General features: G+C 36.1%; 4 protein-coding genes across 5 annotated transcripts in view; 1 reads left to right on the forward strand and 3 right to left on the reverse strand.

Moving 5' to 3' along the window:
* Positions 1–756: 756 nt before the first annotated feature.
* On the reverse strand, positions 757–19799 carry zdhhc7 (zinc finger DHHC-type palmitoyltransferase 7). Of its 2 annotated transcripts, XM_051724012.1 has the most exons (8): positions 19646–19799; positions 17627–17703; positions 13756–14049; positions 12710–12834; positions 10484–10580; positions 10060–10141; positions 7089–7219; positions 757–1631 (listed from the first exon to the last, which is right to left on the reverse strand). In XM_051724012.1, the coding sequence occupies exons 3-8, from the start codon at positions 14041–14043 to the stop codon at positions 1452–1454; spliced, it is 903 nt and encodes a 300-aa protein (XP_051579972.1). In that variant the 5' UTR covers positions 14044–14049; positions 17627–17703; positions 19646–19799; the 3' UTR covers positions 757–1451. The 2 variants fall into 2 exon arrangements, with proteins under 2 accessions (XP_051579972.1, XP_051579970.1); XM_051724010.1 differs by lacking the exons at positions 17627–17703; positions 19646–19799 and having other exon boundaries at positions 13756–15505.
* Positions 19800–36331: 16532 nt separating this feature from the next.
* On the forward strand, positions 36332–39043 carry LOC127455873 (regulator of G-protein signaling 9-binding protein-like). The gene has a single exon (XM_051724013.1). It carries the CDS (start codon positions 36895–36897, stop codon positions 37621–37623), a length of 729 nt encoding a protein of 242 aa, XP_051579973.1. The 5' UTR covers positions 36332–36894; the 3' UTR covers positions 37624–39043.
* An 11180-nt stretch (positions 39044–50223) lies between these two features.
* LOC127455828 (CUB and zona pellucida-like domain-containing protein 1) lies at positions 50224–59740 on the reverse strand. Its single transcript, XM_051723980.1, has 10 exons — positions 59618–59740; positions 52960–53476; positions 52727–52868; positions 52495–52638; positions 52348–52406; positions 52064–52239; positions 50933–51333; positions 50762–50858; positions 50482–50671; positions 50224–50366 (listed from the first exon to the last, which is right to left on the reverse strand). Exons 1-10 carry the CDS (start codon positions 59738–59740, stop codon positions 50224–50226), a joined length of 1992 nt encoding a protein of 663 aa, XP_051579940.1.
* A 3087-nt stretch (positions 59741–62827) lies between these two features.
* The window catches only part of LOC127455863 (uncharacterized), a 9504-nt gene continuing 242 nt past the window's right edge, over positions 62828–72089 (reverse strand). Inside the window, exons 2-13 of the mRNA XM_051724001.1 lie at positions 70153–70364; positions 69742–69879; positions 69375–69513; positions 68844–69255; positions 67855–67996; positions 66317–66460; positions 66158–66216; positions 64609–64784; positions 64048–64448; positions 63720–63816; positions 63447–63636; positions 62828–63308 (exon numbers count right to left, since the gene is read on the reverse strand). Of these exons, the coding sequence (XP_051579961.1) occupies positions 63166–63308; positions 63447–63636; positions 63720–63816; positions 64048–64448; positions 64609–64784; positions 66158–66216; positions 66317–66460; positions 67855–67996; positions 68844–69255; positions 69375–69513; positions 69742–69879; positions 70153–70364 (2253 nt within the window). The 3' untranslated portion in view covers positions 62828–63165. The remainder of the gene's footprint in view (positions 63309–63446; positions 63637–63719; positions 63817–64047; positions 64449–64608; positions 64785–66157; positions 66217–66316; positions 66461–67854; positions 67997–68843; positions 69256–69374; positions 69514–69741; positions 69880–70152; positions 70365–72089) is intronic.

The raw sequence follows: 72089 nt of genomic DNA on the forward strand, positions 1-72089 counted from the left end.
TCACTCTTATTAAAGGGATAGTTCACCCAAAAATGAAAATTCTCTCATCATTTATTCACTCTCACGCCATCCCATATGTGACTTACTTTCTTCTGCTGAACACAAATGATTTTTAGAAGAATATTTCTGCTCTGTAATTCCAAACAACGCAAGTGAATGGTGGCCAAAATTTTGATGCTCCAAAAAGCACATGAAGGCAGCATAAAAGTAATCCATAAGACTCCAATGGTTGAATCTATGTCTTCAGAAGTGTTATGATAGGTGTGGGTGAGAAACAGATCAATATTTAAGTCCATTTTTGCAAGAAATTCTTCTCCCTGCCCAGTAGGGGGCGTACGCATGAAGAATGCGAATCACCAAAAACACAAGAAGAAGAATGTGAAAGTTAAAGTGAAGGTTGACCTAGCAGGGAGAATTTATAGTAAAAATGTACTTAAATATTGATCTGTTTCTCACCCACACCAATCAAATCACTTCTGGAGACATCGATTTAACCACTGGAGTCTTATGGACTTTTCTTCATTTCTTCATTTGTGTTCTGCTGAAGAAAGCTTAAGATTATATATATATATATATATATATATATATATATATATATATATATATATATATATATATATATTCTTTATTTCAATATATATATGATAAAATGTCTATAATAAATATATATATATAATATATATATAAAATTGATATATCAATTATATAACTAAAATAATATATATATATATATATTTATTTATTTATTTTTTTAAATTTCATAACAGCAATGAGAATTGTGGGAGGGAAATGTGCTTAATTGTCACGAAAATCATGTCACAATGAAAATAATCCTAAGCGTCCTAAAAATATATTTGTTAATGTAATGTTTTATTTTTTTCTTTAGATTCTGGGCTGAAATATGAGCCGGACGTTTTCATGGGATTCACCCAAGAACTGCTTTTGGCAACACACATTCCTCTACAAATTTCAGTTTAGTTAAAGATCTAATTTTGTTTATATAATCATTGCTTGTTAACCGAATTAAATGTGATATTTGTCACAAAGGAGCTCTATTTAAATAGCAAGATGCAACATCTTTAGGCTAAATAATGGATATAGACCCCCTTCAAATATTTCAAAGTTTACATTTCCATAAAGTTCATTATGCTAAAAAAAAAAAAAAAAGATTGTCCACTTAAAAATAAATCAAACGCATGAGTAAAACTCATTCATAAAGACAAAATGAGCATAACAATTGTGATCTGCTTTACGAGGTAATAATGTGGACACAGACGGGCTGTATCGAGTCGTAGCCTCTTTGTTCCAGGGGCGACATCAGTTATTATACAGGTTTTCATTGCAGTACCTCCAAACCTGCACCAGTATAAAGGCAGAAGTCTCATGTCTTGTGTGAGAAGGGTTATAGGCATGAAAGCAGACGGTCATGCCAGTATAGACAGCATTCTTCTTCAAACAGAGAACTCGGCCCCGCCCTTCCAAGCACGGACCATCAGCAGGCGCCGAAGGCGGAGTCCAGCAAAAGGGTTGAACCACAGCAGAGAGGGTGGGCTGCCGAAAACAGCCTTCATCCCCTCCCATCGCACCCGCCGCTCCCATGTGGGCTTTTCATTCTTTAATCGCTCGATTTCCTGTGCAGCTCAAACAGGAAATGCAAAGTTATGGTTAATATGGTCTGCATGTTCATAGAAACCAAGTACAGTTCATTCAAATTCAAATTCAGAGGAATAATGTCTCATTGTATGTAAATATGCACATCTCTTTTCTGTCACTGGTTATACAAAGACCCACACCTAATCTGCACACTTGGTCTTTTTCATGTTTTCTGCACTTACTCTCTGGAAAAATCTGTTTATTTGACCTTTAAATTGATACATATTTAATTTTTTTAAAAAAATGAAAGGGTTATGGGGTGTAAAGTATTGTTGAATAACATGCATTTAAATTCTTCTGTAATCTGCAAACTTTTCGTTTGAGTTTGGTGGCGATTCTCTGTGGGACTTTACAGTATTTATATGGGTGTTTCTTAAACTTTTGTGTCCCAGGTGTTGATTTTTATGAAAGTCTCATTAAAACTGAATTGGAGGGGGCCTGGGTAGCTCAGCGAGCATTAATGCTGACTACCACCCCTTGGAGTTGCGAGTTCGAATCCAGGGTGTGCTGAGTGACTCCAGACAGGTCTCCTAAGCAACCAAATTGGCCCGGTTGCTAGGGAGGGTAGAGTCACGTGGGGTAACCTCCTCGTGGTCACGATTAGGGGTTCTCGCTCTAAGTGGGGCGCGTGGTGAGTTGTGAGAGTAGCATGAGCCTCCACATGCTGTGAGTCTCCGCGGTGTCATGCACAACGAGCCATGTGACAAGATGCGCGGATTGACTGTCTCAGAAGCGGAGGCAACTGGGACTTGTCCTCCGCCACCCGGATTGAGGTAACCGTGCCACCAAGTGGATTTACTAAGTAGTGGGAATTAGGGATTCACCAATCCGATACTGCAGCTTTTAAACAGATCGGGTATCGGTCCGACGAGCCCGATACTGTGTGTTAGTCATGTTCGTTACTGTCAAAAAATGACATAAAAGAACCATAAAAACGCAATTAAAGTAGTTCATATGACTTGTGCATTTTATTCAAAGCCACCTGAAGATGTGCGATAGCTCTGTGAATCACAAAAGGCTGTGTTTAATAAGTAAATATATAAAATGCACGCGTAGCACCAGCGGCTATTTTTAGCCTTCAAGCAGTGCGCAATATTTGAGCGCTACTCACGAACAACATCTCAGATGTAGATGCTCAATAGTTCGGTTCACTTATAATATGCATTTAGAATGGCACTGGAGGTGCTTTTTTACCAGAATTTGAATAAGAAGCGAATTAAACTTGCCTACAAACAGACACATATACCGGACTTCCTGGAGAGTTCAGAATGTCATAATAAAAGCGTGAGGGTTTAAAAGTTAAAGGTGCACGATTGAGATATATTAGTATATATTACTTTTATAATATATTATTATTATCATTTGTTTACAAATTATAATACTATTTAAGTTGAATGGGTTCCAAAAAATAAAAGTGTGAATGAAAAGTGAGCTGATATCTTACAACTAAAATGAACAAAAAAGAGATCTGAATCCTTTAAAGTCCAGATACAAGCTGAAAAAAAAAAAAAAAAAAAGGCTTCTTTTCTACTGATGACATACTGGAATTACTGTTAATTGTGCTGCTACATTATTCAGTATACTAGTTAACAATAAAGTTTCTTAATATGCTATACATTTATATTGAAATAATGTGTAGTTAGAGGTTTGTGTTTCTTTACATATTAAAGAGTACACCCAATTAGTTCCACACAATAATGTAAACATATTCTAAACTGATTATGCAAAAAAAACAACACTGGTTTCGGATCGGGATCGGTATCGGCCGATACTGAGATTTCCGATATCGGAATCGGAAGAGAAAAAGTGGTATCGGTGCATCCCTAGTGGGAATTGGGCATTCCAAATTGGGAGAAAAGAGAATAAAAAAAACTGAATTGGAATTTTTTTAACAGGCCCTCATCATTTATATGTTGTTCTTTTCAAATACTTTTTATGTACCGATTTGACTGTTTTAGCCTTGTCACAGGCCCAGACATTCAATATTAAACTATGAAAATCCATTATATCAATAACAACGATTACATGTTTAAAACTATGATCATCTAAACAAAGAGTAAAATAAACAAACCATTTATATATTTATTTGGTGAATATTATTTCTATCAATTTTTCAAAAATTACGACATATGTCATTTCCATCACACCAAATTTCAGCCAAATAATTTTCTGCAAAAGTTAGTGTAAGTGGACAAAAGTGTCAGTGAAGAGTATGCTTGAGATTAAATGAGACAAGTGATGTTTGAAGAAAACAAATAAAAATCAAGGTAAATAAACTTAGATATAAGATTATTTTTATTGGGTGTCATTTCCATTTAAGCTGTAATTTTACCAAATTATACAAAAACAATGAAAACATTATTTAACTGTGTGTACTTAGTATACATAAAATGTTAGCTCTGAAATTAGCCTCAGCAAGACAAAAAAGTCAATGTCATTTCCCTCAGCGTCATTCCCACCACAGAATTCTATTAAACACAATAAAGAATTTGAGATGTGCTGGAAATGACACTGTGGTGGGAATTTTCACGACTTTCAGAAAATAACAAAAATGACATAAATCTCCTGTTAGGGCTGGGCGATTAATCAGATTTTATTTTCAATTACGATTTTGGCTTCCAATGATTATGAAAACAAGATAATCGAGATAAAATGATTATTATGCCTCATTTCATTTCGCGAAGCGGGTTATGAAAATAATCTCAGAAATCAGCATTTCTCTGTGCGGTCAGCGCCGCATCTATGAGTTGCGTGAAGTGACTGGGGAAGAGACTGAATCTTCTCCCGGCTGATGCACACTCTGGTACGGGGACGCTCATCACTCGCACGCGTTTGCTGCAGCTAGATTATAACGTGATGGCTCGCGATGTAGTGAATCATAATATTTGCGTCACGTTCACTGTGTGTATCTTATCATGAAGAAAATAGGTGATACACAGCTCTATTAAGAAGAGAAAGTTTGTTTTTTTGTAAGTTAAAGATGGATCAAAGTGAACAAAGGTGAGAGAGTGCAGACTTAGCCCATTATACACAGGAACAAAATACGTTTTTGATTAGTCTTTTTTTGGCTTGTTTTCCAAAATAATATCTAAAACTCCTTTAAAACAACGTACATTTACTTTAGGAGCTATACTGCAGATTGTTATCGGAGAATGTTGAATACAATATTTAATCAGGGCTCGACATTAACGCTTGTCCGGACAAGTGTATTTTTGAACAGGCAAGTGAAAGAGAATTTTACTTACCCGACCGGACAAGCAGACTGATAAAAACAACCCAGTCTCATGAAAATTCGTCCATATTTTACGAGTTGGCTATTTCGTATGATTTCGTACAAGTTCGTTCGTATGAATTTGTACGATTTCATCATGTGCAAATGCCCGGATGTCTAATGCGGAAGCGCGAGTTTCGCGCACGAGGCGTTAAGGACATGCTTATTAATATTATGCCCTTACCCAAACCCCTTATCTAAACTTAACCAATCAGTAGAGTGTGTAAACATGATAGGAAGCTGTTGTGTGTGACAGAAGCAAGTTCTTGTTGTGTATTAGATGGAAATGATATCCAGCGACGTCACTGACTGTAGTGCAAGTCGTACAAATTCATACGAGTGCAGTTGTATGATACCATACGAATTAGCCAAATTTAGAAAAGTCATATGAATCCTTATGATTTCGCCATGAGAGTGTGTAGGACTAAAACGTCAATAACAAAAAAATAACCAGCTATATTTGTGATATCCTAGGCCTGTGTCACTTATTAGAAAGTTCATATTCTTATTCTGCTGTTGAAAGTAATTTTATAATTCGCTAGCGATCTAGTAACAGCTGCACACTGTTTGATTGACAGGCGGCGTATGTGTGTGTGCTGAACATGCTAATGTGCCCCTGAATGGTCAAATACATTTCAAAATTCCGCCAAAATGCTTGGTGAGGTATTCATGTAAACACAGAGAGTGATGTCTAAAGTGAACGTAAACAGTGGAGAAAAAAAAAACAGATTTGTATTCAAATGTCAGATTTAGAAGTATAAATGTAAGCTAATAGACCTCTAGTGTGTCATTATAATAATCAAACAACCATAACAAGAAAACGAGAAAACACCCACTGCTCTTGACTGGGTAACTTTAGTAGCTTTAAAAAGTATTAATGTATTATAATCATACAGTGAAGATCAGTAGTAGTTTTATGTTGCATTTCATTCTGAATGTTTACTTGAATACTTGATAGCCTACTGCTGTTAAAAACTTTTAAAGCTGTTAATTTGTATTTTTTGTTATATTATTTTTAATCTATTTCTATTCATTGCTGTTTTTTATTACTGACTGTTTACTAGTCTTAAATAATTACTTAAGAACTTGAAACCATTCTTCCATAATTAACATATTAGTTAGTTTTATTATTTGAAGCTGGTATCAAATCATAACATTTCACTAAAGACTGCTGAAATTTTGGTATTGTGATAATGTATAGCCTTTATTGTACAAGGTATATCTTGCTGCAATAACAAGATGAAAAAGTAGATCTCATTCCACAGAACTATGAGCACCCCTGCTGTAAATGATGGTGATGGAGGCTTTCTTTTATTTGACTACCATACGTTACATAAAATAATGATCATATGACAAAAGTCTCCTCCCCTACCCAGTGCGGTTTACATTTCAAGTTCAAGGAAATCCACTGTTAAAAAGAATAAAAGTTCAATAAATGCTTCCAAATGTTTCCAAAGTCAATGAGTAATTGTGTTAAATAATCATGATCTCAATATTGACCAAAATAATTATGATTATGATTTTTGCAATAATCGAGCAGCCCTATCTCCGGTGATGCATGTACACACACTGTTGGTAGACAAATTAAGCAATCTAGTGAGAGTGTGAAAATGATTTTAAGCGAGACTGTATTTTATAGAAGTCCACAATGCTAAAAGTGCCAGAAGCTGAAGAAACACACATATATTTATAATATGGCTCTCTGGAATACTTGATTCTAATTGGTCAATCGCAGCTTTCAGCACTCAAATATTTCTCTATAATGACCACTAAACTGTATAATTGACCACTGTCCCAAGCAACCATTTTTCTACATACTGTAGCTCTGGTGGTATGTCATTTCACGGCCTCTTTCTTGTTACATAAAAAAATGTATTCAAATCAATACCATGTCCATTTATTTGGCAAGTATTCTTGTATTAAGTGGGATGATGTCCAATCAGCAGGTCATTGTTACAAAATAAACACTTTCAGGGTGGAACAAGACCCCTCTGTTTCATGTCGGGGTCCTGATCACCTTGTTTGGGGTTTATTTTGCAACTATGACCAGCTGACTGTATATCATCCCTCATTTAGACCAAATACAACTCTAAAAGTCCAGAACCAAAGGTAGCCATTGTAAAGGGGTCAGATGATTTCTGGAGGTTTGTTTATGTGAACTCACCGTCTCATCGTTACAGATGGAGTGAATCTGAGTGCCGAACATGACAGCGGTGAAGGTGAGAAACAGCAGTGCTTCAAGACAGAGGAATATCAGCAGCATCACTGCCACAGGTGGAGAGAAATCACTGCACTCTAAAAAAGAGAGAAAGAACACAGAATACAATCTCATTGCACTCTGAAAACCAAGAGCTTTGCAAGAGGAATTTAATTATAAATTCAAGCATTAAAAAGCATGATATACAGTAGATTCTTAGTGAAGTTTTGACAAAAGTCTTCAGTTTTCATCTATGATACAATTCTAAAAGTAATTCTCGTAAACTGAATATAGTAAGCAATGAGTGTGTTTGCATGCACAATAATGCGCTGATAACATCGCTATTGAGTCCCCTACCTCACCCTCTTCAGGACATGAGGAATTAGTTTATTTAGCTGTGTTTGCTCTGAGATTCTCACATCGCAGCTTTTTAAAGAGGTTGTGGACACTCTATTTGTCCTAGTATTTAATCTGTTATAAATAGCAGTCTATATGGCATTGTTCCAGTAGATTTTAAACATGCAGTTGTTGAGCCTGATTTAAAAAAAAAAAAAACCTAGTTTGGATCCACAGGATTTAAAGAATTTCAGGCCCATTTCAAAATGACCTTTTATAAATAAAATCTTAGAGAAGGTAGTTTACATTCAGCTAGTTTCTTTTTTGACAGAAAATAAAATTTTTGATTCATTTCAGTCTGGTTTCAGGGATATACACTGTACAGAGATGGCTCTTTTAGGAGTTACGAATGATATCTTGATAAGTACTGATTCAGGAAAATATGTGGCACTAATGTTATTGGATTTGAGTACAGTCTTTGAGACTATAGACCATACTATTTTGATAAAATGTCTTAGGGATTATGTAGGTATTAAGGGCTTGGCCCTTAAGTGGTTTTCTTCATACTTGCAGGATAGAACTTGTTCGGTCAGGATTGGGAACTGTTCTTCATCATCTGTTACTATTTCTTGTGGGGTTCCACAAGATTCAATCCTAGGTCCGGTTTTATTTTCATTATATATGTTGCCTCTGGGGTTAATAAAAAAATAAATAAATGGAATCTGTCATCATTTTTATGCTGATGACCTACAACTACCCTTAAAGCATGATGATTATTCTTCTATTACACTTTTTTATAATTGTTTGTTTGAAGTCAAAGGTTGGTTGGCAAATAACTTTCTCCAATTAAATGAGGATAAGACAGTGATAAGGATATGACAGACAGTTTTGGTTTACTGTCTGGTAACATGCACTCCCATTTGAAGAATCTAGGAGTTATTTTTGACTCCGAGCTTAGATTTGATCATCAGATAAATGCTGCCGTGAAAACCAGTTTTTTGGAAAAAGTTATGCATGCTTTTATTTCTACCCGTTTGGACTAATGTATTGCCTTATATTTAGGCATTAGTCAATCCTCGGTTTCTCGCCTCCAGCTTGTGCAGAATGCCGCAGCGAGGCTTTTAACTAATACCAGGAAGAGGGACCATATAACATCTGTTTTGGCAGCTCTTCACTGGCTTCCGTTGAAGTTTAGAATCCAATATAAGGTGATAATGTTTGTTTTTAAAGCCCTACATGGATTAGTGCCACTGTATATCAGAGACTTGATCATCCCTCATCAATCCCGAAGATTCTTGCACTCTACTGACCAGTTGTGTCTTACAGTTCCGCGGTCCCGCTTGAAGTGCAAAGGCGACCTGGCTTTTTCAGTGGCAGCCCCTAGACTATGGAATGATTTGCCCGTCTATAAAATCAGCATCGTGTATTGATGCTTTCAAAACTGGCCTTAACTGGCCTTTTAAATTTGGCCTTTGAATAAGTTTGAACTTTGTGATTGGTATTTATAATGGCATATGAGGCAAATTTGTATCTTTGCACTTGCCAAGTTTTATTTCCCAAGTTTTTATTTGTATGTCTTTGTATAAGTATTTTAGCTGTTATGGTATGTATTATGTTTGATGTTGAAATGGGAATCTCTGTACAGCACTTTGGTCCATTCTTGTGTTTTTGAAAGTGCTCTATAAATAAAAGGTGAGTTGAGTTGATCAAATCTGCTCATTCTAAAAAGCGGACAATACATTTACATGACATTTAAAATTAGCAGGTTTTTCTCAAGTTGACATCAAAATAGGGCTGGGCGATATGACGATATATTTTGCGGTAATGATATAAAGTGTCAAACGCTAGAGTTTTTGCTATATTTTGTAATCGTGATATGTAAATAACCATGTGCACATTGTGGGCTTGTCTATCAGTGGGCAGGGCTTCATGTGAGACTAAGAGAATTTAAGAAACATGGACTGGGTTTTTATGGCATCGTGATACAAGATTTTGGTCATATCGCCCACCCCTAAGTCAAAACATTTAAAAGACATGCGAACATTGAATAAGCCACCAGAATGCCGGTAAAGGTGTTAACATGCAACGCAAAAGGGGTAATGGGCAAAAGGTGCGCCAGTGGGGCTTTGCTTTAAATGTTTATGACCTTTCCTCTACAAAAGAACCCGTTTTAGGGGGCTAACCCATTTTTGTTCTAAAATAGCTGGACGCAGCATATCTGAAGATGCATTTTTAAAGGTTAAAGTTCTTTTTAACTTGCCACACCATCTAAAAATGTGAAGAAGAAAAAAAACAGCAAGATATGGCACAATGGTCAAAAATGGCAGTCTTAGGCTTTTACATGACCTTATCCATTGTTGGTTTGTTAAGCACAATCGGTGTTAGACATCGGTGTGCATGTAAACACATTCATTGACTGTCTCTATATATGTTAGTGTGAACAAATCAGAAATGTTGCTGTTTCAAAATGCTTTCTTGAGCACAAAGTGTCTTGTGTGAAAACGCTACATTGACACAGCACAGTCATGCTCTTGACCTTTAATGAGATGATATCATCTCTCCTCCAATAATGGAGTGTAAGTCTCAAATGTCTATTACTCACCATTCCACTGAACTTTAACACAGGTGAAGAAGTGGAAACCGCTAAGACAGAGTGCATGCAAAGAGATGGATGCTATGTACATCTGAGGAGGAAATCACAGGAAAAAGCTCGTTAAATCCACATATTCTATTAAATCTAGTCTAATTCAGTAACAAATATTGGGGAAAAATGTTGCTGGTTGTGTTCCTTAAAGCTATAAATGGTATAAAATCTTCTAGCCATGACTAAAGTAAATAATCTATGTCACTTGACAACGATTTAGGTTGAATGAAATTGAAAACGGTGCAATGGCGCTTCGTTTCACAGCAGAATTTTGAGCAGCCTCTGGAGTCGAAGCAAAATGCCTAGAAAGCCTTTCCAGACAACTGAGTCACAAACAGCTCAGCAATTCCAGAATAAAATACTACAATACGGAAATACTTACAGTAAAGAGGACAAAGAATCTCTGATTGTTCTCGCCGACACAATTGTTGACCCAGGGACAGTGGTGATCCATCTTCCTTATACATCTCTTACAGATACTAGGAAAAAGATACAAGGTGAAGTGACACTTGTTCAGGGAGGGATCATAACAACTATAAAACCGAATCATAACTAGCCATGTAGACAGTTTCTCTAAATGCTAATGTCCAAAGGCTGAATTTGACTTAATTTAACCTCGTGCAACCCTGCATACACATGTGTGGACATTGTATTTTGGATTCACTATACGCAACGCATAATTTATTTGAACTGACTGATCTCAGTTCAGGAGACTATGCTGTCAGTAAAAGGTTAAACTTTCGATGCACAGAGTCGTGTGACCAAACGACATGGCACCGACCACAGCAGAGTTTGTGTTTGGTTGAAACGCCAACAAAACTACATCTGGTAAGAAACTTAATTAAGTTTTTACATTGAAACCTATTTGAGTCCAAAGATTAGAGTCTCTAATTTCATCCGATATGTCATTTTTTAATTTTGAGCGATTTATTGTGAAACGGCACGCTGTTAAACACAAGGACCACGTACGTGGACTGTATGCCCAGCTACATTTAAAATATCCTATATTCACTGTGCATTAACACTTAGAGAATCAATGGATGCATCCAAAAGCTGGAAAATGTTGCTTTCAGAGTTTTTATATGGAGTTAGGATGAAAATAAGGTGCATTTCATACTGTTCTGAGACCAGTGCAGTTAAGTCATTCACTAAATAGGGAGCAAGGAAGCATCCTATGATGCTGGCCAATACTTTGAATCAGAATTAATTAGGTTAATTTCTGATGGCCCTGATTTACTAAAGGTTTGCAGACTTGACAGCACTCTAATAAACGGTCTGTGCTGATCTACTAAAGCAGTCTTTTAAAGATTACGTCTTTCAGATGCACAAAATAGCACGTCTAAGCAATTTTAGCGCGTTTCCCCGAAATCAATATGCAATTTAGTGGCATGTCTCCAAATGTGCATAATAAAGGGCAGTCTAGATGCAAATTAATCAAATTGCACCTGCAAAGTGATTTATAAAGCCTGAAAGTAATTTCAGAATCAGAAACTACGGGAGCAAATTAATACGAATGAAAGGCAGGTATTAATCTGATTTGCACAGTGCATCATGCTGTCATTGTGACAAAAAGGAGACTTTGAGAACAGATAATAACGCCCTTTTTATTGACACACATAAATGTGAAATTAAATCAATACTCGTGAAGACAACTGTTTTATTAGATTATTTTAAAACTCGATATTATAACTGATAACATCATAAGCCTACTAACAATTTATGCCTAAATTATGTCGTAATTTAATGTTTTAAACATTGTTTTTAACTGCCAAAATATTGCGAAATATTTTAAGTGATGGTTCTTTCCAGTAGGCAGGCCGATACGCACCTATATGCCGAACAGGTTTCGTCTTGATCCCGTGAAACGAACAGGGAGGGCAAGTTCTGTAGGTTATCATGCAGCTTCCCTTGCTCTCTCGTGCGCAGCTAATTTTGCCATGGTCAAGATAATAGCGGTTTGAAATTCAGATTTCATTTAAGTATACATAAGTGGTGCGATGGCTAAACGTGTACATAATATTGTATTTTCTTAGTGAATTATGAACATTTCAAGCGAAAGGTGTCAATAGCAGAGATTTTATGATGATATAATGCAATAAATAAACATAAATGCCATATTGAATTAGTGAGAGCTGTACTGTAATTGCATTTGGTGCAAGTACCACATGCAAAAGCCTCCTTTTGGAGGGTGTGTCCAACATAATTGCACATGTAGTTATTTTAATCACCTGCAAAACGTCCACGATGCGCACACACAATTTCATAGATTGCACAAGCAAATTAGCACCCATTATTTGAGATCTTAGTAAACCGGGGCCATACTATATATCAAACAACTGGAGTTGTATGGATTACTTTTATGCCGCTTTTATGAGTTTTTTGGAGCTTCAAAGTTTTGGTATCCATTGACTTGCATTGTATGGACCTAAAGAGTTTTCTATTTTTTTTTTAAACAGTCAACGTTTATAGTCAGATACCTTCTTATGCACTTCTTATAATTTATCTTAAGAACATTCTAAAAAAATTGTTAAGTAGATTTCTGTGAATCTGGCCCCAGTTCCCTCCTGCTTTGCAACAATATGAGTTATAAATCATCTGTTTGTCTTACCTGCAGTGGTGTGCTCTCTCTGGTTTAATGCTGCAGCATTTTGGACACTTGTAGATCACCTCTCCAGGCTTCAGCTGCAGACTTTCCATGTATTCTTTAGTGGCGTTACCTTTGGGAACAGCTCCCTGATAAACATATTATACTTTACGTCAATAAGCGGACTGTGGACGTATGAGAAAGCAATTGTAAAATGTGAATTAAAGGAATATTCCGGTTTCAATACAAGTTAAGCTCAATCGACAGCATTTTTTACATAATGTTGATTACCACATAAAATTATTTTGACTCATCCCTTCTTTTCTTAAAAAATAAAAAGCAAAAATCTGGGTTACACTGAGGCACTTACAATGGAAGTGAATGGGGGTCACTCCGTAAACGTTAAAATACTCACTGTTTCAAAAGTATAGCCACAAGACATGAACACTATGCGTGTTAACATGATTTTAGTGCGATAAAATCGCTTACCTACCTTTTCCGTTTTAAGTTATAGCCACTTTTACAACTTCACTGCTGTGACTATGTAATGTCAACAAACCCTAAAACTCTAAAACGACTGTACAATGATGATTTAAACAACTTTACAGCTCAAACAATACATGAGTTTAGAGAAAAATTAATGTAAGTGCTTTTATAAAATTATAAGCTTCACATTTCTGCCTTTAAACCCACAAAAAACTGGCCTCATTCACTTCCATTGTAAGTGTCTCACTGTAACCTCAATTTTTGCTTTTTTAAAGAAAAGGAGGGATGAGCAAAATTATTTTTTGTGGTAATCAACATTATGCCACAAATGCTGTCGATTGAGCTTAACTTGTATTGAACCCAGAATATTCCCATAATTAAAAAAAAAAAAAATCATATGCAGAGAATATTTAATAGCACACATCACATTCGGACACCAATAACACACAATTAAAGAATCAATATCATAATTAATCTGAACTATGAAAGCAATTAAAAAGCAAACAATACTCGCAGATAAAAGCAATTATTAGCAAGTAATACTGAGAATATGTGCCAAAATATCCAACAGGAGTCTTTCTTACCGGATCTGTCAACATGGTTCGCAGGTGTGACGTCAGCGCCAACACAGCCAGAAAGTTAAACGCCATGCCGTTGATGAGAGAGTACCAGAAGCTTTTGGAGGGGAGCAGCATGACAAAATTCACCACAAATTCTGCGTACATCACCAGAAACCAGGTCATGAAGGCGCACACCATTCCACAGCTGTCCTGGATGAACCAGACGCGTCCGGATGCCACCTCCTCCTCTCCTCCGCTGAGCAGAGGCTGGTGCTGCTCCACATCCCTCAACCGGTGCCCTGAAGACTGCATTCTCTCCTGCAGAGACAGACATGACTCACACTGCACTGCCATTCCAGACAGATCTAATGCTGATTCACATACATACACATGTCTTTTTATAGATTAGAGTAAATGAGAAACATTGTGTATGCTTCACATATTGTACTGTTGCCTATTGTACTTTCCTACCTAAATGAGGTGTAAATCTTAAGTGTGTAACTTTTTCAGAGTTTAAATATTTTCTCCTACCTCAGCTTAATATGCAGAGACAACGATAAGTAAACCATTTGTAGGTTGTTTTCCTTGAAAACTGTAAACACTTTCTCTGACTTTAGAGTTTCTTTGGCATTAGAAATAATATACTTGCTTTAACTTTGTGCGACCCCATGTCTACATGGACGTTGTATTTTGGCTTCGCTATACACAAAAAAAATATTTAAATTAATTTAAACCGACTGAAAACAGTTCACAACACTCTAGATTGTCATTTAAGGGTTAAACTTCTGGAGCACCGAGTCAAGTGACACAACAACAACGACGACGTTGATTTCCATGAAGCACTTCTACGGGCGCAGAGACAATAAATGTGCCTCTGGTAAGAAACTTCTTTAAGCTTTTTCATTGAAACCTGTTTGGGTGTAAAAAGTAGCATCTGTAGTTTTGTTTGATATGCCATTTTTTTAAAAATCATACATTTTTCACGCATCAGTGCGCTGAGAAACATGATGTCCACATACGTGGATTTTGGGACTTTATTCCCTCAAAAGTTGAAAAAACATGTTATTTTGAATAACTTTCAACATTAACACATCTGTGGGTAATTTTGCTTCATTTTAATATACATTTTATGTTGTTATCACTGTACAATACGGTTCTATTCATTAACATTAGTAAATGCATTCTTATATTCACTGTGTATTTTCACATTGAGAATCAATGGGTTCATCCGAAAGCTAAAAAATGTTGCTTTCAGAGGCTTTATATGGAGTTAGGATGAAAATAAGGTGCATTTCAAACTGTTCTGAGACCAGTGCAGACAGACAGCACACTGAAGGCTAAGTAATTCACTAAATAGGGAGTAAGGGAGCATCCTATAGCTCTCTATGCAGCTAAGTGCATTCAATCCTAAAATCCAACCAAAAGTTCAGTTTCAGGCTGCAGATGATGTTTGGATCACTCAACATGTTTGGTAGACATGGGACAATAATCAGTACATAGATTCAGGATTTATCATGTATAATTTTATTTTAACATGGTTGGCTGTGATTGGATGATGCTGGACATTACTTTGAATCAGAATTAATTCTGCTAATTTCTGATGTAATGTCAGTAATGTCTCAAAAATATGAATAACCAACATTTCTGGAAACATAATAAACAATTTAATGAAAAACAATCTGCCCTTCTATAGCTTGGTATTATTTAAAATTTAATAACTTAGTCCCACTGTCCACATACAGTTGTGCTCAAAAGTTTGCATACCCTGGCAGAAATTGTGAAATTTTGGCACTGATTTTGAAAATATGACTGATAATGCAAAAAACTGTCTTTTATTTAAGGATAGTGATCATATGAAGCCATTTATCATCACATAGTTGTTTGGCTCCTTTTAAATCATAATGATAACAGAAATCACCCAAATGGCCCTGATCAAAAGTTTACATACCCTTGAATGTTTGGCCTTGTTACAGACACACAAGGTGACACACACAGGTTTAAATGGCAATTAAAGGTTAATTTCCCACACCTGTGGCTTTTAAAATTGCAATTAGTGTCTGTGTATAAATAGTCAATGAGTTTGTTAGCTCTCACGTGGATGCACTGAGCAGGCTAGATACTGAGCCATGGGGAGCAGAAAAGAACTGTCAAAAGACCTGCGTAACAAGGTAATGGAACTTTATAAAGATGGAAAAGGATATAAAAAGCCAGTCAGTACTGTTCAATCACTTATTAAGAAGTGGAAAATTCAGGGATCTCTTGATACCATGCCAAGGTCAGGTATACCAAGAAAGATTCCAGCCACAACTGCCAGAAGAATTGTTCGGGATACAAAGAAAAACCCACAGGTAACCTCAGGAGAAAGACGGTGTGGTTGTTTCAAGGAGCACAATACGACGATACTTGAACAAAAATGAGCTGCATGGTCGAGTTGCCAGAAAAAAGCCTTTACTGCTCCAATGCCACAAAAAAGCCACAGTTACAATATGCCCGACAACACCTTGACACGCCTCACAGCTTCTGGCACACTGTAATTTGGAGTAACGAGACCAAAATAGAGCTTTATGGTCACAACCATAAGCGCTATGTTTGGAGAGGGGTCAACAAGGCCTATAGTGAAAAGAATACCATCCCCACTGTGAAGCATGGTGGTGGCTCACTGATGTTTTGGGGGTGTGTGAGCTCTAAAGGCACAGGGAATCTTGTGAAAATTTATGGCAAGATGAATGCAGCATGTTATCAGAAAATACTAGCAGACAATTTGCATTCTTCTGCATGAAATCTGCACATGGGACACTCTTGGACTTTCCAGCACAACAATGACCCTAAGCACAAGGCCAAGTTGACACTCCAGTGGTTACAGCAGAAAAAGGTGAAGGTCCTGGAGTGGCCATCACAGTCTCCTGACCTTAATATCATCGAGCCACTCTGGGGAGATCTCAAACGTGCAGTTCATGCAAGATGACCAAAGACTCTGCATGACCTGGAGACATTTTGCCAAGACGAATGGGCAGCTATACCACCTGAAAGAATTATGGGCCTCATAGACAACTATTACAAAAGACTGCACGCTGTCATTGATGCTAAAGGGGGCAATACACAGTATTAAGAACTAAGGGTATGCAGACTTTTGAACAGGGGTCATTTCATTTTTTTAATTATTGCCATGTTTTGTTTTATGATTGTGCCATTCTGTTATAACCTACAGTTGAATATGAATCCCATAAGAAATAAAAGAAATGTGTTTTGCCTGCTCACTCATGTTTTCTTTAAAAATGGTACATATATTACCAATTCTCCAAGGGTATGCAAACTTTTGAGCACAACTGTATGTGGACATACTATTTGCTGTAGAACCATTTTCTACACTGGTATCACCAGAACAGCGCTGCCAATCTGTATTTTTTGTCTTGCTAGTGAAACTAGTTGGCTTGAGCTGAAACTCAGCATCTTATTTACATAGAAACTTTTGAAATGCAAATCATTCAGAAAACAAAGACCAAACAGCCCAGAGAGAGATGTGTATGGTCAATGCCAAAAACTGACACAGTGGCCTCTAAAAGAAGTGAATGTGCATTCATTGCTTTGCAGAACTTTGGGAATCAGACTAAAATGAACTGATTAGATAATCTGCACAGTAAACATACAAACTGCATGCATATTCTTCTCTGACAACAACTTTTCCAGTGGTCATCACGGGCACTGTTGCTAAAAGCTTTTTTTTGTTGTTGCTTGCTTAGCATCGCTCAGGTGAAAATTAGAAGTCAGATCACTTAGAAAAGTAAAAATGTTCTTCAGTAAGCACCTCTCCTCAATAAGCCACACAATTTGAGGTATCATTCATGCCCGTCGTTCTTTCAACGTTAAGAGTTTGTTCAAGTGACACATGACTCACCACACAGAGCGTCCCTCACAATGACATCCTCTCAGACCCAGTTGGGATTGAACTCAAAGGCATCCACAGCCTGAAGCCTGAGAGAGAGAGAGAAAGTGAGTCATGTTGAAAGTGATTATACCCACAGCCAGAAAGTATGTCAGTAAGCAGGGCATTGCAGAATGAAACAGCTGTTTGTGTGGCCATATATCCAGTCATGTAATCAGCTTCCTTCCCTCTGTAACTAATAACATTTAAATATATCGTTAACTCTTGAATAGAGTTCGACCGATAGTGGATTTTGCCGATACCGATAACTAAGGTCTTGGGAAAGGCCGATAACAGATTAGTTGTCCGATAGTTTTTAAAATCAAGTTATAAACTGTCAAAACAAATCTTATTCTTTCTTTACTACGCCGGGCAAAGAGAAAGTCCAAAATGAATAAAACCCCATATGCAGAAATCCCAATAATAACCAGAAAAAAATTAAGATTTGGTGCATAATGCGCAAATTTAAAGTATAAACAAGCCCGAAACACACCAGGGACTCTTATTTTGAAATTATGAAAAAAACTATCTGCAACTATCGGCATAGATTTTTGCCGATAACAATAGTTCCAAATAGCAACTACTGGCACAGATTAATTGGTAAAACCCATATATCGGTCTACCTCTACTCTTGAACCCTGTGAACAAGACTGCTGCATTTTAACAAACCTAATCTAACCTTAATACAGTCCTTGTTGTATGATAATAAAAAAGCCCAACTACCGGTTAATGTTTAAACAGGACCATATCACTGTCCAAAATGTATATAATTTTATTAAAATGTATGTATTATATATTTTTATTTATTCTTTATTTTAATGGTCAGTATTTTACTGATACTAAAAAGTAATACTGATGTTTATTTAGTTATTGTTTTATTTTTATTTATTCTTTATTTTAATGGTCAGCATTTGACTGATACTAAATGGTACTGATGTTTATTTAATTATTTGTTTTATTTTTATTTTTTATTTATTTTAATGGTCAGCATTTGACTGATACTAAACAGTTCTTATGTTTTTTAGCTATTTATTGTATTTGTATTTATTCTTTATTTTCTCAGTGTTCATTTCTAGAATTGGTTGATAATGTATAATTATAATGGCAAATATTCTTTGATAAAAATATTTAAGAAAGCAGCCTTCTGAGTACCTTTGCATTGTCATATCGGTGCAAAATCGGTGCATAATCCACATAGAAAAGGTCTGTTTTCATTCCAGCTCAAAAATTAGCTATATCGGCCACCATATTGGTAATCGGTGAATTTTCCCTCTCTAAAATCGGTATCAGTCTCAAAAATCCCATATCGGTCAGGCTCTAATCCTAAATAAAGATAGTTATCTGTAAATATAAGCACAGGCTGATTTAGCTGCCCATCATCTGATTTAAAAAGTAAATAAAAATAATAATAATAAAAAAAAGAGACAGTTCAGATATTCCTGGGGGTTAAACCCAACAGTTTTACACCAGAAAGCTGCAATTCACTGAATTATCTATTAAGAGTGAAAATCTAAAGATTCAAGAAGCTTTATTGACATAGTAAAAATCTGTATATAATAAATCTAACAAACAATCACACAAACACAAACATCATCAGAGTCAATGGTCTGCTATTAGAAAATGTGCTTTGATTACACTGATTTGTTTTGGACAGCTGACAATAACAAACAGCTTAAAATAACAACAATAAACATTAAATCAAAGCTGTTTTGTAAATAGCGACGCTTTATTGTTATTTTGTAAATTGCATTGCAAACTTCATAACACATTGATCTAATTGTTTATCTCTCTTTCAGTCTAATGTCCCGTCTGATAATTAAATACTCCACCTGCTTTAATTATAACTCATATTTTAGTAATAAAGTATTTCATTATTCTGATATGTTCATTAATTCTGCACAACACAGTTAAAAGCAGCTGATAAATCGCAGCTACACAAACATGCTCATTATTTACTTTCTATCGAGATCTGTAGCGTATTCTCTCACTTACCGCCTCCAAAATCAGTCTTTATCCACCGGGTTTAATTCTCGGATAAGGAATAAAGAGATATAAATATATTCTTTAATTTCTCAAGCTGTTTAAATGGTTTTATTGGTGTGAAATAATGCTGAGGGTCACACACACTTCCGGGCTCCAGTGCGATCATTTCTGCTGCTTCTGCTGTCTGATGAGTGACAGGCCCGAGCACACGCCGCCTCATCTCTGACCCCTACCGGCGGATAATGAGAACTGCAGCGCTCAAGGGAGACAACTAATTTAATAAGCACCTCCAGGGAGGTCGCAGGTGCCCTCTGCTCAGTTATCTGCCTGAAGAGGAATAAACGTCACACAGCTGATATTGCTTAAATTTCGTGTGATGTAGTCGTCATTAAGAATTTAGACAGCTGCTCTTGCTTGCTAATTGTGCATCCCTTGCAAAATTCACAATACAAGGCTGTTAAACTGTCTGTACCCTAGCCTAGGAGACTATCAATCCAACCAAATTTCAGAAGTAAAAAGGAAAATATTTTGTTTTCTCCACAAAAATATATTGATGTTATAATACATAGCCTATACTGTATATTGACAGTAGTGCGGTTTTGACCAATTGGGTCCTTGATAAATAAATAATTAAATATATAAAAATATATAAATATAATATAATATAATATAATAGCCTCTATTGTATATTGAACATAGTGCGATTTTGACCAGTTGGATCCTTTATAAATAAATAAATACATACATACATATAATATAATATAATATAATATAATATAATATAATATAATATAATATAATATAATATAATAGCCTCTATTGTTTATTGAACATAGTGTGGTTTTGACCAATTGGGTCCTTGATAAATAAACAAATAAATAAATACATACATATAATATAACATAGCATAACATAACATAACATAACATAACATAACATAACATAACATAATATAATATAATAGTCTCTATTGTATATTGAACATAATGCGGTTCCATAGCTGGATCCAGATCATCTGTCCTGATTCTACTGGACCTGTCTGCAGCCTCTGACACAGTCAACCATCAGATACTATTGTCCACATTCTCTACTCTGGGCATCACAGGAACTGTGCTTGGCTGGTTTAAGTCCTATCTCTCAGGTAGGTCTTTCAAGGTAGCCTGGAGAGGTGAGGTGTCCAAGTCACATCAGCTACTTGCTGGGGCCACTTCTCTTCTCTATATACACAACATCACTGGGACCCATCGTTCAGGCACATGGGTTCTCTTACCACTGCTACGCCAAAGACACACAGCTCTACTTGTCTTTCCAGCTGAACAACACCACGGTGACTGCTTGAATCTCGGCCTGTTTGGCAGACATCTCGGCCTGGATGAAGGATCACCACCTGCAACTCAACCCAGTGAACACAACATCACCGTTCAGCTGAGTTCAACTACAATATAACTAAATCTGTCAGAAATCTGTCTCCTTAAAATGAATCGCTTATGTTTTCCTCTTTTGTAAGTCGCTTTGGATAAAAGCATCTGCCAAATGAATAAATGCAAATATATTATTAGCTTATACTTTATATTGACCATAGTTTAATTTTAAACAATTTGGTCCTTGTCAGTTGAATTTCAGTATTAAGTTTCATGTGATATGGACCATATATATATATATATTACCTCTTACAAATGCTCTTTATTCTTCATCTTATCTCATATAATATAATAATAATCATCTTCATCCTATACTATGTAACACATCATTAGTCCCTGTTTGTAAGACTAACGTAACATGCAATCTTTCTTAAAGTTTCTCTTTCTCAAGTGAGTGATTCACCTGATTTTCCACTGGGTGGCGCTACAGATCTCCTCTTTTCCTTCTTATGAAATTAAAAAATCTGCTTCTATTTGTTGATGTGAAAAGTCAAAGTACAGAGTAAAACATCCAGGCATGATCAATTTAAAAATGTACCTTGTCTTTTAAATATGGACTTCTGACTCATTCCAGGAAAACACAAAGGGTGTCTTAAATTGCAATGACTAATAACCTCATGAAAGAATGTTGATGTGTATTGATTATGTTGAATAGAATGCTTCACTGGCTTTATGCCTTATCCTTTTATGTCTTTTGTGCTTTATGATGCTTTTAGTGCATCATCGGGCTAATCATATTTTCCTTCTCTCTCCCTGTCTTCAGCGTTTCCTGATTTATCAGTGTTTGATGGCATTACTTGGCTCGACAGTCTCCCAAAGCAAAATCCTTCAAATTACATTTTTTTTTTTTTTTTTTCTTAAAAACACTTCCTGGTAAAGCATTTCCTGTTTCACCCTTAAAGGAATAATTCACCCAAAAATGAAAACTCTGTCATCATTTGCTCTTCCCCATGTCTTTTGAAACCTGTATGATTTTCTTTCATCTGTGTGGAGCAACAAATTAGACATTTATAGCAGAATGTCCAAGCTGCTCTTTTCCGTACAATAAAAGTAAAAGGTGACCACAGCTGGTTTTCAGGAAATAATGATTCTGTTCCTCAAATAAAGTTATCAAATGTCTTCAGAAGACTTGGAATATAGTGCATGAGTCATATTGACTACTTTTAGGATTCTTTGATGGTGCATTTTTTGTTCTTTTTGAGCTTGACAGCCTCTGTTTCCTATCCACTTTCATTGTATGGCAGAGAGCAGGGTGAAAATTCTTCAAAACGTCTCATTTCGAGTTCCACGAAAATAAGAAAGCCATGCATGTTTGGAACAACATGAGGCTGAGTAATTTCCCATTTTTTAGGTGAACTATCTCTTTAAATACTGTGGCTAAACAGTTATCCACTGTTGGACCAATTCCAACAGTCTGCTCAGAAAATAAATAAAAATAAAACAGCAACGCGCTAACAATACTCTAAAGCAGATTAAAGGCTGAAGCGTGCAAGCAAGAGCTCTTTCCATTTCTGCCTCTGTGGTCAGCTACACTCGGGCCATGTTTGACAGCCCGGCCTGTGTATGTATGAGCCACAGCATGGCTTAACACAACATGATCCACTGTGCATTTCAAATCAAAGCAGAGCTCATCTCATAGACATGCATGTAAACAGACATCTATTTACAACAGACCAAGATAAATTAGTAGTTTCATTCTTCTACAGTTGTGTATAGTTGCTTCCTCGAAAGGTTATGTTTCCAACCTGGTCTCACAGAAAATACTACTATTCCTACATTTTTACACGGCTCATTGAACGCATCATGATAGTTTCTTGGTTAAATTAACATGTGAGCTAAAAGCAGAGGATCAAAAGCGATATATGCAATGAATGCAATGCATAGGGGCGCCATACAAAGGGGGCACAATTTCACTCAGCAAACATTTAAAAACGTTAAAGTCCACAAATACATAATTCAGTGGTATCATTAGAAAGCTTACAATCATAACTTTTTATAGAAAACCATCACTTTTGCTTTTATGTTACATAAAATAACAAAATAAGGGATAAAAACATCCACTCCTCAAATAAGTGCCACCTAGAGGTCATGAGGTAGAAATATTTCCATGAATATAAAAGTCTTTCACATAGCACTTAAACACAGTGGAAATTTCACTTCGGAACTGCCACAATACATGTAAAGAACCGCGTTATATCATTTTGTCGCCACAGTCAATTTTCATGAGATCAGACTGTATTTTTCACACTTTGAACATACAATGATGGTAAATAAACCGAAATCTTTCAAGAACATGTCTTAGTCATTTTTAATCCCAAAATCAAATAAAAGAAATAAGAAATTACATTTTACTTGAAGAAGATTAAACCTATTTTAAAACCATTCAGATTTGTAGCATCGTGACATCAATTTCATGACAATGAAACACATTTCCCCAACAAATTCGTATTAATATAATGCAAAAATGTAATTTCCATGACTGTAATGTGAAAAAAGATAAATCAGTAGTAATGTAATTGTAAAACATTTATACAGAAAAATAAATAAATATAAATAAAATAAATATAAAAATACAAATTACAGTTACAATATCTTTTTAAATATTGATAAATTATTTATATCATAAAACATTTATACATCATGGTAGAACTTGTGTTTGCCTTTAAAAAACATTTGCTGATAAATATAAAGTAATACAAATAAAATAAATACAAAATAAACAAATATAAAAATACAAATTATGGTTACAGTATTTTTTTATATATATTGATAAATTATTTAAATTGTAAAACATTTAAACACCATGGTAGAACTTGTGTGTTCCTTTAAAAAATATTTTGCTGATAAAAATAAAGTAAAAGAAATTAAACAAATAAAAATAAAAATATATAAAAATACAAATTATGGTTACAGTATTTTTTATATATATATTGATAAATTATTTAAATTGTAAAACATTAATACACCATGGTAGAACTTATGTTTTCGTTTAAAAAATATTTTGCTGATAAAAATAAATATTAAATAATTAAAATAATCGTTACAGTATTTGTTTATTAATGATCAATTGTTTAAATTGTAAAACAGTATACATCATGGTAGTACTTGTATTTGCCTTTAAAAATTATTTTACTGAAAAAAAAGATAAAAATAAATATAAATTATTTCAACAGTTTCTTTTTTTTTTTTTTACTGCAATACATTGAGACTGATTGGAGTTAGATTTTTTGTTTTTTGTTTTTTTCATATTATGGTAATGAGCATTTGGGAAATGACAACTGACAATTATGTAACAGTGAAAATAATCTTAATAATTCCTTTTTGCAGAATATATATTATTATTTAATATACACACACACACACACACAGACACACACACTGTATATATATGTATATATGCTATATACACTCATGAATTGAAAATGACATTGTATTTCATATAAGTACAGTATGACAAAAGCAAGAGAGGACTTACTGTATATTCTCCATAAAATCCCTTTGTTCAGATCTGATCAAAGTTAATTTACTGGTTTTAAAGAGTTAATGTACTGATTTAAAAACTTAAAAGTGGGAAATTATTAACTCAGTATTAACATGCAAACAACTAAGGATAATAATAATAATCCTAAAAAAGTCATAATTCTCTGTGTTCTGTTCTTTTGTTTTAAGCCACTTGTAGAATGCAGAGTACATTGAAGAGATAATGATTTTGTCACCTGGCCAAATACGAGCCAAACAGTTAGCAGTTGAGTGTTTAGTTCATAATGTCTCAGATACACCAGGCATGGCAGGTGACTGTGCCATAACAGTCAGCACAAAACATCTTTGACTAAACCTGAATTATTTAACATCACTATTGCCCTGAGCCCCACCGCATGAAAAACTGGGGGTTTAGAAGAACGTCTGAGCTAATTATTCTTTGAAAGCTTTTATAAACCTCTCCATCTCGGACATAGCAGTTTAGTTTGTGACAAACTAAGTGGCAGCACATGAATAATATGACGCTAACATAATTTTTCTCTCTGAATTAATGTTTCATCTTATTGTTATGCTCTTTTAAACTGCTTGGTTGCAGCCTGTGCATGGAATGCTTTTACATTTGTATTTAAATGTGGCATTGTTAACTTATTTTAAGTGCTCCAAACAGCACAATCGTTTGACCGAAACCCAAAAAGCATCTGTGTGCAATATCCTCCTCTCTTGTCATGTGGTTAGAATGATGCAAAATAAAACTGTAGCCATTTCTTGCAAGAGAAGAGCTGGACAGTATGGAGCAGAACCAGGGTTTTTCACTCTCACCTTAAGTTCTTGACCATCAGTGGGTGAAGATGAGATTGGATTATTGCTAAAACAGGCACTGGCAGATGCTTCGTCTCCCGTTTGGATGATCCATTTAAGTGGAAAGAAGTCAGGGTTCATCCGAGGTGTATAATGAAACCGCAGGTTTAATCAAGGCTAAATATATGAGAAAACATTTGCAGATGGATTTATGTTGAAAACATTAAATGTGTACACATAGTATCAACACAGAACGCAGAAACTCTCTGCTCTTAAAAGGGCAAGGTTATAAATAGTTTAAAACAGCAAACAAGATTTACCTTGGGTTTAGTAGCCATGGGGCTAGTCATTATAACAGAGCAAACATTGTAGAATGGCAGTTTGAATTACTGGTTACACCAGGTCAGATATTGCGTGAATGAGCATGCCTGGAACTACACAGTCTCCGAATCTCTGGAGTGGCACATCAATAATTTAATAAAGAAGACAAGCTTCCTTTTACGCATTATTTTCATCTGGCTGGTGTGCTTTTTTTTTTTTTTTTTCCATATCCTGCTGAAAGAACACTCATTTCTTTTTAATGTTCACTCAAAAAGTAAAAAAAAGGCTAATATTAACTGCAGCCCAGTCAGCTATGTAGTATGTCTATGAAAAGAAACTCAAAAAGGACAGTCAATATTAAGAATAACACTTTACAGTAAGGTTCTATTTGTTAAACCTAGTAAACAATGAACAATATAATTTTTACAGCATTTATTAATCATGATTACTGTTAATTTATAAAAAGTACAATTGTTTATTGTTAGTTCATAAATAGTTATAAGTATACATATAATGTATATAGGACACATATTGCTGTATTTCACATTTTTGCTGTTAGAACATAAGCTATGTTCTGAATAACATACCACCATCCAATGTTTTATTTAAATAAAATAAAATTGTAAACCCTAAAAAATGTACTTCATGTGGTAACACATAAAATTAAGTCAAAATGATTATTTAACATCACTAAATCAACTAGAACATATTAGGTTACACAAAAACAAAAACAAATGTAAAGCTCAGATCAGGTAGAAATAGCTCCTTAAATTGACAATACCCCCTAGAATAAAAATTATCTCATCATTTATACACCCTCATGCCATCCCAGATGTGACTTTTCTTTTTTATTAGAAGAATATTTCAGCTCTGTAGGTACAATGCAAGTGAATAGTGGCCAGAACTTTGAAGCTCCAAAAAGCACATGAAGGCAGCACAAAAGAAATCCATAAGACTCCAGTGGTTTAATCCATGTCCTTAGAAGCGATATGATAGGTGTTGGTGAGAAACAGATACATTTTTAAGTCCATTTTTTCCCCCTTAAAACAGCCCTCCTAAGTGTTCTTTTCTCCTTAGAGTTCTTCTTCTTTTGTTTTTGGACAATGTAGCATGCTACTGTTTGATACAGTATGTTAATTGTTGCATAATGCAATTTGTACTGTGCAGTATTCAGTAAGTAGTGATATAGCATTCCATTCCTAACAGAGCCTATATGTTGCATAATTTATGCTATTTCACTCACTATTTAAAAATAATTGTAGGCAGTATTCAGTTTATACTGCTGTATGCAGTAAGCTGGAACTTTGTTCCAAATAAAGTCATAGTTGTGTAACTATGCTGTTTACTTACGGTATACTTTTGTGTTTTCAGCCCATTAACAATGTGAAGACTATGCTGTGTTTTTGCTTTTATTTGCTTGATTAAGTCTTAAGCTGCATCCCAGATCACACACTTCTGCACTATTCTACGCCATTTTTAGTGTAAGTAGTGCAAGTAGTGTCTTCTAACTGGAAATGCATAGAAAAGAAGAATATTATGAGTACCGGGAGTATGTACTTCTTCAACCGAAATAACATTGTGTAGAATACTGAACACTTCATGCGCTCAGCAGTCACCTTTGCCCTATGTAGCAGAAGGGGTTGTGATGCTGGCCTGACAAAACAGTTGTGATTAATGGTAAATGTGGCAACTAGCGAAACTTCCGTATAGACAGCACCTCGCAAATTTTAATGCTTTACCATCACCCCAAGCTATGTGAATATGTACGTTATTTGAGATATAAGAGTTTGACTAAGGTTGGCTAATGCTTCTGTGTAGTTAAAAACCATTAGTGGTCCATTTGAGGCGATACTACTCTTTGAAAATTCATACTATAGATGGCCGAGTGCATAGTGCATAGTGTGCACAGCATGTAGTGTGCCATTTGGGACACAGCCTTTGATTTTTGTTTTTAAATATACCATGCAAATATTATTTTGCTGGATGCTCACATCCTCTACCCTCTGATTAAGTGCTCTAGTTTCAAAAACCATGAGCTGAAGAAGCCAAATCCATTTCACATTGTCAATGAGTGTCAAAAGAAGAGTAAGAAAAAGGGGCATTAGTGAGCATTATAGTGTTAGTCCAGGGGCCCTTAATAACATGGTAATCTGGATTACAGCATGTGCAGATCATCCTGTGGTTTGGGCTGCTGACCCTTCAGCCAAAGAGCATTCTTGCACTGCATTAGCATCCCCACAGTCACCCCAGCGCAAGTTTTCCTTGCCAAATATCTAATCTACCGTACAGCTGCTAGAGCAAATACACACAACTGTACGTCTGCCTCTACACTGTCTTTCTCATTCATATGTAAGCTTTTGTAAATCTTTAAGTGCCTCAAGGGGCCAGTGAACACACTTTTCTTACTTCTTTGGCTCTACATTGAGAAATGTGCCATCCTCAACATAATTCATTTACTGGAAGCTCTGCAAAGGGTTGCTGATCCACTCAAAATGTTTTATGTATATATATATATATATATATATTCATTTAAGAACACATTTTCAAAACAATACAGTATATCCATGAAATTTAAAGAACTGACTCCAATACAAACTGCACTGTTTATAACTGGAAAGCGTCTGGAAGCTTGTGGACTTATCTGTCCTTTATACAGCTTGTGTGTTTCAGGTTACCCCTCCATCCAATGGGGGGAAAAAGAGTGATTAATCTTCAACCAACACTTTCTCTGAGAAAAAATGAAAGAAAAAATTTATTTAAAACGAATGGTTGGTTGTGTATCAGTTTCATGCATGAAATCAAAATCAGTGCTCAGTGCTCAAAATCAGGTCATACACTGTAAAAAAAAAATCCTGTTGTTTTTACAAAAAAAAAACAAAAACAAACAAACAAAAAAAAAACTGCCAGCTGTGGTTGCTAGAATAATTATGTAAGAAATACAGTAAAAATATAAACAACTTTACAGAACAATCTGACCTACAAATCATCTGTTAAATTTACAGTAAAAAAACATCATAAACTTGATATTAACCTTCTGAAACTGTAAAAACCTGCTTTTGACTTTATAATGTATTTGTTAATCACCATAGTAATTACAGAAGAGCACATGATGATGTGAAGTTCACCAACAGTGGCTCTTCCAGGAGCAATGACCAATAAACATGTAGAGACAGTGCTAAGTGCCACTCACACAAACACTAAACACCATCAGGGTAACACATGTGAAATTTAAATGATGCAGTAAACATTAATTAAACTACATTAAATATAAAACAGAACACCCCAAAGTACGTAACTGATATTAAAAATAAGAAGAAACTATTCTCATAAAATATAATGAAATATGCTGGGTCATACAGGGAATTGTGGGAATGCCCGATTATTGTTTTTTACTGTAATTTTAATAATTTAATGTAAAAAGTACATGTAGCCTACTCTCTTGTTAAACATAATGTACATTTATAACATTAATTATACAGGAAAATCATACTTTTTACATCTAAAAAATTTAATTTTTACAACATTTTATTGTAAAAACGACTGTATTGTCTTTTAAAATATATTTAAAAGTTTTACTGTATATTTTACAGTTAATATTCCTTAATCAATTAAAGTTTTTTTCTGTAGCATTTTTACAGTCTTTTACCATTAAAATTGTAGATTTTTTTTTTTTACAGTGTAGCAGAAAAGATTTCTATGAAGACAGCATTTGTGGCATGACACTGATTACCTTTATTGGTTTAAAGGCAGAAATGTGAAGCTTATAATTTTATTAAAGCACTTACATTAATTATTCTGTAAAAACGTGTGTAAATTTGAGCTGTAAAGTGGTTTAAATCATCGTTAAAGTTGTTTTAGGGTTTTAGAACTTACGCCGTTACTTCATCATGTTAAAGAAGTTGTAAAATTGGACATAACTTTACACAAAAAGGTTAGTAAGCGATTTCATCACACTTAAATCATCTTAAAAATGCATAATGTTTACGTATTATGGCTATACTTTTGAAACAGTGAGTATTTTAATGTTTATGTTATGTTATGTTAGTGCCTCATTGTAAGTGCCTCACATTTCTTTCTTTTTTTTAGGAAAAGGATGGACAAATCCCGAAATTAAAATGTCCTTACCATGACGACGTAACACAGTGAACCCTAAAACCCTAAAACAACTGTAAAAATACTTATTTAGACAAATTTACAGCTCAAATAATACAAGCCTCACGGTTCTACCTTTAAACCCACCAAAAAGTGGCCCCATTTACTTCCATTTTTAAGTACCTCACTGCAACCTCGATTTGTTTTTTTTGTTTTTTAAGAAAAGTGATGAGTCTAAATATATTTTTATGGTAATCAACATTATGCCATCCATGCTGTCGATTTAACTGAACTTATATTGAACCTGGTGTATTCCTTTAAAAAAGATGACACCTCCAGATGTCATAAGTAGGTTCCCTTACAGAAAAGGTGGACATGGTGGACAGTAACGAAGCATTTTTACTCCGTTACTGGCCTTAAACAGGCTACAATATTCATGTAGGCCTACCTGTACTTAATCAGAGTAATTAAATGTATTTAAATTTCATGTAAATTCATAGCCTAAATAAATAAATGATACTGATGTCCGTTCTTTGAATGAATCATTCTTATGTGCTGATTCTTTGTAATGAACCAGCTGAACTAGTTTGCAAAACACACTAAAGGATTCACTTGCGAATCACAATACACAGTTGCAGCAGTTCTCGAGTAAACAACTCACCGATTCAATGGTTCAATTTTAGCCGAGCCTGACTCGACACGAGCCAAGAACCGGGTAAATATGGTCCTCAGCGCTCGAATTTATGGCGAATTTGAATGATCGATTGAAAAGTACGTTACTATAATACAGCACGTGTAGCCTACAGGAAACATGTTTACAATTTGTAAACATGACAGACGTTTGGTATGACAACTCATCGTGTGCGGCATCATGTTAAACCTGGCACAATGCGTTTTGTCCTTTGTATAGATCGTTATTTTTTACACCAGAGATGTAAGAAAGTACAAATACTTTGTTACTGTACTTAAGTACATTTATTGAATATTTGTACTTTACTTGAGTAAAAATATTTCTGATGACTTTCGCTTTACTATGTTTTGAAGAGAAAATTTTTACTTTTACTCGGATACATTTCTCCAGACCTTTTAGTTACTTTTGCAACTGAACAAAGTAAAAAATAACACAGCTGTAAATGAAAACTGCATGCGGCTCGCTAATAGTTGTATGATCAATTCAATTCTTTTGATTCGGTAAAAACGATTCATTTTGCAAATCGATTCGCTGAATCAAAATAACACAGAACCCCGGATAGCGTGCGTCTCCATTCGGGAATCTAAAGAGAAAAGACTGTTCATGAACATCTGTGTTTTTGGCTATAAATTAATTTGATGCATTTTGGAATTTAAACATTAAGAACATTTCGAAATACTGATGAAGTTATGTGCCTTAACGTTGAACCTACTTCTGAAAAACATTGATAACTGATTTAAAGTATACTGTATTCGACTAAACCAAATTAAGTCCCTTGTGTTGGGCACACCGGTGGGGCGTCACAGCTGGCAGCTGTGGTTGGGGAGACAGGCTCAGGCAGTGGCCTGCAGGGACGTGCTGTTTTTCACCCTTTGGGGCAGCAGTTGGAATTATATTATTCTATTCTGCATGCACACAGCAGGTTAATATGAAGATTTTCCCCTATGTGGAGGAAACCCTCTGGGTGCCCCAGCAGGTGTAGACACAGCATGGCTCTTATTGTTTAGTAAAACATCATTCAACATCAGCCTCATTTAGAAGGGAACTCTATACCTTTACAATTCAACAAGTTTAAATCATGATGATCACCAATAAAAGACAGACAGAAACAACATAAGACCTGAATAACGGTCTGTGAGTATGTTTATTGTTATTATCCATAGCTTTTTATCCAGAGTGTCTCACGGTGAGCTTATTACAAGGACAGTCTCCACTGAGTGACCTGGGGTGAGGCGTCTTTCTCACAGGGGCAATGGTGACATAACAGAAGCAAAGACACAGTTGAAGGTTTCCCCTGTCTGGGATTCTGCCTGATGCCTGTGTGATAGCAGCACAGATTCTTAACCACAACACAGCTACAATATACATTTACGTTTGCATGTGCACTGAGAAAAGGGTAAACGAAAAACAAAATCAATATTTCCTCCTTATTAATGCATACTAATCCTTTATTCAAATATATATGGCATTCGAAACACCACATGGTCTCTCATCATATCTAGAACAAATATTCCTGAGCAGCTCACCCCACTCTTAAAAATAAATGTTCTTAAATGGTTCTTTGTCGGGGTGTATGGTTCCATGAAGGAGCTTTAACATCTGTGGAATCTTTCCATTACACAAAACAAGCCTAAATAGATGGACGGATGGATGGGCAGAAAATATGTGAAATGAATATCTGAATCTTTCTGCCTGTTTGTGAACTCTATATAATTTATCAATGCTCAAGTAGTTATTAAAAGATGGGCATGGAGTGCAATACATGTAATACATCAGGCTCTGGTCTCATTATATGAAACAAGTGCTTAATGAGAGCCCCTATCTGGCATAAGATGTTTTGAAATGAGATGATTTTGAAAGTAGCACATGGTTGAGTGGTTGCCAATGGTGATTAAATGAAAGTGACCCATATAGAAAACAAAGCCTTGTTATTTATCTGAAAAATCATACAATGCTAAACATAGTTTCTACAACAAATTGGTTTGGAGCCATCATGTTTCTAGTTGAGATATCATGAGATAACATGAGATACATAGGACTCATAATTCTTCAAAGATTCAGATTCATCTTTTTTGGGATTAATGAATGTCTACCAAAATGTGATTTGATCTTAATGTAAATTACAATAATAATAAAATCACATGACCATCAAATAAAGTAGGGATTCCATTGCAGAATTGGTGTAATATTTCAGAGTGTATGGTTACCTGTAATGTTCTGTATCACATTCTATTGTAAACATGACCCGGAAACATCAATGGTAGAAAGTATAAGGTAGTAGTCAAACTTTTAAAAAGATTGATATTTGTGTGATATAATAATCTGACTTTAATTAAGAATACACCTTGTTAAATATTGACTGACATGGGTTAAAATCACAATGGGCTTACAAAATAAAAAAATACCCATTGCACCTGTGCATCTGGAGATGGAATTTAGGTGTTAATTCCAATGCACTAAGATCATTTTTAAGTTTTGAAAAAATAATGTTTTGTTTATAATATATATATATATATATATATATATATATATATATATATATATATATATATATATATATATATATATATATTAAACTGACTGGGGAGCTGATATACATGAGATCAAACCATATACAGCATAAAATAATCTGTCTTTGAATTCGATCAGTTTATTCCAGTACCTTTTATTTTGAAAAATAATTCATATGTAAGGTGGTACTATTTAGTGAATCTGTAAGAGTTACTGTAAAAGTGCTTCTTAAACACTGACATTTAGAACTAAGACATTTATTTGAAAGTACAATGGAATTCCAAGTTATACAGACTCATTGCTGTTTAAAAGCTGTGTTGTTTTCTAGAGTGTCACTAACAGCCTGTACTTTTAAGTAAGCTTTTCTTTCTGTGTTATTCCCATGGGAGCTGCACAGGGGAATTCGATGAAGATGTTGTGTGCTCCCTTCACAAACACTGAACTGTGTTTGAGGTACAGGTGCATCTCAATAAATTAGAATGTCGTGGAGAAGTTCATTTATTTCAGTAATTCAACTCAAATTGTGAAACTCGTGTATTAAATAAATTCAGTGCACACAGACTGAAGTAGTTTAAGTCTTTGGTTCTTTTAATTGTGATGATTTTGGCTCACATTTAACAAAAACCCACCAATTCACTATCTCAAAAAATTAGAATATGGTGACATGCCAATCAGCTAATCAACTCAAAACACCTGCAAAGGTTTCCTGAGCCTTCAAAATGGTCTCTCAGATTGGTTCACTAGGCTACACAATCATGGGGAAGACTGCTGATCTGACAGTTGTCCAGAAGACAATCATTGACACCCTTCACAAGGAGGGTAAGCCACAAACATTCATTGCCAAAGAAGCTGGCTGTTCACAGAGTGCTGTATCCAAGCATGTTAACAGAAAGTTGAGTGGAAGTGTGGAAGAAAAAGATGCACAACCAACCGAGAGAACCGCAGCCTTATGAAGATTGTCAAGCAAAATCGATTCAAGAATTTGGGTGAACTTCACAAGGAATGGACTGAGGCTGGGGTCAAGGCATCAAGAGCCACCACACACAGACGTGTCAAGGAATTTGGCTACAGTTGTCGTATTCCTCTTGTTAAGCCACTCCTGAACCACAGACAATGTCAGAGGCGTCTTACCTGGGCTAAGGAGAAGAAGAACTGGACTGTTGCCCAGTGTTCCAAAGTCCTCTTTTCAGATGAGAGCAAGTTTTGTATTTCATTTGGAAACCAAGGTCCTAGAGTCTCGAGGAAGGGTGGAGAAGTTCATAGCTCAAGTTGCTTGAAGTCCAGTGTTAAGTTTCCACAGTCTGTGATGATTTGGGGTGCAATGTCATCTGCTGGTGTTGGTCCATTGTGTTTTTTTGAAAACCAAAGTCACTGCACCCATTTACCAAGAAATTTTGGAGCACTTCATGCTTCCTTCTGCTGACCAGCTTTTTAAAGATGCTGATTTCATTTTCCAGCAGGATTTGGCACCTGCCCACACTGCCAAAAGCACCAAAAGTTGGTTAAATGACCATGGTGTTGGTGTGCTTGAATGGCCAGCAAACTCACCAGACCTGAACCCCATAGAGAATCTATGGGGTATTGTCAAGAGGAAAATGAGAAACAAGAGACCAAAAAATGCAGATGAGCTGAAGGCCACTGTCAAAGAAACCTGGGCTTCCATACCACCTCAGCAGTGCCACAAACTGATCACCTCCATGCCACGCCGAACTGAGGCAGTAATTAAAGCAAAAGGAGCCCCTACCAAGTATTGAGTACATATACAGTAAATGAACATACTTTCCAGAAGGCCAACAATTCACTAAAAATGTTTTTTTTATTGGTCTTATGATGTATTCTAATTTGTTGAGATAGTGAATTGGTGGGTTTTTGTTAAATGTGAGCCAAAATCATCACAATTAAAAGAACCAAAGACTTAAACTACTTCAGTCTGTGTGCATTGAATTTATTTAATACACGAGTTTCACAATTTGAGTTGAATTACTGAAATAAATGAACTTTTCCATGACATTCTAATTTATTGAGATGCACCTGTAATACTGAAGAGTTGAGAACAACTGTGTGGCTGGAGCGTCGTTTTGCTGTTTATTTGAAGTGAGGCATGTAGATTTTTAGCCAAAATAGGCCAGCATAGCCTAATCTTTTCCAAGCAATTTTTGCAGCATCTAAATTAAGAATTACTTTGTTCTTTTTTAAATGTTCTACTAAAGTCCAAATGTAAGTCTTTCTAAGCTGGTTGACAGAATAAACCCTCTAAGCCACTCAGCATCAACACTTCCGATCAGGGATAAAGTTGTAAGGTGTTCCTAAACCCGTTGAGCTAAACTAGTAAAGGAACTGATGCTGCCACGCCATCAGTGTATTGGTGTTATGAACATCAGCGGATTAAATATTGGCCTGCATGTTCTCTTCTGCGCTGCACAAATGTGGCTCTGCCACCTGTTCTAGTTCAATATTACAAAACAAACAAATATTTATTGTGAAAATGCATCACACTAATGTCCTGTTAAAAATTCAAAAGCCATACCATAAATTTTATAATATATTAATAATATAATGTCTCATAATATCAGTGTATGCTGTACACACACACACACACACATATATATATACATTATATATATATATATATATATATATATATATATATATATATATATATATATATATATTTACACAATTGTATGCTTTTTTTCTCCACGGTAATGTTATAGGACATTAGCAGGTATGCATATTGAGATGCAAACTATTAAAAGCAAACTATTAAGATAATAATGTCTTATGTAAAGGTAAATGTGATTATGTGTGTGTTTGTGTGTGTGTATGTGTGTGTGTGTGTATATATATATATATATATATATATATATATATATATATATATATATATATATATATACACACACACACACACACAGAGAACCTTTACATAATAAATTATTAATAAGAGGCATTTAATATAATATGTTTTATTACAAGGCTGTCAGTGTGTGTGTGTGTGTGTGTGTGTGTGTGTGTGTGTGTGTGTGTGTATATATAGCTACACGAACCTTTATTGATTAATAACATATGGTTAATAACAGGCATATAATATAATATGATATAATATAGGCCTAATATAATATAATAAAATATAATATAGCCTAATATGTTTTCCAACAACGCTGTTAGTATATATATATATATATATATATATATATATATATATATATATATATATATATATATATATATCAGGCAGCGGTTATAAATACTTTTTTGAAAGGCCTATAATATTGAAAACAAACAAACAAACAAACAAACAATCTAAAATGGTATCGGCCATCCAATAGCGACAGGTTTGGCTGATCTTCCATCAGCTTAGTGCTAGAGAACATTCGGGCGCTGACTGGCTATTCCACTCGCAAGCTTTTATTAGGTATATAACCATCACCGAAGACGGGTGTGTAACGGATTATTTCCTTCGGAAAATCTCAGCATCAACATCGTCGTACACGAAAATAACTCCACGAGACAAGGCGCATTTAGAACGTCCGGACGTTTGTTTCCATTTCATTCTCGGAATGCCTTCGTGATGTCATACGAGTTTTCAAATGAACACCTGTTATCTTTCAAATGGACGTCTGGCGCGCGTTAATATTTCGCAGAAAGACGAGGGGCGAACGTTTTCAAATTCGCGGACTGAAGCCGTCTAATCTCCGGCAGCAGAACTAAAGCCGTTTAGGGATCCATTTAGTGATAAACCCGACAGCGAACATGAATGGTGAGCAATTTGCGAGAGCGATGTTGACTGGATTTGTATGGCTGCTCTGCTCCCGTGAAAACTAGAAGAGACAACCATCGCGCGCGTTGTTATTGATAAACCTCGCGATTGCGTCTTTCCAACAGCTGATATTCACAAGTCTTGGACTTTTATTTAGAATCCACGTCTACATAGTTTCGCAGACATGGGCAAAGACGAATGCAAAACCATGTTGGACGCCCTGAACAAAGTGACGGCTTGCTACAGGCATCTGGTGATCGCTTTGGGGAGCACGTCGGATTCTCAAAACCTACGAGAGGAACTTAAAAAGACCCGCAAAAAAGCCCAGGAGCTGGCCGTGGCCAACAGGACTAAACTGACGACTCTTTTGAAAGACAAGAGCATCAGTAGAGATGACCGCGCCGAATACGAGCGCTTCTGGGTGCTCTTTACCAGCAGCATGGAGCTCCTTGAGGTGGACATGAAGCGGTCCTTGGAGATCGGGCAGGATTTCCCACTCAAAGTGCCAACAAGACACTTCATCCAAACGGGCATGACCGGCAGCACCACGACCGTGGCGGCCCGAGCCATGAGCGTCCAAAACATGAAATATGAAGCGGACGCCAACATCGACACCGCAGATCTCAAAGAGCTGGAGACCGAGATCGCTCTGGTGGACCAGATGATGGAGGAGATGGAGATGAAGGTGCAGGTGGCGCCGTGGGCTGTCGAGGCGAAACAGGAAGCCGGCGCTGAGTTAAAGTCCACCGTCAGTGTCGGAAATTCGTCGGTCGGTGTCATCTCGATTTGCGAGGAGGAACCCAAAGAAACGGTGGAAACAGAAACTGATATGATGAAAGTATTCGCAGGCATTATATTCACTGCGGTTTTATTAATTGCTGGGATTCTGGGCTACCTGGTGATTAATCTTTGAGCAGCGGGTAGTGACTGTAATGTTAATGGGTGAAGATGGATAATTGGCCTGTGTATCAGGATGGCACTGACTCAGGGCTTAGATTTTCGGTCTGAATGTACATGGAGGCAGCAACATGTTGCTTCAGTAGGCCTGTGAATTTGTGGAGGCATGTCTTGATGTCATGATGCTGGAGATCACCTCGCCAACATTTTGATGGGAAGCATTGGTAAAATACATCAGTTTTTGAAGGGAATAGCTAAAAGGACTGTCACAATCCAATGGCCCATCATTCTGGTCGCTCTACAACTATGGAGTTATACTTGTGCCACAATTCTGTGCGCACAAAAAATGTTCTGATTACGCAAGATTATATTTTGAGCATGCAAAACGTATTTTGCAGGCAGAGTGGGTAGGAGGAGAAAGCAAAATGTAAGAATTATGAGCGAATTCACATTCAAATAAACTTTATTCAAGCGCAAAATTGACTTTCATTTGCTCAAAATGAATTTATCTTTGCTGATGAGTTCAAGCATGTGCAAAATAACTTTTTGTGCGCTCAGAATATCATCTTGCGCATGCAGAACATTTTTTGTGCACTCAAAATATCATCTTGCGCGTGCAGAAATTTATTTGTGTGCTCAAAATATAATCTTGTGCGTGCAGAAAATTTTTTTGCACTCAAAATATCATCTTGCGTGTGCAGAATTTTTTTTTGTGCGTGCAGAAATAGTTTTTGCACTCAAATTATCATCTTGCGTGTGCATAATAACTTGTACACTCAAAATTTCATCTTGCACGTGCAGAACATTTTTGTGCGCTCAAAATATCATCTTGCATGTGCAAAATAATTTTTTGTGCGCTCAATTTCATCTTGTGTGTGCAGAAATGTTTTTTGCACTCAAAATATCATCTTGCTTGTGCAAAATAACTTGTTGTACGCTCAAAATTTCATCTTGCATACGCAGAAAATTTTTGTGCGCTCAAAATATAATTTTGTGCATGCAGAATTGTGGCACATATATAACTCCATATACAACTCCTAAACTGTAGGCAACAGATCATGATCAGGTGTGAATGTTTTATTAGCCAAAAAGAAATTTACTACATCACTTGAGGCTTGAAGAGGACTTAGTTGTAGCATATTTGTCACAGTAATTGTCACTCTCCTGGGCATATCAGTAAGTGGGTATTTCATCACTGGATGAAGACCTACAACTTGAAGTTTACAACTTTTAGGGCACTTAGGCGACAACAAAGGGTTCTGCATATCAAACCGATGTTTGTTTCTGAGTTTATATAGATCATAGTGATTCACACCATCCTTGTTAGTCATATACTAAGCAGACTGCCCATCAATGACTGTCAAAATGGGCCTTACAGTGGGTGTCACTGCATTCTTGTCCAGTCAGTGTACATAAAATATATTTATTATAATAAATGAAGTAAATGAAGCTTGTGTTTTGTTTTGATTGTGAATCAAGCACCTTTTTAATGTTGAATCCTCTGCATAATATGGGTAAAGCTGTAATGTTATATAGCAACAACACTATCATTCAATCAGTTTATATAGTAGGCTATATTTAAAATACCTTGAATTTGCAAAATCGACATGGCTTTCTTTATTTAAGAAACTTTATTAAAGCTGTGGTATTGCATATAGCTGGTATATGCACAGACATGAAGGCACTTTAGATGACCATATGAATGCTGATTGGTCCTGTCTAATGCAATGTAATTCTTTCCTGAAGTTTGCAAATGTTATTTTTAAACTCTGTCCCCTAAAACTTTACTTGTAGACTTCAGGATTTAGTCTGAGATAAAGTATTGTTGGCAGACACTTCTCGCTCAACTAATTAAAAGGGTATTTATAGAAAATTCAGAATCCCATTTGCCTGTCTAGTCCTTCACCATAGCTCTACCACCAATCAGGTTGTATTTTGTTTTTACTTTTAATGTGATTAGCTGTTAGTCCCCTTTACACCAAAGGAAGATATGTACTGAGTTGTACAGAATACTTCCATTGTGTCTGAAAGGGACAGAAGATATATTTAAACTATTTATAGTATTCCTTATATAAATTGTCTGCAGGATGCATTGAAAAGCATCAAGGATAAAAAATAAATGCTACCCTAAAAATGTGTTTCATGTGTTAACAACTAAATTAACTAGTTTGATTCAAGCCAGATATCATACTTAACATCACAGAATCAACATGAATATATTAGGTTACACCAACAAAACTAATTTTAAGGGTTTGATCATGCAGAGGACAATTGCAGGTTTTACAGTTTACAAACTCATGATAAAACTCAGTGAACAGACTAGGCTACTAATTTAATCATCATCATTATCTTTTTACAGAGCAAGCTTTTACCCAAGTTTGATCGATTAATTAGTCTCCCTGCTGTGCTCTGTGATTCAGCAGCATGATTGATTGGAACAACTGCTTGTTAAGTGGCGCCCTATAATGGAGCGTCGGGTAAGAAAATCGGTGCCATTTAAAGGCCAAGTTACATATCCAGCAGGTATCTAACATTTATTAGTAAAGACTTAAGAGCAATGATTTAAAGTGCAGCAGTATGTAATCATGCAGTATCTATTTTTTTGTTTATTGGGTGCAAAGTAAAAGTATTCCACTGGTACTCATTTATTTATACAGTATATTTGATAAATTAATATATAGTATGTATTATATTTTTAGTATATATGGTAGCAAAATTAAGCATTAAAATCTGTACAAAATAGCTCTATATACTCTAAAAAATGCTGGGTTATTTTTTCAACCCAAACGCTGGGTTGGGCCTGTTGGGTCACTTTATTGGGTTATTTTCTCTCTGTTGGGTAATTTTGGGTAGTTTTTGTGTAACCCAACCACTGGTTTATTCGGTGAAATAAGGTTTGTGTCAGTGTTTTTATCTATGATATAATTACTGTACACCAGAAAATGCAAAGATACCGTTCCATAATCAGAACTGGACCACTCTTATGACATCAGCTGTTACTTACTAGCAAGTCAATCCACTGTTGGTCATCTTTTGGAACGTTCTCGGGAGGCTATTTCCAGTAATGCAGTGCAGCTCCTATCTACTTGAATGGGGGAAAGCCGAAATCTCATAAACGGTTGGTCAAGATTACGATCAAAGAACACATTTAAAATTAGCAATTAAATTTGATGATACTGGAATCATAAATTGTGCTATATTATATCATATATTACGCTAAAACACGCAATTGTCCCGGCTCGTATAGCTAATACGCATTTAGCGAGTTGATTGACAGGTGATGTCTGTATCTAAAAGGTGATTGGCTCTTTTATCTGTAAGGCAGGACTTCCTTTCTACATCCGTTGACCGTTGGGCGTTCCAGTTTCTCCCATTCATTTAAATACAAGTGGCCCGTCTCTGCTAAATAAGCTTTGGCTGTGTTAGTCTGTGATGCCCGCTGGACGCTGAATAGGTTCATTCACTTTTTCTTTGGATTTTTTTTTATTTTATTTTTTTTAGTAATGCAAACGTCTCTTTTCGGCGAAATTTTCCGTTTGAATCCAAAATATATCGCCTACATGATTCATTTATTTCATCAACACTTGCATCACGGCTTCAGTGCTTCAATACTCCGCTCTAGGCAAGCGTCATGCGCAGCTTTGTCCAACACATGAAAAGCGTTGGTGTGCACGGTAAACATTGAAAAGGTATTTGAGTTTAGAGTAGAAAAAGTCAGATAATTATAATTATAAGTTCTTATTTTAATTAAATTTTATGGATTTTATTAATTCCTTACTTATATAAATAGTTTTCTAGTATTAGACACTAGAATTATAAGGAACATTTAAAGGGATAGTTCACCCAAAAATAAAATTCTCTCATCATTTACTCATGATCATGATCATCATGATGGCGCCACGGATGGCTGCCTCGGTGTGGAGCTCCTCAGTTCTTTTGTTGTTTTTGTTTGTTTGTCCTGTGTTTAGTAATCTTTTTCCAGTCAGTTTTAACAGAGATGAACTGCTGAACATTCGACAGCATATACCAGACAATCTTTTCCCAGTTTTCGAATATTCAGACGTTTTGCTAGACAACAGCTCTGCTGTTCAAGAGACGCGGGCGAGGGAGACGAGCCGGTGCGCTGGTCAAACTCTGTCGGCGTGGATTTCGAACAGGGCTGCCGAGTATTCACTTAGCGAATCTCCGCACTCTTCCTAACAAAACAGACGAACTACATCTCCTCACTCGCACAAACAAGGACTTTTCAACCTCTGCTGCCTTGTGCTTCACAGAAACCTGGCTGAGTGAAGCCATTCCGGACAGCGCATTACATCTGTCGGGCTTCCAGCTGTTCAGAGCGGATCGCATCGCAGAGTTAACGGGGAAAACGAGAGGCGGTCGAACATGCTTTTATATCAATGAAAGTTGGTGTACAGATATAACATTGTTAAAGAGGATGTGCTGTCCTAATTTGGAAGCGCTCTTTATTAACTGTAAGCCTTTCTGCTGGCTGATCAAATCAGACATGGAACAACAATACCCAGACTCAGTTATTATTATTCTTGGGGATTTTAACAAAGCAAATCTCACACGTGAACTGCCCAAATACAAACAGCACATCACATGCCCCACCAGTGACAGGAACATACTGGATAATTGTTACAAAACAATAAAGGATGCATATCGCTCTGTCCCTAGAGCAGCTTTGGGACTCTCTGATCACTGTCTGGTTCATCTTCTTCCAAAATACAGGCAGAAATTAAAATCAACCAAGCCAGTAGTAAGGACTGTAAAGAGATGGACCAATGAAGCAGAGCGGGAACTACAAGCCTGCTTCGATTGCACAGATTGGAGTGATTTTGAGGCTGCACCACAGACCTGGACGAGCTCAAAGATACTGTGACATCATATATCAGTTTCTGTGAGGATATGTGCATTCCTACTAGGACTTATTTAAAGTTCAACAATGACAAACCATGGTTTACAGCAGAGCTCAGGCAGCTTCGTCAGGCCAAAGAGGATGCTTACAGGGGTGGGGATAATGTCTTGTACAATCAGGCCAGGAACACACTGAACAAGGAAATCAGAGTGGCTAAAAGAAGATACTCTGAGAAGCTGAAAAACAAGTTTTCAGCTAACAACCCTGCATCAGTGTGGAGTGGCATGAAACAACTCACACATTACAGGACTCCTACCCCCAACCCTGTGGTGGACCAACAACTGGCTGACGACCTGTATGTGTTCTACTGCAGATTTGAAAGGCCCAATCTCACACCCTACACCTCTGACCTTCAATTCACACAAACACCAACACCTCCTGCAACCCCCCTCCTCCCCCATCCTGTACTCAACCTGCACTTAAGATCTGTGAAGTTGATGTGAGCCGCGTCTTTCGAAAACAAAAGACGAGGAAGGCTTCAGGCCCATATGGCGTCTCACCAGCGTGTCTCAGATCCTGTGCTAACCAGCTGGCCCCCATCTTCACACAGATCTTCAATAGATAACTGGAGCAGTGTGAAATCCCATGCTGCTTCAATCACTCAATCATTATTCCTGACCCAGAGAAACCAAAAATCACAGGACTTAATGACTACAGACGTGTCGCCCTGATGTCTGTGGTCATGAAATCATTTGAGAGACTGGTGTTGGCCAACCTGAAGAACATCACTGGACCCTTTCTAGATCCCCTTCAATTTGCTTATCGAGCAAACAGGTCTGTGGATGATGCAGTCAACATAGGATTGCATCATATCCTGCAACATCTGGACAGACCAGGGATATATGCAAGGATCCTTTTTGTGGACTTCAGTTCAGCTTTCGACACCATCATCCCAGCTATACTCCAGAATAAGTTACACCAACTCTCTGTTCCCATGTCTATCTGTCAGTGGATTACCAGCTTTCTGACAGACAGGCAGCAGCTTGTGAGACAGGGGAAACTCACTTCTAGCACCTGTACAATCAGCACTGGTGCCCCCAGGGATGTGTGCTCTCCCCACTACTCTTCTCCCTCTACACCAATGACTGCATCGCCAAGGACCCCTCTGTCAAGCTCCTGAAGTTTGCAGATGACACTACTGTCATCGGCCTCATCTGAGATGATGATGAGTCTGCATACAGAAAGGAGGTTGAACAGCTGGCTGTCTGGTGCAGTCAAAACAACCTTGAGCTGAACACACTCAAAATGGTGGAGATCATTGTGGACTTCAGGAGAAACACCCCAACACTGACCCCCCTTACCGTTCTAAACAGCGCTGTGGCAGCAGTGGAGTCATTCGGGTTCCTGGGCACTACCATCTCACAGGACTTGAAGTGGGAGACCCACATTGACTCCATTGTGAAAAAGGCCCAGCAGAGGTTGTACTTCCTTCGCCAGCTGAGGAAATTCAACCTGCCACAGGCGCTGCTGATACAGTTTTACTCAGCAGTCATTGAGTCTGTCCTCTGCACTTCAATAACTGTCTGGTTTGGTTCAGCTACGAAATCAGACATCAGAAGACAACAAAGGACAGTTCGGACTGCTGAGAGGATTATTGTTTGCTCCCCCCCCCCCCCCCCCTTCAAGAACTATACACTTCCAGAGTGAGGAAAAAGGCTGGAAAAATCACTCTGCACCCCACTCACCCTGCCCACTACCTTTTTGAACTGTTGTCTTCTGGCCGACGCTTCAGAGCTCTGAGCACCAGAACCGTCAGGCACAGGAACAGTTTTTTCCCTCAGGCTATCCATCTCATGAACAGTTAAATTGCCCCATTGAGCAATAACTATGTGCAATACACAGTTTAGTCTTTCTTATATTTATCCAACACATCCAACCTCTTCTGCCATTTCATTCCTCTGAAAAAAAAAACAAAAAAAAACAAAAACAAAACATTTGCACTGTACATAACAGATTTGTATTTGCACTGTACATAACAGATTATATTAGATTTGTACTTCCCATGTGTATGTGTGTATGTATGTATGTGTATGTCTGTACATATGTGTATAATTATTGTTAATTTTTTTATTTTTTTATTATTATCTATGTCTTGCTACTGTTTTTGTATTGTTTTTGTATTGTTGAACACTGGAAGCTCCTGTCACCAAGACAAATTCCTTGTATGTGTAAGCATACTTGTCAATAAAGCTGATTCTGATTCTGATTCTGATTCTCTCATGACATCCCAGATGTGTACAACTTACTTCTGCAGAACACAAATGAAGATTTTTAGAAGAATATCTCAGCTCTGTAGGTCCATACAATGCAACTGAATGGTGCTCAAAACACTGAAGCTCCAAACAGCACATAAATAAAGCATAAAAGTAATCCATATGGTTCCAGTGGTTAAATGACTGTGAAAGTGAGAAACACATCAATATTTAAGTCCTTTTTATTTTTACTCTAAATCTTCACTTTCACATCTAAAAGTCATGTGGCACCTGTTTAGTTTTTCAAATGTGAAAGTGGAGATTTAGAGTAAGAAAGGACTTAAATATTGATCTGTTTCTCACCCACATCTATCATATCACCTTTGAAGACATATTTAACCTCTAAAGTCTTATGGATTACTTTCATGCTGCCCTTATGTACTTTTTAGAGCTTTAAAGTTCTGGCCACTATTCAGTTGCATAGAATGGACCAGCAGAGCTGAGATATTCTCAACAAAAACAAATAATTTTAGAAGCAGAAGAAAGGCATACACATCTGGGATGAGTGTGAGTAAATTAGATATTTGTCATTTTTGAGTGAACTATCCTTTTAGTAATACAATGTGTATTTAATGTTTTTAATGCCTAGTGTATTTAACATTAATTATACATGTTACTTTATTGTTCTACATGCTGTTTATTAAACCTTTTGTAAAATGAGTTTAAATGCACTTACTGCATGTATTTATATTCATTCAAAAATAAAGGAACTACCATGTTTACACATTTGTTTATGGTGTGGTTTTACAATATTTTTTAAGGATAAAACAATCTGAAAATATTAACCCACTTATGAGATCAAATTAACCCAGCATTTGGGTTGAATAAATAACCCATTTGCTGGGTTAAAAGTAACAACCCAACTTGCTGGGTTAGTTTAGACCAACTTGTGTTCTGTCCCATATTTAAACAGCAGCTGGGCTAAAAACAACCCAATTTGGGTTATTTTTAACCCAGAATTATTTTTGTGTATTTATGACACATATTGATCAATATTTAGATTTTGGATGCATCCGTTTAGGCTTACAGGTGTCATTCAATACATTAAAGCAAATTGTGATGGTTTATTTTGCTTTGAATTTCCCAATTAAAATAATTTTAAATAAATTCCCAATTATTTAATCCCAATTGTTTTATTTTCTTTTTGTGATATACATTACAGCTTATTCTTTCAACTCTTCTCTGCTCTTGCTCTGTGGATGAACAATACTTCTGGAGCTTAAGGTGAGACTACTACCAAACCAAGTTAATTTGAAGCTCCATATGAAGATATTATGCATTTCAATCAATAAGGCTTCTTGATCAATGCTTGAAGCAAGTGACCGCTATAATGACTCATGAAAATAGGTATTGCTGGAATATTGATTTGCAGGAACGGATTGAATTGCCGACACAAAATAGGGTATTAAAGTGTAAAAATTCACAAACCAATTGCATTTAAATGTGCAAATGCCATAACCCATAAAGATAATTAAATTCCCTTTCCAATTTTATTACTAAAAGAAGTTTGAATTTAGAGACTTCTTAATTAACCTCCTTAATTTAAGAATCTTTAAAAAAAAGTCACACCAAATGATGAAAAGTTTATTTTATTTTTCGTTGAATAGATCAGTACTGGTGATTTCACAATAACCTTTAATAACAAAATCCATAGGTGTTAGGATTTTATGTTGAAATTTATCCTACCTTTTGATAGAGAATGCAAAAGTAATGTGAAAACAGCATTCATATTTTCACAATTAGTGAGACATAGTAGGCTATGTCGTCTTTGACCAGGGCCCGTAGGTAGTGGGGTGAAAGGTAGTAACGGTTCTAGGGTCCCACAGGTCCAGGGGGGCCCCACAACAAATTCTAAACTGTATTTTTTAATAGGAAGGGGCCAAAGCATTATACAGTCAGGAAACCCAGAATACCTTGCTACGGCCCTGTCTGTGACAAACATTACTAATACAACATTTTCTCTGTCCCTCTGTGTACTCCCTGACTCTCTTGTAAAAGGTACACTCAAAAATATTACTATGCTGGCCTGCCACCTGGTGGAGAACGGCAAAGCTGAAGGCATTGCTCCAAAATGTGGCATGAGCTCCAAATCCTCATTGAAGATATAAGGAGCCCCTAACCTAACCCTGTTCCTAACCTTAACTGTGAGTGGAAGTGACGCCCTCTTTTGGAGTTGGCACAACCCCCTTTTGGAGTAACCCCGCCCCTTTTGGATTAACCCCACCCTCTTTTGGAGATTCCACCCCCATTTGGATGTCTACGACCTGCAGCTATAGCTACTTGCTTCTTTAGAGGGACTGTCATTGGTATTGGGCTGAACATTATATAGTAGAAAATACATTAGCTGGACTGAAACATAAATGTTTTTTTTTATTTGTATTTTCCACATCTGATCTGAGAATGATTCGACAGGGATTTCATAGTGATCTATACTGAAAGGAAAACAATTTGTTCCATTGCCATGGAATTTGGAACCGGCCCTTTGTGACATCATAAAGCTTAGAATTCGATGTGGAATGTCTGTGTTTCTCCAGGTTTGCCTGTCTTCGTGTGAGAACTCGCTCGAGACCTGGGGAGAAAGTTCTGCGAGGTGAATGGGGTGCAGTAATGTGTTAAATGGCATTTTATTGAGATAAGAGATTTTATGCATTATGTAATATAATGTAAGATAGATGCTGAAAATTATTTTTTAAACGAATCCCCCTGCAGCACTCTGTACGGGACTAGCTGGTATCTAGCCCTAGTTTAGGGAACCCAGTCCCCTGTATACAGGAAATCTTTTAGACTATGTGGGTGGGATTCAGGCGGAATCGCCGGAAGCTAGAAGTAGGGTGGGCCCAGCAAGGAGATGGGTGGGACGCAGGGTAGGCCCTAGGTTTTTTTAAGATCTGAAGTTTCCAATATGTCAACCACCTAATTTTTGCACATTGGCGCTTTCACGTTTTACTAGAGCCGTCAACTGATTAAAATTTACATGATTAATTTGATTAATTATGTACCCGACTAATTAATCAACTTAATCAAATGAATCACATATATTAATATTTGCTGAGGAACCCCCATATATATAGGCATATATATATATATATATATATATATATATATATATATATATATATATATATATATATATATATCTTCTTCTTCTTCTTCTTTCGGCTGCTCCCATTAGGGGTCGCCACAGTGGACCATCCATGATCCTCATATTTGACTTGGCACAGGTTTTACACCGGATGCCCTTCCTAGACCTATACACTGATCAGCCACAGCATTAAAACCTGCATTCTGAAATGATATTCTTCTCACCACATTTGTACAGAGCGGTTATTTGAGTTATCGTAGACTTTGTCAGTTTGAACCAGTCTGGCCATTCTCTGTTGACCTCTCTCATCAACAAGGCATTTCCGTCAGCAGAACTACTGCTCACTGGATGTTTTATGTTTTTGGCAAAATTCAGAGTAAATTCTAGAGACTGTTGTGTGTGAAAATCCCAGGAGATCAGCAGTTACAGAAATACTCAAACCAGCCCGTCTGGCACCAACAATCATCCATGCGATTATTTAATCAGCCAATCATGTGGCAGAAATGCAGTGCATACAATTATGCAGATATGGGCCAGGAGCTTCAGTTAATGTTCACATCAACCATCAGAATGGGAAAAAAATTGGATTTCAGTGATTTAGACCGTGGCATGATTGTTGATGCCAGATGGTTAGGGTTAGGATCATCTATTATGATTCATGTTTTATAAAGACACTATCTGTACTACTGATATTTTGTAGTGTCTAGTAGTGTTTTGACGACACATTTCAGTTAAGAAACTTGGTTAAAATTAAAATAGCAGACTCATGCAGTCAGCCAGGTTAGCTATAAAGCTAATTATCTGGACACTCCATAAATGGGCAATTTTCAGCTGTTGACATTTAAGACACTACTCATATTTATAACTGAGAGAAAATGATCCAAACCATAAGTCACAGTATTCCTCTGATGATGTCCTTTTCTTTAAAAGTTTGCGGCCTTGGAGTTTATCTGTGTGTGCTTGATTCCATGCTCATGAGAGCTGTGACTCTAGTCCCACCCTGATAGTAAAACGAAGCGTGATTGGTTGAAGATAGAATGTGCTATGGTTGGTCCAAGTAATGTGACCATTATCTGATTGGCTTGAGAAGACGATTGGTGGAGTCCACCTATTTGTAGATTTGTGTGCACATCTTGATGCTAGATTTGTTTCAAAATCGACAAATGCGTGTAGCGATCTGCAAATGCACAGGAAGCAATCCACAAATAAATGCATGTGATTCACAAACGAATGCTGGACAGAGTTGTTTGTGAGTTAAAAAATAACATTTAATTTTTGTGAAAGTCCTTACATTTATTGTGGATCACATTCAATTTATTCGTGAACCAACTTAATATTAGTGAATCTCTTTCCATTTGTATGTTAATATGAAACAATTCCATCTCCACAGTAGAATTTGGTGGTCTCAGAAACCGCTCCATTGTAATTACAAACTAATACCTCATGTCTGCTTTATTGGTGGGCTTGACAAATATCAGAGAATCTTCACAAAGATTCTTGATAAATATTATTTTTTTTGCCTATTATTTTCAGAGCGGTTTAAATAATGTTTTAAATATAATTAATAGTTAAACACAATGGATATATATATATATATATACACATACATACACACACATATTATTTATTATTTAATAAAAAAATGTACCACTCTCCCCTGACATGCTCTAGCACCCCCCTGAGGAGGTGCACCCCACACTTTGAAAACCTCTGATTTAGACAATACCTTCTCAATTACCTGCTAATTACCAACTTTCAGTTTTCTAAAAGAGCAAAACTCAAAACAAATGAAAGTTTGGAAGGAAATTCTCACAGTCTCAGATTTTGAGAGTGTTTGTACCAGTTGAAAATACAGATGAGCATTTAAAAATCACATTATATTTCAAATGTACTATACAAAAATAATCGCACATTTTTGTTTAGCATTGCATGAAATATATAATGTTATAGAAAGCACGAGGAAAGCTTATAAGCCCCAGATAACATCAGATAACACCAGTAATGTGAGAATTCCAGTCCACACAGATATAAGATTATTTTACTACTGAACACATGCGTACTAAGGGTAACATCACAATCTTGTTTAGCACAGGTACCAAAGTTTTTTTTTTTTCAAACAGAAACTTATTTTATTTATTTTTCATTTTTTTTAAATGTCATCATCATCAGTAATCAAAAGAGTGCCATGCCAAAATTTGCACTGTATATATGAGACATAGATATGAAATATAGTCCTACCAACTATTTACTGTATGTACCACAATACAAGTCTTTCAAATAATAATAATAAAAAACAAACATTAGTAATCAGCCCTGAGGCTGCAAAGACAAAACTAAATTATTTGTCTGTGAGATGATCCATTAAATTTCATTTGTTTGTAGAGGTTGATATTTGACTTCTGGTCTCCTGGTTCTGAAGATCAGAACTGCACACACCATGCCGACAGCTGCGAGAAGACATCCAGCTATGAAGACTAGATTCAGGTTCAAAGTCGTGGATGACACTGTAAAAAGAATAGGCAGGTGACTTTTTGAGTTTGCATTGAAACAAATTAGCTAAGATAACATAGCATATATTATTGTTGTCTTGTAACATTGTTGTCTTTGTCTGAGGTTTACCTTCACGCTCAACGCTCCTCTTCAGTCGCAGGGGTCCCTGGGAGACAAAGTGACTGGAGGTCTGGATGGGAGCTTCTCTTCTGCGATGGTGGTGTGATGGTGGAGCTACTGTGCTGTTAATGCAGCCCTGAGAACAGCGGGTGTTGGGATTGTTTGCCTCACATAGGATCACTGAACAACTGATGAACACCTAGAGGGACAAGAGATTAAGGTACATATCCTGTCAGAGAATGTGCATGCGACCATAAATAAATCTTTGATGTATTTAGTCCTTTTTTACCTGATCTTGAAGTCCAATAAATTTGAAGGCTTGCATTGCAAAGCGGACCAACGGTGCACGGATTGTGTAGAACTGTACGGTTTCATCCAAGATGCACCTGAAGCAAATATAGTAATTTAACAGATCCATTGTGAATTTAAGAATTAATTGTTTATGGTTGGTTGTTCTTACCCATTTTGGATGATTGAATAAGGCGTTTGGTAGTTGGGGTCATTGTATGGTGTTGCAACGCACGAGCTGATGAAAATCTCAGTGTTGTTGATTGAAGACTGGGATTCAATCTGCATGTAAATCATTTGACCAAGATCATACTCCACTGGATATGTGTTTGGGTCCATCATTACGGTGAAGTCTGCTGTTTCAAAGAGTCCGAAGCGATACGTGAGGGTACCGAAGCCTCTCTCGGTGACGGTGGTTGTGTGTCCTTGTGCTTTGAACTGTAGTGAAACATTGTTGCTCTTCTCATAACGGCAGGAGAACTCAATCTCTACCTCGTGTTTTCTAGTAATGATGCTGTTTGGGTCATCAGTTGAGATGATTTCATTTTTGAAAATGATGAACTGGTCATCCTCCTGTAAACGAAAGTTTAAATCTAGAGAAACTTTTGTGTTGTTTTATTGGAGTAAAAGTATCATCAATACATTTTATATTAATGCACCAAGTTTCTATGTTGCTTGGAATCCATTAACAGCCTAGAGTTAGGCTAATGAACTATATTTCAGTTATGTCAACTCTCTGAAAGATTTAGGATGTTAACGTGGGTATGACATATTGATAGGATATTGGTTTTGGTGGACTAGGTCTGCTACGCTGCTACTGCTGCTGCAGAGCAATGGAGACTTGCTACTGCTAGACATGCTGCATCAAGCATGTATTACATGCTGCTGCACAATTACACATACATACAATCTCCAAGTAGCAGATCTAGACTAGTGGAGCCGGGGAGGAGGAGGGTTTCAGAAAAAACTCTTACAGTGTGCTGCAGTGATACAAGGTTACTTGCAAACTGAGCAAATTTAAATGTTAGGCAAAGAGAGAGAATGCAAGTTGATTGGCTACCCAATTACATGTCAAAGGACCTATCAGCTTACACCATGTGAGCCGATTCGCTTGACATATCACACGTGAACATGCTGACTATTGCTGTAGCCACCAGATTTATAAAAGCAATAAGCCACTTGAGACAGTGTGCAATGATTTTAGCACTTAGGAACATTCTCTACTTATAATTTACAACCTCTTGTGTTTTTTTACTTTAGTGAATAAGTTTCTGCTGTTAAAATAAAGTGAGAAAAGATTCACCTCAATCATAGTTCCACAGGCGTTGAGGGAAAAGTTTGCTAACACATGAGTGCCGTTTGAGTCCAAAGTGCAGGCGGGATTGTTGAGTCGCAGATAGTCCTTGTGGAGCCCGACGGAGTTCGCCTGCTCAATTTCAATGACCATGTTGGTTCCAGTGCAAATCACATTTGCCTCAACTGTAAATAAAAGCCATTATTGATACCCTCAAAATTTTGAAGGTACAGCCCGATACTGTTAAAGAATGCGCAAACAACCATTTTAGTGAAAAGAATTTAATTACTAACCAGTCTGTCGCCCAACAGTGACAATGACACATCTCATTTCAGACTGATAAATGCTGTATCTGGAAATACATAAGATTTATAAAATACGTTTCACCTAACGGGTTGCAAGTACTACTATAGCAAATGGACAGTGAATACAATGCACACCCGCTTGAGCTCTCTGCAATGAAACAGACAGGGAAATTATCTCCAAGATCCTCCCTCATTGGCGTCCATCTAATGGCGTACTCTCCAGTGCTCAAAGGGTGCTTAGTTATGTTCAGAGGGCCACTAATGATGACATCAGAAACCCTAAGAATGAACAATAAAACCAAGCACATATTAAAAACATCTGCACTCACAAATACAGTGCATATTCACACATGATTCTTTGTTTTACATTGAATAAGCTGCTGCGGCCTTAACACGGATTTCCAGTTCACGTAGTGGTGTAGCATGGATTTGATCTCTGTTGCGGGGAGTTGGTGAAACAAATTGAGGAATGTAGAGTCCCTCGGTGCACGACGGAGCAGGTGGGTCAACTAAAATGAAATCAAAACAAGAAGGGAGTAGAGATTATGCACACTGATAATGGTTAAGAAGATATAAAGGTCTTGATTTGAAAATACGTACCAAGAAGACTAAACTGCAGAGGGATCTTGCTCAATGGATCATGAGAATGTGGGTGTGGAGGTATGGTAGTCGTAGTGTGTTGTTGATGTGGGTGTGTTGTGGTCGGTGTGGTAGACAGCTGCAGCCACAACCACCATGGGGTAGTTGAGGGTTGAGCAGTGGTAGTTTGTTGGTTATACCACCACCACCATGGGGTAGTTGTAGGTGGAGCAGTGGTTGTTTGTTGGTTATTACCCCACCACAATGTGTTAGTTGTAGGTGGAGCCGTGGTTGTTTGTTGGTTATTACCCCACCACCACCAGTAGTTTTGGGTTATTGTGACTGGAAGTCTGGTTGATGTGGTGGTCGGGTGTGTTGTCGAGTATAATGAACGTATTCCAACCAGAGGGCATCTATACGACTGGGTTCCATCAGTATAGGAGAGAGAGATGTGTTGCCTTGGGAAGTCCTCCAGAACCAATTCAAATCCATAGACCCCTGTGCTGTAGGCAGAGCTGTACTCTAGAGTGCAAGTATCCTAATAAAGAATTGAGATTATACATATACAGGTGCATCTCAATAAATTAGAATGTCGTGGAAAAGTTCATTTATTTCAGTAATTCAACTCAAATTGTGAAACTCGTGTATTAAATAAATTCAATGCACACAGACTGAAGTAGTTTAAGTCTTTGGTTCTTTTAATTGTGATGATTTTGGCTCACATTTAACAAAAACCCACCAATTCACTATCTCAAAAAATTAGAATACATCATAAGACCAATAAAAAAAAACATTTATAGTGAATTGCTGGCCTTCTGGAAAGTATGTTAATTTACTGTATATGTACTCAATACTTGGTAGGGGCTCCTTTTGCTTTAATTACTGCCTCAATTCGGCGTGGCATGGAGGTGATCAGTTTGTGGCACTGCTGAGGTGGTATGGAAGCCCAGGTTTCTTTGACAGTGGCCTTCAGCTCATCTGCATTTTTTGGTCTCTTGTTTCTCATTTTCCTCTTGACAATACCCCATAGATTCTATATGGGGTTCAGTTCTGGTGAGTTTGCTGGTCAGTCAAGAACACCAACACCATGGTCATTTAACCAACTTTTGGTGCTTTTGGCAGTGTGGGCAGGTGCCAAATCCTGCTGGAAAATGAAATCAGCATCTTTAAAAAGCTGGTCAGCAGAAGGAAGCATGAAGTGCTCCAAAAGTTCTTGGTAAACGGGTGCAGTGACTTTGGTTTTCAAAAAACACAATGGACCAACACCAGCAGATGACATTGCACCCCAAATCATCACAGACTGTGGAAACTTAACACTGGACTTCAAGCAACTTGGGCTATGAGCTTCTCCACCCTTCCTCCAGACTCTAGGACCTTGGTTTCCAAATGAAATACAAAACTTGCTCTCATCTGAAAAGAGGACTTTGGACCACTGGGCAACAGTCCAGTTCTTCTTCTCCTTAGCCCAGGTAAGACGCCTCTGACGTTGTCTGTGGTTCAGGAGTGGCTTAACAAGAGGAATACGACAACTGTAGCCAAATTCCTTAACACGTCTGTGTGTGGTGGCTCTTGATGCCTTGACCCCAGCCTCAGTCCATTCCTTCTGAAGTTCACCCAAATTCTTGAATCGATTTTGCTTGACAATCATAAGGCTGCGGTTCTCTCGGTTGGTTGTGCATCTTTTTCTTCCACACTTTTTCCTTCCACTCAACTTTCTGTTAACATGCTTGGATACAGCACTCTGTGAACAGCCAGCTTCTTTGGCAATGAATGTTTGTGGCTTACCCTCCTTGTGAAGGGTGTCAATGATTGTCTTCTGGACAACTGTCAGATCAGCAGTCTTCCCCATGATTGTGTAGCCTAGTGAACCAAACTGAGAGACCATTTTGAAGGCTCAGGAAACCTTTGCAGGTGTTTTGAGTTGATTAGCTGATTGGCATGTCACCATATTCTAATTTTTTGAGATAGTGAATTGGTGGGTTTTTGTTAAATGCGAGCCAAAATCATCACAATTAAAAGAACCAAAGACTTAAACTACTTCAGTCTGTGTGCATTGAATTTATTTAATACACGAGTTTCACAATTTGAGTTGAATTACTGAAATAAATGAACTTTTCCATGACATTCTAATTTATTGAGATGCACCTGTATTTCTAAAAATGTGCCAAAATATCTCTCATTACATGGTGAAAATCTTTGAAAGCCCAGATTGTGGAAATTTTGTCTTCTTACTTGATCTAGTTGGAAACCATTTGGCTGGTCACATCTATCGCATTCAACATACTGTTGAGTTCCATATCGACATCTGACCTGATCACCATCTGGGTCAAAGTTAATCAAGCGGTATGTACGAGGGCAGTTTTGGGGAACACTAAAGATAAAAAAATCAACGTATATAAAACCATCAAGATTATTGATGCAACAAATTTACAGACCGATTTTCATACAAGCCTTTAAAAAGCATATTTGTAGCTTGTTTCAACATATTTACTTTCTCATGAATAAATAAAAGATTTAATCAAACATATATATATATATATATATATATATATATACACACACTGGTGGCCAAAATTTGGAATAATGTACAGATTTTGCTCTTATGTAAAGATATTGGTACTTTTATTCACCAAAGTGGCATTCAACTGATCACAATGTATAGTCAGGACATTAATAACGTGAAAAATTACTATTACAATTTACATTTTTTTCAGAACTTCTTAAACTACTTCAAAGAGTTCTCATAAAAAAAAATCCTCCACGTGCAGCAATGACAGCTTTGCAGATCCTTGGCATTCTAGCTGTCAGTTTGTCCAGATACTCAGATGACATTTCACCCCACACTTCCTGTAGCAATTGCCATAGATGTGACTGTCGTGTCGGGCACTTCTCACGCACCTTACAGTCTAGCTGATCCCACAAAAGCTCAGTGGGTTTAAGATCCATAACACTCTTTTCCAAATGTCTGTGTTTCTTTGCCCACTCCAACTTCTTTTTTTCCTGTTTTTTTATTTTTTATTTTTCTTTGCAATTCTTCCCATAAGGCCTGCACCCCTGAGTTTTCTCTTTACTGTTGTACATGAAACTGGTGTTGAGCGAGTAGAATTCAATGAAGCTGTCAGCGGAGGACGTGTGAGGCGTCTATTTCTCAAACTAGAGACTCTGATGTACTTATCCTCTTGTTTAGTTGTACATCTGGGCCTTCCAACTCTTTCTGTCCTTGTTAGAGCCAGTTGTCCTTTGTCTTTGAAGACTGTAGTGTACACCTTTGTATGAAATCTTCAGTTTTTTTTTTTTGTGGCAATTTCAAGCATTGTCAAAAATTATCAATAATTACTTTTTTCAAATAGTGATGGTGCTGTTTTTTTACATCAGTAATATCCTGACTATACTTTGTGATCAGTTGAATGCCACTTCGGTGAATTAAAGTAACAATTTCCTTCCGAAACAGCAAAATCTGTACATTATTCCAAACTTTTGGCCGCCAATGTATATATATATATATATATATATATATATATATATATATATATATATATATATATATTATATATATATATAGTTGCTCAGTAACAACCGAAATTTAATGTATCAGACTGCTCATCCGGGTCCTTGTGAGGTTTATAGTGTGATAACAATCGGCTGACTGTACATTATCTTTTACATATACACTGATGAGCCAAAACATTATGACCACTCACAGGTGAAGCGAATAGCATTGATCATCTCTTAAAAAGGCCACATGTCAAGTTCTGGGTAGATTAGTAGTAAGCGAACCATCAGTCCTCGTAGTCAATGTGTTGAATGCAAGAGTAAAGACCTGAGCTACTTTGACAAGGGCCAAATTGTTATGTTCAGACGACTGGGTCAGAGCATCTCTGAAACGGCAAGGCTTGTGGGGTGCTCCCGGTCTGCAGTGGTGAGTGCCTAGTGGCAGTGGTCCGAGGAGGGACAAACCACAAACCGGCGACAGGGTGTTGGGCACCCAAGGCTCATCGATGCTCAAGGGCAACGAAGGCTATCCCGCCTGGTCCGAACCGATAGAAGGTCTTCTGTGGCACAAGTCACAGAAAATGTTAATGATGGTTATGGGAGGAATGTGTCACAACACACAGTGCATCGCACCCTGCTGCGTTTGGGGCTGCGTAGACGCAGACAGGTCAGAGTGCCCATGATGACCCCTGTCCACTGTCAAAAGCACCTACAATGGGCATGCGAGCGTCGGAACTGGACCTTGGAGCAGTGTAAGAAGTTTGTCTGGTCCGATGAGTCCCGTTTTCTTTTACATCACATGGACGGCCGACTATGTGTGCGCCGTTTACCTGGAGAAGTGATGGCACCAGGATGCACTGTTGGATGATGAGAAGCCGGTGGAGGGAGTGTGATGCTCTGGACAATGTTCTGCTGGGAAACCCTGGGTCCGGCCATTCATGTGGACATCAGTTTAACACGTGCTGCCTACCTAAACAATGTTGCAGACCAGGTACACCCCTTCATGGCAATGGTATTCCCTGATGGCAGTGGCCTCTTTCAGCAGGATAATGCGCCCTGCCACACTGTACACATTGTTCGGGAATGGTTTGAGGAACATGATGAAAAGTTCAAGGTGTTGCCCTGGCCTTCAAATTCCTCAGATCTCAATCCGACTGAGCATCTGTGGGATGTGCTGGACCATCAAGTCAGATCCATGGTGGCTCCACTTCACAACTTACAGGACTTGAAGGATCTGCTGCTAATATTTTGGTGCCAGATACTACAGGACACCTTCAGTGGTCTCGTGGAGTCCATGTATTGGCGGGTCAGAGCTGTTTTGGCAGCACGCAGAGGACCAACAGCATATTAGGCAGGTGGTCATAATATTTTCACAGCGAACATATTTTATGTTTAATTGACATAAATCCTGAATATATTGTTGGAAATATGAATATACTAGTTCAATCCTGAATATAAAGTTGTGATGTATATGCAAATAAATGCAAATTCTGAAATATATATTGATACATTTGAATAAATAGTTGTAAATCCGATACAATTATATATACGGATTTGTAAATATACTGCATATTCAGGATTTATAACTATATATTTAGATTTACCATACTGGTAACACTTTACAATTAGGCTCCATTTGGTAGCATTAGTTAATGCATTAGAAATCATGAACTAACCTTGAACAATACCTTTTTTAAAGCATTTATTAATCTTTGTTAATGTTAGTTGATAAAAATACATTGTTATTTCATGTTAATGTATACAACTTTTGATTTTTAAAATGTATTACTATATTTTGAAATGAACATTAACTAAGATTAATAAATGCTGTTAAAGTATTGTTCATTGTTAGTTCATGTTAACTAATGTTGTTAACAAATGGAACCTTATTGTAAAGTGTTCCCAGAATTTTATATATTTAGATTCAGATTTTATATAATTATTTCATGTTTGCCCTACATATAATGTATTAAGTAGACCTAAATGCATACTTTATAAATACATTTAAACAAACAACAAATTTACAGATTGTTTGTATTACAACAAGCCTTCAAAAAATATATTTGTAGCTTATTTCAACATATTTAATTTCTCATTAATGAAAAAAAGATTTAATCAAACAACAAATTTAGCCATCAAGTCATAAAAATATTGCATTTGTAACTTATTTCAGTTTATTTACTTGCTCGTTGAAGATAACAGTATCATGTTACCGTATAAATTGTAAAATAGTGGTGACCGGAGAGCGGTTGGGTCGATTAGTATCAGATCTCATGCCAAGATCTACGTGGGCCCGGAGATACCAAGAACCAACATAATTAACTGTAGGGATCCAGCAGCAGGAGTAGTCCCTATAATACAAGAGTACAATCATAATTAAGATAATACTGAATGATTGACAAAGCATCTATTGTTAAATTATTAAAGAATTTACTTTAGTAGTACCTACTGCAGGTCAAACGGTGTGTTTCCATGGATGTTCCTTGTGATAACAGATTCCATCTGGCACCAGTTGTTACTATAAGCACCTCTGCCATTAGAACTTCTGTCAATTCCAGCTTGTACTTTTCTGTTTTCATAGCCACAATTCCCAGATGTGCAGTACCATGGACTATATACACACCAGTCATAGGTTTGCTTGATACGAAAATCAACCTGTTGGTAGATTTTACATAATATATTTCACAAATCTCAATACAATGGTTTTCAAATTAGAGATAAAAATTGACCATAACAGTTTGAATAACATAACAATATTAATAAAATCTATGTTATATTCTTGTTTAAATTTCCAGACTCATGCTGAGTACAGCAGAAGATTTCTGCAGACATGTAATGGACTAAAACTAGTTGAAGTTAATTTAATAGATATTATTATTTACTTTTTAACATTGATGTAGAGATTGGTAAAGATTGGTTACAATTGATCTGAAAGATTTAAATAAGTCAGTTGCATCAATTGCAATTAAATCCAGTTAGATACTGAGAACCGAGAAGGAAAATATACAGTTGTTTATGTTAATATCAGCAACTTAAAATGTAATTAATGTGAGAAAAAAAAAAAAAAAAAAAAAAATCCGTAAAGAAATTGTAACTAAATTCAACATTGTGTTGTATAATAAGTATTCTCAGCAATATTTCTCTAACATTTTTTAAAGACCGATGCAAATAAGAATGGAAGTCTCACCCTAATGCTCCCGTCTGGATTCATTCCTTTAGGAGAGAAGGTCAGCGAGCCTCCATAATAATGTCCTGCTGAAGCAATGGTCACTAGAAGCAGAAGATTCAACACCAGTGTTGGAGACATCATGATGCCTGAGTCCTTCAGCTCTCTCTACCTGTCAAGAGCACCCGATCACCTGCTTTTATACAGTACATCTCAGGTGAGGAGGAATGTATTCTATTGAATCACATAACAAAGGTACCTTTTGAACATAAGAAAGTTTTCCCGTTTTCTTTGCTCGGTGCTGTTTATCCCCTTGATTTTAGCACTCCACCATCATAATGACCTGACATAAGATATAAATCCATTTAGACAATACCTGTTTGCTTTCTCAAATACCTGCTTATTACCAACTGTTTCCTGAAACAGCAAAACTCACAATATCAGACTCTGAAATGTGCTTAATGTATATTTACTAATTTGGCAGACCAAATCCAAAGCTGCTTTCAAGATATGCATTTTATCAGTATATGTGTTCCCTTGGAATTGAACCCATGACCTTGGCATTGCTGGCGCTATATAACAATTGGAAAGACAGATGTGCATTTAACTAATCATATTATACTGTATATAAAAGATATACTAAATGAAAAGAGACTTTTTCCTTTTAGCGCCATCAAATCAGGTAAATTGAGAATTCCAAGATTCTTTCACTATAGGTTTTACTTACCAAATATCATACATGTGAATCTTGTTGCCATAAATTTGTTTTTTTTACATATTTAAATAACCTCAGACTGTTACATTAAAATCAGCTCGTGACATTTCTGGTTTCTGGTCTTCTAATTTAAATAATCTTTTGTTTCTAAACACATTTATATGCAGTATAAGCATCAAAAACATTATAATACAAGGTACTGTATATACAACGAAAATGTTTATACCAGTGGATTTACGTAGAAAATAAAGTAGGATACAGGTTTTTTCCCATTTAACCATTGCTGAAGTCTATTCAAGCTCACAGCTGATTGGTCCGTGCTATCTGCATGTCATTTAAAATGTACACATCGACACGTCCAGTGTAAATAGCCACACAAGCCTTTGTGGGGTGTTGCGTCACCAGACACTCCAGGTGTAGACCTGGTGTAAGAACTTTTTTGTAAAGTACACATGTTAACAAATCAGTCAGTTGAATTAAAATAGTCACATACCTAAATTAGGACAGGAATAAGCTTACTTCTCCTTTATAATTACATAAAGATCAGTATTTAACTGTGATATTTACATTGTTTGTTTACATTGTAAATTGAGATTTGTTCTGGATTTCGAAGATAAAATTACTTCCTTCTAATAACTGCTCAGTGTGATGAATTGAGATGAAGTTTATGCCAAAAGCAGGATTCCACTGTGACCTAATAAACAAATATCATCAGGTAAATTAAACTTTTCAGTGTATATTGACCAAAATGTCTAATGAAGACTGTTTCTATTTCAGCAGGTTCACCAAGCCTTTTCATGGGAATCCACCTTTTTCCTTCAGTTTTCAAGTCTCTATTGTTTTCATTTGTATCTGCGTATGTTCTTAGCGGATAATGTGATGTTTGTGATGTTTAGCGGAGTTTTGGAGTAAAAATTACACCAAAAAGTATGTTGCTCCATGCTGATACTTTACAAGTTTAAGTGGTTAGATGATGTGAAGCTACGGCCCAATGTTAGTTACATTGATATCATTTACTACTTTGAGTTCTTATGACAGCGGAGAACTGCATGAGCCTGAACTTATTTTTACCTAAACTAACAGTTAAAATGGATGTTGTTCTCTGCCTGGTTTGCTCGTTTCGGTAGTTCTTACATCACTTCTTATGGTATGGAAGCCCTGAACCGCAAGGTGAAATTTATTTATTTATTTATTTTTATTTATTTATTTTTTTTGGTGTCTTATTGCCATGCTGAGCCTATCTATGTCCTACAAAAAAAAAAAAAAAAAAAAGACAATCTGCTTTTCTTTTTCTCAGCCAATTTTTTGTAATAATTTTTGTAATAATTTTTTCTCCCCAAGATGCAACACATTAGAATTTTTTTCTCTTCTTTTAATTTTTTTTCTCAGATTTTTTTTAGAATTGTATTTTCACCTCAAGAGGCAACACATTAGATTTTTTTTCTTTTCTTTTAATTTTTTTTCTCAGAATTTTTTTTTAGAATTTTATTTTCTCCTCAAGAGGTAACACATTAGATTTTTTTCTTTTCTTTTCTTAGAATTTTTTTTCTTAGAATTTTTTTTAGAATTTTATTTTCTCCTCAAGAGGTAACACATTAGATTTTTTTCTTTTCTTTTCTTAGAATTTTTTTTCTTAGAATTTTTTTTTAGAATTCTATTTTCTCCTCAAGAGGCAACACATTCGATTTTTTTTTTCTAGCTAACTAACAATTAGCATGTGGTACCAACCTCGGCCAACAGGTGCCACTATTTATTAGCAAGAAATCGAATGCTGACAAGGTGACAGAATGTGGTGAAGGTCATCAAACAAGCAGAAATAACCCCCGTTGTCAAACTTGACAATGAATAGCATATGAAACATATGTAACCTGAGGTAGATTTATTTAATTGTGGGATGTATTAGAATACTCTCTAACAGTATATCATTTTTTCTTGATTAAGATTTGCAAAACATTCTTGTTTTTGTATTATACTATAACTATAAATCTATAAATCAACAAATAAAGTACCACAGACATTCTGTCACCCTCTCAGCATAAGATTTAATGCTTATTGATAGTGGCACTTAGTGGCCGAGGTTGGTACCACATGCTAATTGTTAACTAGCAAGAAAAAAAAAAAACAAATTCTAATGTTTTCCCTCTTAAGAAAAAAAAAAAAACAGAGAAAAAATGTTTTAAGAGAAAAAAAATAAAATAAAAAATGCCAGAGAAAAATAAAATAAAAAATGTGTATGACATAGGTTCAGGAAGGCACTAAGACACCTAAAGAAAATATTTTCACGTAGTAAAAGGTTTTTCCACCTTGCAGTTCAGTGTTTCCATATTATGGAGACCAAACCAGAAAAAAGACCAGCGGCAATTAGAATCATAATGGCGCCAACCAGTGGTTGGTCAGGAAAACTGTAAATAGAATAGAATATAACAGAATAGAATAGAACAGAATAGAATGATTTTGTATTGAATGTCAGCACATCTGTGATTCAGCCGTAGTTAGCAGGAGAATGTGAAGACAGACTACAACAACAATACAAGTATGCTTGTTTATTTCTCTTGGTGTATATGCATTGTTTGCACTTTTCTTTAAATTGAACAGATGCACTTTTTGTTTTCTTTTTAATTTTTATTTAAACTTCATCAGCTGCAAACAAAAGAGTTCCGTGCAAAGATATGCACTGTATGTGCAGTCAATCAAAGATGTCACAAGTTAAGAAAAGAGCCCTAACAACCATTTATGGGTCATAATACAATTTTTAACAAGATAAAATACATTATTTTAAAATGAAACAAATCTTTCAAAGCCCTGAAACAGCAAGTGCAAAAGAAAATTATGTCTTAGTCTCTGAGATGATCCATTAAATTTCATTTGTTTGTAGAGGTTGATATTTGACTTCTGGTTTCCTGGTTCTGAAGATCAGAACTGCACACACCATGCCGACAGCTGCGAGAAGACATCCAGTTATGAAGACTAGATTCAGGTTCAAAGCTGTGGATGACACTGAGGGAAATAATTAAAAGTGCCAGTTAATACAAAGTATTTTCATAGAGAATGAAATGTCTTGAGTTGGTATGGAAAGAAATGTACAAATTAATGTAGTATAAACAAGTAAGTTAGAAAGTAAATAAAGTAATGTACCTTCACGCTCAACGCTCCTCTTCAGTCGCAGGGGTCCCTGGGAGACAAAGTGACTGGAGGTCTGGATGGGAGCTTCTCTTCTGCGATGGTGGTGTGATGGTGGAGCTACTGTGCTGTTAATGCAGCCCTGAGAACAGCGGGTATTGGGATTGTTTGCCTCACATAGGATCACTGAACAACTGATGAACACCTAGAGGGACAATAGAGAGAGACATTTAGACAATATAAGTCTCATCAGTCCACACATCTTTGATGGCTTTAGTTATTTTTTACCTGATCATGAAGTCCAATAAATTTGAAGGCTTGCATTGCAAAGCGGACCATTGGCTTGTGGCTTGTGTAGAACTGTACCGTTTCATCCAAGATGCACCTGAAGTAAATAAAAAAGAGGAAATATGCCCAAAAAGCAGACAACGGGTAAGGTCATGTAAGCAGTTTAAACTGTGTTCTTTTATTGAGGTCTTCAACAGTTTAAGCAAAAAACAATTGACACAAGTAGATTTTTGCCCATTACCCAAGTTTTGCTCTCCATGTAAACACTTTTATCTGCATTTTTACTGGCTTATCCACTGTGCCCAAGTGTTGTGCACATTGTTCTTACCCATTTTGGATGATTGAATAAGGCGTTTGGTAGTTGGGGTCATTGTATGGTGTTGCAACGCACGAGTCGATGAAAATCTCAGTGTTGTTGATTGAAGACTGGGATTCAATCTGCATGTAAATCATTTGACCAAGATCATACTCCACTGGATATGTGTTTGGGTCCATCATTACGGTGAAGTCTGCTGTTTCAAAGAGTCCGAAGCGATACGTGAGGGTACCAAAGCCTTTTTCGGTGATGGTGGTCGTGTGCCTCTGTGCTGTGAACTGTAGTGAAACATTGTTGCTCTTCTCATAACGGCAGGAGAACTCAATCTCTACCTCGTGTTTTCTAGTAATGATGCTGTTTGGGTCATCAGTTGAGATGATTTCATTTTTGAAAATGATGTACTGGTCATCCTCCTGTAAATGAAAGCATAGTTTGAATCTAGAGAAATATGTTGTTTTACTGGAGAGAAAACATTTATAAAATGTATAGTTTCTCTATAACCTCTTGTGGTTTATCACTTTAGTGAATACCTTTCTGCTGTTAAAATAAACAAGTACAGGAGAAAAGATTCACCTCAATCATAGTTCCACAGGCATTGAGGGAAAAGTTTGCTAACACATGAGTGCCGTTTGAGTCCAAAGTGCAGGCGGGATTGTTGAGTCGCAGATAGTCCTTGTGGAGCCCGACGGAGTTCGCCTGCTCAATTTCAATGACCATGTTGGTTCCAGTGCAAATCACATTTGCATCAACTGTAAATACAAGCAATCACTGATTATTAAAATCCCTATGAAATCAAAAGTTTGTAAGTCATATATATGCTAGTGTATTCCTAAATGTTGACTTCTAGCATTTGTTATAGGCATCTTTCTCTTCTGGGAAAATGGACAAAAAATATTGATGACACAGCCTGCACTACACAGATTTTTGTCCAATCAAATGCTCTCTAGAATGAGAAAGTCCCTCCTCCTAATACCACATGCAACTAGCAAGTAGCAAATCATGGTTTATAGCTGTGACGTAACTAAAGCCTATTGGCTATTTAAAAAATAAAAGGGGGACAAGCCCTTTCAATATTTCTCGCCCAAACTTCCTGTTTCAATAGGAAATATGTCAACACAGGAAAGAAAACTGCATTAGTCAAGTGAATTCAAGGGGTCTTAAATTAGACCACTGTAAAAAAAAAAAACTGCCATGACAAGACTGACAAGATTTAACAGTCATTTCTTATAATAAAATACTGTTTTCAATATTGTACTGTAAAATCAATATAGGCTAGGTCATTTTCTGTCACAACACAACAAATTACTGTGAAAAAAGAAATTAGAATATTGCACTGCATTATGGGAACATAGTGTTTCCTTTGAAGTCACCATTACAGTGTTTAGTGTTCCCTTTGGATGGGACCTTATCTTTATTTCTATATTTATGTCTAATTAAATTTCTCCCAGCTGGAGCAAATGTGTTTAAGAACACAATTTATTGCACTGTAATGTATGAAGAAAATAGTCAATTTAGTGGTTGACTTTATGTTGACTCAGGAAGTATAAACTACACCATATAATGCATTTGAAAGTAAAGAAATCGTATCATTATAAATGAACAACGAGGAAGGGATGTTTGCAAATCTAGGCTATTATATGGTTGGTTTTATCTCTTATGAACTTTTTGTCATGAGTTGTCAATCAGCCACGCAAGGTATCTACACTCCGCATACAAATGGTGACATGGTAATTGTCACGATGGTGACAATTAACAAACACTGTAGATAAAAAATAAAAATAAAAAACATTCAGATGATCATTGTGATTCTTTGACACAGCACTGCTCCATTACAATAATTGGTTGGTCCTGTTTACAGTGAAGTCACAGTATACAGTTGTCTTTTAATAAATTGTAGAAATACTACTGTAAAATATACTGTGAAAGTCATGCAGCTAGTAGCCAGGAATTTAATGTAAACTCGCACAATTTTTTTTTACAGTGCACAATTAGGCATACACATGTAGAAGCACAAAGGGGCTGATACACTCAAAATCTGAAAGTGTTTCCTGGTACTGATAAAGAATGTACATGCGTACATACATTTTAAAATGCATACAAGTGAACAAAGTGAATTACTAACCAGTTTGCTTTCCAACGGTGACAATGACACATCTCAATTCAGACTGATAAATGCTGTATCTGGAAATAAATGGGAAGATTTCATATACAGTATACAGTTCACTTGAGGTTGCTAGTTGTAGGCCTACTTGAATATATAGAGAATGAATTCTTTGCACACCCGCTTGAGCTCTCCGCAATGAAACAGACAGGGAAATGATCTCCAAGATCCTCTGTCATTGGCGTCCATCTAATGGCGTACTCTCCAGTGCTCAAAGGGTGCTTAGTTATGTTCAGAGGGCCACTAATGATGACATCAGAAACCCTAAGAATGAACAATAAAACCGAGCACATATTACTCATACAGAAAAATTATGTATTCATTTCTGGCCGAAATATATTTTAAACATATTGTAAATATATGTTGTAAACAGCAAAGTGGACTGGAAAGAAATACATTTTCCAAATTGTCCATATTGTGAAAATATATTTAGTTTAAACCTTCAGATTTTGAAAATACATTTACAATATCAAAATACATTTTACAGTATACATGCAAATGTGTGAGGACGAGAACAAACTCAGTGTGTGTGGCCACCCTTTAAAATCGGCAAGTAGCTGTAAGTAGCTTTTGCACTTAAAAAAAAAAAAAAACAAGGTCATGGGTTCAATTCCCAGGGAATTTACATTCTGATTTATACTCGAATGCACTTATTCGAACTGTGTAATGAAGCATGCAGTTTCATTTTGCATGTCACTTCTGGCGTGTGCCAAACATAAGAAAGAATAAACATAATCTGTAAATGCAGATACAGTGTCAAAACAGTGGGGAAAATTTTTCTATTCTTGCCAAAATGTGTGTTTATATATATGTTAGTATATTAAAAAATCAGTCAGTTAGTCAATCATATACTTATCTATATATATAAATAAATGCACTTATTATACATTATTTATTTCATTTTGTATTTTGATCTTAAAATATTAAAAATGGATAAAAAATGAAAAAATACTTAATTTTGTATAATAAATATGTATATATATTATAGAAAAATAAATTACAAAAAAATATTTATAATACCAACCTAGTGTCATAGAATGACTGTTAGTATAATTACATTTTTACAAACTGACTTTTACATGCCGCGTTCTGTTTCACTGCAGTTACCTGGTGAAATTAACACTAGAGGCACTACAAAAACGGTGCGTTTTATTCACTTTGACACAAATCACGACTACAGTGGCTGATTATGACTTTATAAACACTTGTTTTTTGCACTATTACTCATTTTGCACTATTACACATATATTTTAATGCTTGTATTACAGACACATCTACATTTACTACATTTTTACTCATAAAAACCCCCATTTAATATTCACCTTAAAAAATCTAATTTGATTACGACACCATTTCGCTCGCTTTTGGCGCCCCCCTGCTGGACATTTCACTAAGAAACTGCAGTCAAACGTGTTATGAAGCACATAATGTGGTTTGCAAAAATGTTGCCATGGTCACATAATATTTTTTGAGATCATTCTGTAAAATACAGATATATATTAATAATTTTTGCAGATATATTATATGAAAATTCTTCGTATATTTTAAAATACATTGAAAAAACAAGCAAACACATTTTTGGCCTAATGGGCAAACACACATCTGCACTCACAAAGACATATTCACACACGTTTTTTAATATTTCTGTGACTCCTTACGTTGAATAAGCTGCTGTGGCTTGAACACGGATTTCCAGTTCACGGAGTGGTGTAGCATGAATTTGTTCTCCGTTCTGGGGAGTTGGGGACACGAAGTGAGGAATGTAGAGTCCTTCGGTGCACGATGGAGCAGGTGGGTCAACTGAATATACATTAAAACAAACAAGTTGTAGACACCACACATACATGTAAGTTTACATGCACGCCATTTTCTGATTAAGGTCCTTATTCTGATTAAATCTTTATTCCAATAAAGACACTAATGTTCCACAGCTCTCGGAATGTTCTTTTATATGTAAACATAAATAAGCTATGTCCACACATTATAGCATTGATTTTACTATGTTTACGCCTCTCGTTGACACTAGAACGGTGCATTCCTCAACCGAAAACAGACTTTTGAAGGCCATGTACACACTAATCTGTTTTCATTTGAAAACACAACAATTTCAGTGTTTTTGGCTCTCATCCACACTGGAAACAGTGTTTGTCCTCCATTGAAAACTGTGACTTTCTATAACTGCATAATTTGGAAAATTATGATGTTAGAAAACTAAAAAACTTAAACAGATTAGTCTGGACGTGGCCGAAAACGCTCTCCATAATCGCATACTTTGGACAACAATGATGTTTCAATTAGTGAAGACGAAAAAAACTTTCCATAACAGCAATCCAGAAATGTGCTACTCCAATAGTTTGGCATTTCAACGTTAGTATCTAATGTCACCCAGAATTAACTTTGTAGACATGCGAAGATATAAATGAATATTCAGTTACAGTGGATATTCTAAAAAATATGTTTACATGACCCAAAATTCTGACTAATATAAGTATATTCCAGCTGTCGTATTCAGATAAAAATAAAAAAAAACAGACAATCCGGTTATGATCACAATATGACCAAATTCTGTTTAATATGTGAATTGATATATAAATATATACAGTAAATACCAATTTGTGATCTTGACCAAATCATGAGAAAGGCTCACCAAGAAGACTAAATTGTAGAGGAATCCTGCTCAATGGATCATAAGAGCGTTGATGTGGAGGTATGGTATTGGTGGTGAACTGTTGGTTTGGGTATGTTGTGGTCGTAGATGTGGTTTGCAGCCACCACCACCTTGGTGTTGTTGTAGGTGGAACAGTGGTCGTTTGCAGGTAAGGCCATTGCGCCAACAACCCTGGTGTAGTTGTGGATGACACAGTAGTAGTTTGAGGGCTTGTATACCACCAGGTTGAAACTGAGCGTTTGTGTCTTCCACCACCCAGAGGGCATCTATAAGACTGAGTTCCATCAGTATAGGACAGAGTGATGTGTTTCCTTGGGAAGTCCTCCAGAACCAATTCAAATCCATAGACTCCTGTGTTGTAGGTATAGCTATAGTCTAGAGCGCAAGCATTCTGTTAAGGAATCAGTACAAACATTTGTAAAACAGGTGCCAAAATACCTTATTCTCCTATTAAAATAACTTATTTTGAAGCCACAGATTATTTCACAAATTATTTATGCCATTTCTTACTTGGTCTATTTGGAAACCACTTGGCTGGCTACATGTGTCACATTCATTATTCTGTTGAGTTCCATATCGACATCTGACCTGATCACCATCTGGGTCAAAGGCCATCAAGCGGTATGTACGAGGGCAGTTTTGGGGGACACTAAAGATTTAGTTATACAAACAGACATAAATTTGAATTCATTAATAATAAAAAATTATTTAATGACTTAAAAAATGTCTTGTGGTGTAATCATCATTAAAAAGATATTAAAATGCTTTCATATAAATTTGAATCAAGAATATCAAGAAGTTTTCTCAGGTTCCTTCTTGGTCTTCTTATCAGTGGATGCTATTTTGAATGAAAAAAGTTTGTCTTTGTAATCTTTACCGCAAAAGTGGTAAAATAGTGTTGAGGGGGGAATGGTTGGGTTTATTAGTGTCAGATCTTAAGCCGAGATCCACGTGTGTCCAGAGTCTCCAGTTTCCAACACCGTTAACTGTGGGGATCCAGCAGCAAGAAGAGTCCCTATAATACAATTGAGTAAAACAATCAGACAATGATGAAAGCAATCACCCAAAAATGAAAATTCTGTCATCGTTTACAGTTTCTTCTTTTTTGTGTTCTGCAGAAGAAAGAAAGTCATATGGGGTCAGGATGAGGGTGAGTTCATGATGACAGAATTTTCATTTTTGGGTTAACTGTTTCTTGAATATGTGTAAATGACCAAATACACATCTTTTGTTATACCATTAGTAATACATGACAAAGCTTTAAAAAAAAAAAAAATTCAAGACTTACTGCATGTCAAATGGCACATTCCCATAAATGTTTCTTGTCACAACAGCTTCATTTTGGCACCAAGTGTTAGTGTAACCGCTTCTGCCATTAGAGCTGCGATCAATCTTTGCATTGACTTGTCTGCTTACATACCCGCAATTCCCCGAGACGCAGTAATATGGTTCGTAATAACACCAAGTCTCATCATAGGTTTGCTTGATGCGAAAGTCGACCTTTTGATAAAAGAGAGACAAATACTTTTACTTAACATGTAGATGAGTTTACATTACAACATTCATTACAGTTACATTTGAGAACTTCTGTGGATCTGAATCTCTTTCAATGAGATTTAAAATGTTTGAAAAGTAATCTGATATTAAGGAATATTCCAGGTTAAATACAAGTTACAGCATTTGTGACATAATATGGATCACCTCAAAAAATAATTTTGACTTGCCCCTTGTTGATTTAAAAGAAGACATTTACAATGGAAGTGAATGTGGCCAGTACATAAAAGTTAAAATACACACTGTTTCAAAAGTATAGATGATGGTTAAATCTGTAATCTGGTTAATGCTGCTGGTCTTTTTTTATCACACTATAATGTTTGAAATGTTTGAAACAATATGTATTTTAACGTGTATAGATTGGTTCCATTCACTTCCATTTAAAGGGTCTTACTGTAACCTGCAATTTTTGCTATTTTTTTAATAAACAAGGGACGAGTCAAAGTAATCTTTTGTGATAATCAGTATTATTCCACAAATGCTGTCGATAAAGCTTAACTTGTATTGAACCCAGAACATTCCTTTAAAGTAGGGATTGAACAATGAATCGGCTACTGATATTTTTTTTTTTTTTGCCAAATACTGACCAAATTAAAACCACTGGCATATTGGTCATAAGCATGAAAACACGGATATGAAAAACTGATGGTTTATTTTTAGTAATTACACAAATGTTTTGTGTTGTATAAAGTTTATAATAATTTTTTTTTATGTTTGTAAAATAAAGAAGCGCCTACCAAAATAAATGCATAAAATGAATTTGTAATGTTCTATTACATGTAAAATGTGAGTTGTATTGTATAGAACTGGAAAAACAGAAGTGCAAAACAACCTTTTTTTCCCCACATCAATCCGCCATGTTATCATATTTTTTTTAAAATGTTTAAATCTTATATTTATCTTTCATTGTGGCTCACTTAACAATTTGCCCTATGTTGAACAATGTGTTCAACAGATTCAGTCCATGTTCAATGGAAAATATTTATTGTCAGAACAATAAAATAGCCTTTTTGCCTTTTTGTACATTTTTAAAGAATAATTCCTACACAAAACAATGATCTGAGGACAAAATAAGGTTAGTATGTGGCAAAATATAATTACTGACATATAATTTTCTTTGTTCTATTGATATCCAGTGAAGTAATAATTGCGTGGAAGTTTTTATATATTGAATTTAACATAGAGCTGACGCAGAAAGCTTTTAATGTTTTATAAAGAGAGGCCATTTGTAATATATGACAGTTTTGGTGATTCGGTGCACTGTAAAACAATTCTGTAAATTTAAAGTAAAATTCTTAAAGTAGATTGCTGGAAAAGATCAAGCTTATTGTGAAATGACTGTTTAATTTTTATGGTAAATTGGTCTAATTATTATTGGGAAAATACACAATAATTTTGCATTAATTTTTGCCAGCAAATTCACCGCACATTTTTCACAGTGCTTAATTTTGCTGACCATGATTTGTAAATATATAAACATTTTTCTATAATATATATACATATTTATTATACAAAATTAAGTATTACATTTTTTAGACATTTTATTTTTCATTTTTTATCCTTTTTTAATATTTTAAGATCAAAATACAAAATGAAATAAATAATGTATAAGTGCATTGACTGACTAATATTTATGCCATTTTTGAATATACTAACATATATATATATATA

This window comes from Myxocyprinus asiaticus, chromosome 18 (assembly GCF_019703515.2).
Source record: "Myxocyprinus asiaticus isolate MX2 ecotype Aquarium Trade chromosome 18, UBuf_Myxa_2, whole genome shotgun sequence".
NCBI classification, from domain to species: Eukaryota; Metazoa; Chordata; class Actinopteri; order Cypriniformes; family Catostomidae; genus Myxocyprinus; species Myxocyprinus asiaticus.

What these genes read in the sequence shown, in the direction of transcription:
- zdhhc7 (XM_051724010.1), bottom strand. Translation starts at nt 14,085, where the DNA reads ATGGCAGTGCAGTGTGAGTCATGTCTGTCTCTGCAGGAGAGAATGCAG. An exon ending in GAGAGAGCACACCACTGCAG is followed by an intron (nt 10,581 to 12,709) that starts GTAAGACAAACA and finishes TCTTTTTCCTAG; the next exon opens with TATCTGTAAGAGATGTATAA. An exon ending in CCATCTGTAACGATGAGACG is followed by an intron (nt 1,632 to 7,088) that starts GTGAGTTCACAT and finishes TGAGCTGCACAG; the next exon opens with GAAATCGAGCGATTAAAGAA.
- LOC127455873 (XM_051724013.1), top strand. Translation starts at nt 36,895, where the DNA reads ATGGGCAAAGACGAATGCAAAACCATGTTGGACGCCCTGAACAAAGTG.
- LOC127455828 (XM_051723980.1), bottom strand. Translation starts at nt 59,740, where the DNA reads ATGATGTCTCCAACACTGGTGTTGAATCTTCTGCTTCTAGTGACCATT. An exon ending in GCCGCAGCAGCTTATTCAAT is followed by an intron (nt 52,639 to 52,726) that starts GTAAAACAAAGA and finishes GTTCATTCTTAG; the next exon opens with GGTTTCTGATGTCATCATTA. An exon ending in ATTGCAGAGAGCTCAAGCGG is followed by an intron (nt 52,407 to 52,494) that starts GTGTGCATTGTA and finishes ATGTATTTCCAG; the next exon opens with ATACAGCATTTATCAGTCTG.